The sequence below is a fragment of the Falco peregrinus genome, chromosome 5, assembly GCF_023634155.1.
Source record: "Falco peregrinus isolate bFalPer1 chromosome 5, bFalPer1.pri, whole genome shotgun sequence".
NCBI classification, from domain to species: Eukaryota; Metazoa; Chordata; class Aves; order Falconiformes; family Falconidae; genus Falco; species Falco peregrinus.
The window spans coordinates 3,994,564-4,065,974 of NC_073725.1; the positions used below are offsets into that span (position 1 = coordinate 3,994,564).

Below are 71,411 nucleotides of genomic sequence, written 5' to 3' on the forward strand. Positions count from 1 at the left end.
AAGGAACGGGGTACGCGCCCACAGCCGCCCCTCGGCTCCCCACCGCGCCCGCGGTGGCCTGAGGTTCGGGGGGGGCCGGGAGCAGCAGCAGCAGCTGGGGTCAGCGCGGGTGCGGGGGCAGGCGGGAGGGCTTGGGGGGGCCGGGCCGGGCCGGGCCGGGTGGGGGGGTGCGTGACCGGTCGCCGTGGCCGCCGCGCACGGTGCTGCCGCGGCCTCGCAGCTGCGGGCACGTTCCGCAGGCGCGTCCCCGCTGTGCCGCTGCGCTACGTGCCGCTGCGGACGCGCAGCCGCCCCGCCCGCCTCCCGCCGGCCCCGCACGGCGCTGCAGAAGCCCTGCCGGCGGCGGGGCTGGGCATGGAGCGGCTGCGGGTGGAGGCTGCGGCCTTGGAGCAGTACGCGGAGTACCGGCGGTGAGCGGAGCCCCGCGCCTCGCCCGCCGTCGCCGCGGAGGGGGGGGGGGGGGGGGGGGGCGGGGGCCTTTCCCTTCCCCGCGCCCTGGCGAGGAGGTGGGATCGCACCCCGCGCTCCCGGAGCCGCCTCTTCGGGGTCTGCTGCGGCTTCGTGGTGCCACACGCCCCCACCCCCGCCATTTGCTGGCGAAGTCGGAAGCGCGTTGCCGGCCTGCGCCCGGTGCCCGAGCGGCCCTCGGTGGGGGGGCGGCATCGCCCCGCCCGGGGCAGCCGCGGTGACCGGACCAGCCCAGCGCGCCTCGCCCGTGCGCGGCGGCTGGCAGGCGCTGCCTGCCGGGGAAGCCTGGGCTCGCCTCGCCTCGCCTGGCCCGTCGGGGCCTGCGCACCTGCCGGCCTGGCAGCGTGTCCCTGGTGTGGCGTGGGGGGGTGACGTGTCAGCTGTACCGCCCTGCCAGGGAGCACAGACTTTTGCACGTCGTAAACCAAGTTTTACAGCGTATAAACGCGTGTCCTTAGACTCCCGTGTGTCTTTGCTAATCTTGTTGTTGCTCCTCCTGAAGAGTTGAGCAAAAAAATAACCATGAACTCGGTCGTTATACTGAGATGGGGTCCTAATTTAGCTTAGGAAAACCCTGAGGAGGACGCAGGAGGTAGGCACAGTGGTATTTCTTACATATGTAGTTATGCACTGCTTCAGTGTGTCGGCTGGATTGACGTGCAAATGACAGTGACTGTTGACACGTTATACTGGTGCTGTATGGTACTGGCAACCTACAAATTCACAGGATATTTCACAAAGAAGCGCTTCTGAGGTATGTTTTAGTCCATCCAACAAATAACGACTGAAATATTTACAGACTTTAATAAACTGACCTTCAGCATAGTTAAGTGCTGCAATTAAGTCTAAATTGTATCATACAGATTTTTACTTAAGTGTCTTCAGTTGTCTCCAGAAATGCAGAATTTGGACACTGCTCCAGAGTTCTGGCTATTCAATGACCTTGAATTTAAACCTGCCTGCCTGAGGTGTGGGGCACAGCTGCGGTCAGCTTTATGTACAGAATCTGGCTTAGTCTTCTTCAAATTAGAAGACAGCTTGGCTGTATTGTTTATTACTTTGATGGCAGTGTGGTTATCTCTTTGCAGTTAAATAATCTTACGGTAGGCTAAGATTAGGTAACTTGATAGAAGTCTGCAGTACAGTTAGGTGTAGATGGGTGAAATGACTTGCCAGAGGTCATGCGAGGAGTCTGCGGCAGTGCTGGCTGGTTACACAACCCTTGATGCCCATTGCTTTTTCTGCTGTATGAAAAGGAGCTTGGTAGTTTGCTTTATTCATTTTTTCCTTCTCTTTTACAACACTTGATTTTCAGTCTGTCAGAGCAGATTTTTGAAAAGAGCAGCATTCAAAAAATTTCATTAAAGATCAGGTATAGATCTGTTAAATGTATATCACTAGAACAGTATTTTGAAGTATTAGATTACCTTTTTCTGCATTTATAACAGAAGTGTTGTTACACATTTGAAAAAATACCTTGAGAAACCTACTTTTATTGTCCTCATTTTCTTTTTTTGGGGGGTTTCTTTTATTATGTTATTACATGTTTACAGAATTGTGGGTGGTGATGATGGAGGAAAGCTCTTTACCCCTGAGGAATACGAGGAGTACAAAAGAAAAGTATTACCAGTTCGGTTACAGAACAGGTTGTATGTGAGCTGGAGATCACCAACTGGCATGGACTGTAAGCTTGTGGGGCCAGAGACGCTGTGCTTTTGTACTCACCGGTAGGCATCTTTTCTTTTTTTGCACTGTCATATTTTTTTAAATCAGGAAAATGTAGAATGTTTCCAGATACATCACAGAATGGTATAAGGAAATTAATTTAAGGTCTAAGGGCTGAGAAAATTAGGGTTTAAATCATAAGAACTGTTCTTAAATCTAAATCTTAGTACATTTTTTGAGACCAAAATGATTTTGTAGTCTTCAATAAATTCAGCTTTGAGCCACGAGTTCCTCTGAGTAGACCAGATTGATTCTGATAGTGCTGTCAAAATGAAACATAAGGATCTGTGATATTTAGTAATGAATGGATGTAAAGGCACCTGATATTATGCATTTAATTGAAAATTAACAATTACCAGTAATGAATATGATTATAAGATAACACAAAACAGAACTTGTAAGATAAATTATAAGACTTTCAGTTTTCTGATAAATACTAGCAAGGTTATAAGAGTTACTGTTTTTGCCTGTTCTAGGTACAAACAACACAGAACGGACTATGAAGTGATTCCCAAAGACCGTCCTATTTGTGTGCCTTGTAGAGTGAGCCGTTGCCTGTGCCAGTCCTATCACTATGTCCCTCTAAATGGCACGCAGCCCATCCGTTGTAGATGTAAACATTTTGCTGATCAGCACAGTGCAGCACGTGGATTTTCATGTAACTCCTGTAAGTTACTGATGTGCTCGCAGCATTCTTTGCTAGGAAACTTCACAGGACCAGCATGTTAGGGATCTGTATTCTCCCCAAAGTATTAGGTATGTGCTACACTTGTCACTAATGCGTATTTTGGTCCTTGCGGAAGGATGGGAAATGGGAAGGAAGACATTGCCTTTTGCACGGGAGGGTTTAAAACAACATCCTTAGCTTCCCCAAGTCCTGTGAAGGAGCGTAAGTTTTTGAATTATTTGGTTAGGTGCATATGGAGACAGCAGCCTGAAGTCAGGCAGTATGAGAGTACCCCATGTGCAGTTTGTCCCTTCCAGTGCTGCGTGCACGTGACTCTTCTACATGAAATTGGTAGTTTGAGAGAGAGAGGTGATGATCTTCATTCCTCTATTGCCCGGTTGAATATAACGTTAATGTATTTTTCTGTCTTTTTCTGGACTCAATAAGAATTAGCGCTCTGTTCCCAGATAGTACTATTGTTAGCAGGCTAACAAAGCAGTTGCCAAGCATACAGAGTGTGAGTCAAGAAATGCAAATGGAATGGAGTTTCAAGTAAAAGGTTTGAGAAGGCATTAAGAGGAAGCTTTTTGCTTCAGTTGTTCGAGTTTATTGTAATGGAACAGCGGTAATTATTAACCATAGAGGATAAAAAAAAAGTGCATAAAGATGTTATAGCTTGCAACCTCAAATTACATAAACAAGATTTTTTTTTTCTACAGTTTCGTACCTGGAGGTGGCTCTTCATAGAGTTTAGTGAATTTCTTTTGTGAAGTTTGTCTAATTTGTGTAGGAAAAACCATAAACAGCTTTTGCTGGATGAGAATCATATCCCACAGAATAAAACATGAAATATTTATATGACAGCTTTTCAAGGATTTGCTCAAAGTAGTGTGGAATTCTTAAATGTGCAATTGGGCAATTCAGACTGAATCCTGAGAAGAGAGTGTTTTTAATAACCGTTTACATTATGCACTTTTTCTAGAGTTCCTCAAAAATACAGACACTTCTGAGGGCTTTACAGATCACACAGAGAAGTACTGAGACTTCTATTTTGAACTTGTGTTGTTTTAGTGTACTCTTATTAGTCTAGCCCAGTGCTGTATAAATGTAATGTGATAGATAAATTATAATTGAAAAAATACTGCTGTTGCACTTTATATAGTCTATATACTTTATTCTGTATCTAAAGACAGAGTAAGAGCTTTGTTATTATGAAGTGCCCAAAATTATATGAAAAAGCCTTTAACATTTCCAAGAACACAATCCTTGAACATATTACACAAGACTTAACAAAAATCTTTCTTGGGGCTCTGCAAAATGGACTGTAACTGGGAGTTGGAAGCAGAGTAATTTGTGTAATGAAACATTTGCAAAATCAGTTCCTCAATTTCTTGTCCACATCATTGCTCCAGCAGGGCTTTGATGAGAGTCTTGGCTGTAGCTAGGGTAGATACATCACCTCTCTGTGTTTCTGAATGCCACATGCCATTTGTATAACTATTTGAATTACATCTTGTGGCTATGTAAGCTTAAAAAAACCCCTGAAAGTTGGTCTAATGGTACTCTTATGTAGAACCCATTTTGCTGTTGCTGCGGCCTCTATTTACTACCAAGATAATTTTGCTACTTGTAAAAGACATTGAAATTGTTATTTGTACCATAAATTGTGATTTGAAGTTTTCTGGCCATGCAGCGTTGACATGTGCTGCACGCCTTTGGAAGTAATACTGCCAAAATGCTGGCAGGTTGCCTTTGTTACCCAGTAATAGATACGGGGGTTTTATTTTTCTTTTTTATTAGGGGAGAGATAGAGGAGGGTGTTGCTAATGGCAATGGACACAAATTGCAACATAGGAAATCCAATTAGATACTAGGAAAGAAATGTCTGTTCTAAGAGAGGACCAACATTGGTCCAGGCTGCTCAGAGAGGTGGAATCTCCATTCTTGGAGGTACTCAAAACGTGACTTAATGAGACCCTGAGACTGGGCAACCCCTATGATCTAACCCCCACATTCATCCTTTCTCGTGTTTTATACAGCATTTTCATACAGCTGGATGCTTTTGCAGTGAAGGAACTTGAGATTTTGAGAAGATCAGTTTAGGGAAGCACTGTTTTGTCTGCAATGAGGTATAAATTTTGCTTAGGGACATAGTTTAGTGATGGACTTGACAGTCCTGGGTTAATGGTTGGACCTGATGATCTCAAAGGTCTTTTCCAACCTATATGATTCTAAATTCCATTATCATCTCACTCATTAATGTTATTTGTTTGTTAATTAGGTTCCAAGTGTTCGGGCTTTCATAGTTGCTTTACCTGTGCATGTGGTCAGCCAACATATGCTCATGAAACAGTCGTGGAAACTAAACAAGAGCACTTAGCCCAAAGGAGGCCCGTGGGGCAGGATGTTCCTTATGCTGCTGTGGGAGGACTGACTGGTTTTAGTTCACTAGCAGAAGGCTACCTGAGACTTGATGACAGTGGAATAGGTAAGTGCAGCTGACCTGAGGTGAAATTTTAATTCTCCAACTAAGTAGTTTTGAAAAGTAGTAATTCAACACAGATTTTCGAAGTTCAAAAGCGAGCTGGATCAATAGCAGTAGGTAGGACTTAAGACAGATTCCCCCTCCACCCCACCCCCCAGCAGTCCTTAGGTGCAGAGAGATCACTGTGACCATCTTGTCCAACATCCTGTAGTGAATTGATACTAAAACTCTTTGTCAACAATTCTGGTGTTCAGCCCAGTAGCTTCTGGTTGAATTGGAGCATATCTTTTAGAAAGAACTCTGTAACTTCTGGGTTTTTTTCTCTTAATACTTCCATGTTATATTTATGTTAATCCTTCAGCCTAATACTGCCCATTTTTTTTTCCCAAACTCAAAGGTTAGTAGCTGTTCAGCATAAAAAAAAAAAAAAAAGGAGGTAATTTGTAGAACTTTATTTTTGACAGGCATGTTAGTTGGCCTTGATGCCTCTGCTGCTCTGTGATTTTGTGTTGTTTAGTAATGGACACACTTTGTCCTGAAATACTGTTTTATTTATTATTGCCATGTACTCATTATTTCTTTTTTAAATTCTGGGCTGGTTTCCTGGATTTGTCTGAAGTTTAGAAACTATATCATAGCTGTAGTAATTAAAGAAACAAAGCTTTTAATTTCTTTTGAAGCCATCCTCTCTAACACTTTTATTAGCTCAAGTTTCTGGGGTCTGCACTGAGTGTTGTGGATATGAACCTGTAGCCTTGTTTTGACTTCATCATGTATATTCTTAATACATCTTGTGAAGTTATTTTTTTGTTTTCATTCAGCTTCTTTTCCCACAGGGGCTCCTTCTGCTGAACTTTTAGAATCCCCCGTTACCAGCATGGATCATCCATTTCTAAAAGCATTTGAGGGACCTTCTAGTTCTGCTCAAACCACCTCACAGATAGCAGGTGCTATATTAGTAGTATAATACTGATTTACAAAAAGTATTTAATATAAAATTAATCAGCTTTGTTTATGAGTTGAAGCATGCCTAGGGCTAAAATCAAGGTTAAAATTAGTATTGAAGCCTTGTTATGTGAAAAGTTAGTACAACATTCATGTACTTGAAGTGCTTAGAATAACTGTTTTGTTACTGCTTGTTGGTTTTGCTCATGATGTGCTTTTTAACTTTTTCTAGCGTTTGGTATCGTCTTCATTAATGGTGTCACTCATTGGATTAGTTTTTTAAATTTTCAATTCCTACTAGAAGCTCATCATATCTGAATGGATTGTACATGGTCAGCACAATCCTGTGAAACTGCTTTCTGTCAGAAAGTCTTTTCTGCATGGAATTATGGATCAGTTATGCTTATTTTATGCCCCTTATTTAGTTGTAAGAATTTAGGAATTAATGTAACTGTTGAACTCCTCCAAGACTATTTATAATAGCTGCTAGCCTGGACTGAGGAGGTTACTCTTTGATCCCAATTGCTGGGCTTTGTTACTTGCCTGTAAAGGTGGGTTCTTATTTTAGATGTGTTTTGCCAAATGTAAAACATAAGTAATGGAGTAGCAAGTATCATTAATGAAAAAAGTTTGGTGGTGTTTCCCTCCCCCCCCCCCCAGGTGATTCTGGTGCCACAAGGCAAGTTTCTCATGGAAAGCATTCAGAAGATGATGACATGGCTTACTTTGAAAAACGTTATCAAGAACGGGCAAGTTACTACATTTATCTTAATTCAAATATATTTTCACAAGAGGATGTCTAAAAAAGATACATGTATGATTTAAATGGCATATAAATGCATTGTATAATTTCTGTCTGAAAAATCACTAGCTTCTTAAAGTTTGAAATACAATTATGAGCTATCACAGGACTTCAGAGGTCAGTCATGTCTGGGATGGTATTTACCTTAACTGGGCAGATTTTTATTGAAGTAACTCACGATTACAAAAAACCAAAATATTTTACATGTAAGAAAAAGAAACAAGAAGATTCACAGAAGGTCTCCTGTGACATTTAGGAATGTTTGTTTGCTACCTTGTTTATAAAACTTTTATTATGTTCTTTTCCTTATGAGTGTCTGAGTAGTTGGGCTAAATCTGGTGTGTCTGTCTTAGATGATCTGAATCACCCCCTTACAGGTGCCTCCTCCACCCCACTGACTATCTTAAATTTGAATGCCCTGTGGTGTAGGTTACTTAGATGTTTAAATACCTATTCTTTCACTGCATTAGCTTCTTAGTTCCACCGTCCTGGCTGGAAGTATGTCGTGACTGTTTATGAATTCTTTTGTAAGGCAATGTTGCATAATTAAATTCCAAAATCTTAACTGCTGTTATATTTGCTGCTTGCAGCCAGGTGTTTGTTAATGAGAAAGCTGTTCTAGCTTTATGAAATTTTAAATTCTTTATTTTGGAAACTATCACAAAATATGGTAGGATGTTACAAATGTAGTATCAGTTTATAAGAGAAAATATGTTACTTTCAAATCCAAATTGCTGCATTTCTTTTTTCCCCCAAGATTTTGATTTCTTTGCAAAAGGTAGTAGGAATGTCAGATAAAAATGTCAAGCCTGCCCGTATGGAAAAATGTTTGAAAATGAGTTCTTGTGTAGACCAACAACAGGATTGCTTAGCAGAGAGTTCATTTGTAGACATCCAAATCAGGACTGGGACCTTGCTTCCTTCTGACACTATTTTATGGGGGGAAAAAAGCATGTTAAAAATACTATTTTATTTTCCCTTGCATTGTTGGTAGCAACATGATCTCTTACGTTAGATGAGATGCAAAAGTCTGTGCATCCTTTTTATATAATTGCTCTAAATAGAATTTCATTCACTGATGTAACAATACTTGAGAACAACTGTTGCTTCTAAAACCAACAGATATATTTGTTTGGATTAATAGTCTTACTGCAAAATGGCAGAGTTAAATGTATATGTGTTGGTAAATCATACCATGCTGTAAGAGCCTACTTTGTAGAAAAAAATTGTATGAGGGAAAGACACTGAGATGGCTGTTTAGCATCTACCTCAGCAACAAACTCCCTATCTGATTTTGTGCATGCTGGTTAGTCTGTGTCTGTTACATGTCTGTAATAAAAGTTCTTTACCTTCAATTGACATAAAGATAAACCCATGACCATTTGTGAGGCGTGTTGGCCTTGAGGGATACATAGATACCTAGATTGCCGTTATCAGAGATAAAGGCAACCCTGGTTTGAATAGGGGAGGAGCTGTAGGGTTCTGGAAGTGCTCCTATGCCCTATGATGCAAAAGTAAGCAACGCTAGGTTGGGCTGGTAATAATCTGTAGCTCTCCCCACTGCATGTATTACTCTGGAAAATTTGGGACTGGATGTAGAGATTTAATATCACATTGGTAGCTGACTTGCAAATTAATGTTTGAACCATTGTTGGTGTCTTTCTTTGTTACAGCTGAAAAAGGAGAAGGCTGCTAAACGGAAAAGTCCTGGGCCATCAAAGAAGCCATGAGATTAATAAATAAACATTTATTATATGGCACCGTGTTAATCGGTGTATTGAAAGTATTTTTCACTGTGCCTACCTACATACTTGTATTTCTGCATTTCTTTATTCTGTTGTTTTGTTCTATTGCTGAAATTATTATTTTTTATTTTTTAGTTATCTTCTAATAAAATTGATGCTTTAGTCAGTGTGTTTCTAATCTCCAGAATTGTTAACAGATACTCCTTTGAGAACGCAAAATCATATTTAGAGACTTACAGAACTCTTATTTAAGATCTGAGAGAATAACCATGTATTTAAGTATTACATTGTATAAGGGCGAAATAAAATATATCTTATTCTTAGACTTTTATTATTTGTCCTTAGAACTCATTAATGGATTTTTGCTTGGTGGGATTTGTTCTGTTAATACTGACATTTTAGTCTTTACTTTAAATCTTTTCTTTTTCTGTCTGTTGGTTTCACTGCCTTTACATAAAATTCAAACATACCCTTCTTCTTTCATGCTTCTCTAGGCTCTCTTCTTGCTATTGTATAAATGTTGTTACATGTGATATTTTGTACGCTTGTAAACCCCGTTTCCACACATAGCTCCTCACTAGCTACTTCGAAGGCATGCTGCTTGTGTACTCTATCCCAGATTTCTCTGGCGGTACCATTCTCCCGATTCCGTTTGTTGATGCTGTACATAACAATGATTCTATTACACTAAATTTCTGAAAACATTAAGTGGAAATGGATATGGTATTTATTGCATGTAAACAAATAATTATATGGTGTGTAATACAAACTTATTTATCCAAGAGATTCTCTTTCATCATGTCTAATCCAACACAGAGTCCCTCAAGAAGGGAAATGTGCTTTTGTATTCTTTGTCCATAATCACAGCTGTGGTAGCATAATGTTGTATTAAAGGTAGTGGACAGGGAAATTTAAAATTTGGTAACTTTGTGTGGTGGTTTAAGTCTGCAAAGAGCAAGAACTTGGTACAGAATAACTGGCAGAGGCTGCAGTTTAGGAGGCAAAAGCAGAGCCTGAGCTGGCTTTGTGAGTGCCCTTTGAAAACAGAGAGGTATAAGGCAGTTTGTCCTTAAAAATGCTTGAAGGCATCTCTTGGATTGAAGACTTTCCAGGCGGTATGTGTGTACTGAGTCTTTATAGCAAGAGCTGGGAGAAGCTTACAAAGCTCTTCATTCCCATCAGGGAGAATGCTTCTATGTGCCAGCTTAGCAGAAGGGGTAAGGCTGAAAGCATTTGGTGCAGGGCAATACGCTTTTTTGTTTAGGTATCAGCTGTGAGAGGGTAGGAGAGTTCTTGGGAGCGCATGCAGGTCATACAGTGGCTGATGGAGACGGCTGGAACCCCAGTGAGAAAGAGATGGGTCAGTTGCCCAAATTCAAAGATTGAAAGAGGCCGTTTACCTTAACTCTGACCTGTACTGCCATTACTACAGATGCCAGTCAGAGAGGTTGTAATCTGTTACTTTAATTTAAATGCATAATATATCAAAGTGTCTAATGAATGTTTTAAAAGTACTTTACCTTTAAATTCTATGCTCTTACATACTGCTTTAATTTAATAAATAAAAAAATTAACGTGAGCTCCCTCTTCTGGTCCAGAAGCAATCATTTCTACAGATCCTCTGCTTAGTCTCATAAATAAGTGGGGATTTCACAACAGAATTACAAGAAACAAATGTAAATAACATTGTTAAAAAATTATAGTAAAAATGTTCCTATTTCAGTTTTCTAAGCTTGTAATAATCTCTCTGTAGTGAAAGTTTATTTGTCTTTCATATTTATCCTCATGGCTATACCCGTTGGGCAATACAGTTCCAGAAATGTATGTGTGTATTTCAGAGATGTAAGTTTTTCACAGCAAAATACTCTTCTAGACAGAGGTTTTACTAGTTACAAAAACCCCTGTATTTTCTGTTTCTTTTTGTACTGATAACTTTCACTTTTAGGAAATAACATATTGTGCATTTAATGACATTTTGAGTTAAAAATACTTGCCACTTTTAAATGTTTGCTTTGCCAAATGTAGTCTTACTAACTTGTACTTTGATCATCGTGAACTGGTTTTATAAGTCAATTTTTAAAAAAATTATTCTGAGTTTAAGCTTATTTAACATTTCCACCTAGGTGATACAAAAAAAGTTAATATATTTATTTCATGGTATTTCTTTTTAGTTGGAAAACAGGTGGGATCATAAAAATACCAACTGCATTAAATATTGCTTAAGGGCTTGTGACCACTTTTCACCCATGTTGATGATGTCCAAGTAAAAAAACCTAATTTTCCTTAATAGAAGATATACTTTTGACTTCTCGGTATTCATGTAGTACTTTTTTGTAGCATTTTTATTTGTACATATACATGAAAAACCAGTTACAATATATCTCACAATGTTGCTGGCTGTGAAAACTGGACACTGATGTCACATCTTAAATTTGGACTTAACTGGAATTACTCTTATTTTTATGCTAAAAGAAATAATCATAATTTTGTAGGATCAAAATTGCAACCTCCAATTCTATTGATAAATCTCTTTGTACTTTTATGAAAAAAGAACATTTGTGTAAAGGTAAAAGCGGAGACCAAATGCTAGTATGTTTGCCATTAACAGTGGTCATTAAAGAGGTCATTTTAACCTGTACTTGTTGATGGTTTGTTTTCCTGAGAGCAGTTGTTAACTTTGAACATAGTATCATGGGACAGGTAAGTTATTGGTTCTTCTGGATGAGTTATTTGTGGGCGTTCAGCTGTCGTTCAGCTAGGTGCATTAACTGTTTCTGAGTGCAATCCAGGGAATCTGGCGCAGGGGAAATGGTTTGCTGTCATACACATGAGTGCTCTAAGCTGTTAAAGCCTGATTGCGTAGGTCTTAGGCAATGCTTAAGCACTTCTAATTTTAAAAATAGCTGGCTTTCAAATCAGTATTTTGCCATTATTATAACACTCCTAGAGTGTAGAGCAGCATTTTTTCACTAGTTTTAATCATTCTATGAAAAGGCTTAGGTGTACCTTGGCTATTTATGATAGAGATGGGTCAGTGACCCTGAGTGGAGGGCAAGGGGCTCTCCTTCCGCTTCCGTGCCTTTCTGAGGCTAAAGATGAAACGTGCCAGCCTGCCTGCCTCAGGCCTGGGAGGAAGGGGGATGTGATGTGCGAATTCGCAGCCGGTAAGGGCAGCCGTGGTGAATTACTTTGTCAAGTTGTCAGTGCCTTTACAGCTTGTTGTGCATGTTAAATGCTTTGCGGTCTTGTGTCTGTGTGTCCCTGAGGTCTCTAGTGTAGTTTTGTCGTAGCCATGTGGCCTAACAAAAAGAGACAACTCTGCGGGTAGTGATAGTCTTTTTTTCTCAGCACAAATATAATTGAAAACAACAACAAAAGTTTTCCAGTCTAAAAGACCTTGCATAGGTGTACCCGTTTGTTTTTTTTTTTTGGTAGCAGAACATACTACTTCTGTCTTGAAGCCTGTTCTTGCTTTGGAGCCCTTAGCGTTTGTCTTCTGGTAGTGTGAATCATTATTTGCTTTACGCTGGTTTTAGCTCTAATTTTACATTTGCTGTACCTGTGCTGCTGGGCCCTGCCTGGGCCCGGACCCGTGTGCTCCTTCAGGAAAGCCCAGGCTCGGCCCGTTGCCGGTGTAACGCTGGCGCCCACTCCTCACCGACAGCTTCATCAGTTTTCCTTCTATTAAGCAAAATTGTGAATACACCATATGCGAGACCAAAGCTGAGTGCTGACATCGGCCTGAGGGGAATGGGGTGAGCAGGGCTGACTGGAGCGTGGAGGCCAGCCGCCCCGGCTGCGCTGGTGGGGACGGGCCCTTCTGCCAGGAGGCAAGCGACAGGACAGGAGGGAACGGCCTCAACTTGTGCCAGGGGAGGCTTAGATTGGGTATGGGGAAAATTTTTTTCTCAGAAAGGGTGGTCAAGCACTGGAACAGGCTGCTCAGGGAGGTGGTGGAATGGCCATCCCTGGAGGTGTTTAAAAACGGTGTGGATGTGGTGCTGGGGGATGTGGTTTAGCCATGGGCTCAGCAGCCCTGGGCTGATGGTTGGACTTGACGATCTCAAAGGGCTTTTCCAACCGAAATGGCTCCATGATTTGTTCAACACCAGGCTTACCACGCTCACCAGGCCTCCAGTAGCGCCGGGGCCGCTTTGCCTGGGGGAGGCCGCCCCCGGGCTCTGCTGCCGGGGGTCCCCAGGGGCGTGGGGCCGCGTGGTGAGGTGGGGGCCCAGCTTTGCCAGCCGTGTAGGGTGGCCTCGTGTAAAAAAAAAAAAAAAAAAAAAAAAGGAGTTTTTCAGGAGCCCCCGGGCCGTGTGGGGGCCGAGCATGCTTGGCTGCAGGGGAGCCTGGAGCGTGTCAGAAGCTGTTGGCATGGCTGGAGAGGCAGAACATGGCAAAGGTAACGTGAGGTATTTTTTGAAACAAAACAAGCACATAAGCTCGAGAATTAATATTTTTTTTCTTTCCCCTCCCTGAAGTTGAAGATGCCATAACGTTTTGGGCAGAGGTGGGTTCAGGGAACTGCTTGGTTTTAACTGAGGTGTTTAATCTGCACATCCACCCACCCAAGTTTCTGTAGAAATAAATGGTATAATAGAATAAATAACAGCATTTGATAATGGGTGGTGGTGGGGAAGTTCATTTAGATTTCAGAATTGTAGGTATTGTTGTTCCCTTTTAAACTGCAATGAGTTACTCTTTTCTGAAATACAAAAAAGATTTTTTTCATCCATCGATTTGAATTGCAGCAGAGCTTTCCTGAATATTTGATAGGCAAAAAAGAAACAAATCAGATATTGAGGGTTAAAAGTATTTGCTGTTGGCTGAAGAATGCTGCAGGAGGCAGCTGGAGCCCTGCTGGGGGTGGATCCCCTACACTACTGACTGCTGAGCATTTGGGGGAGTGCCAGTGAAGCTTGACACCGAGATGGTTCAGAGATGTTTGGTCCTTTCAGGTTTTGTGTAGATGGGCAGAAGGGTGTTGGATGGGGGGAGTGAGAAAAAGTAAAATACCCCAAACGATGGGTAGTTTTCATTAAGGTGGGGGATACAGTAAGGAGAGGGGAAAATCCAGAATGGGTACCAAAGCTTGCCTTCTCTGTTTGGTCTGCTGGCTGATTGGTGTGTGCGTTTTAATCAACACCTGGGTAGTTTTGAGCCGGTTGGAGAAGGTAATGCTGCTTGTCCCTAGTAGGAATACAGGGATGGGAACAAACCTTACCCATTGTGTTTATGGAACAGTTTTTTCTAGTAAAGGGATTTTTTGATGCAGTAGTCATAGGTAGTGCTCCTTTAGGTTCTTACCCTGGCATTCTGAGACTCAGTGTTTTAATTAATATTGTAAGGTACAAAAGTTAGGAGTGTATTTCTAAAGTTAACAAAATGCTTAGTTGCACTAATGTTTTCTTTCCTGCTCAGAGCTCTGGATCCATTCCTTTGAATTACGAGTACAATGTTGTCTAATAAATGCCGTGTTACTGGAATTGACCCAGTTTTGCAGTGGTGCAGATACCAAGTTGTAACTGGAACGACTGCTTCTCTCAGCCAAACCAAAACCCAAGTCTTGCATGTAAGGAGAACGGGGAGTATGCCAGAGCTGTTGTTTCCTTGTATTAAGGAGAGAAAAAAAAAAAAAAAAGCCAAATACATACTAAAATTTGATTGACAAGTAAGAACTGCACACTGCTCGCAGAATCTGGTAATTAAATTGTTAAAAACATTCCTTGCAAACTGTTTCTCTGGGGTACGCTACCTGCCCTGATCAGTTTGATTAATTTTTGGATGAAAGTGAGAGCAGGCTTACAAATGCAACTAAAATCATGAAGTTTGAAAGCTTAAGGTGGGGTGTTACTTGTCTCAACAGCAGGGCCACTGCTTTTATTTGATTTTTGGCTGTTATAAGCCATCAAGTATCTATTAAAAGTGACAGTTAATAACTCATACTCTCTCTCCACACTTTTTAGAATGTCAGTAGATGTAATGACCTTTTGAAATTAAGCTGTGCACTGGCAGAAGCTTGTCCTTGAGCTAGTGTAGGTTTTGGCAAACCTGATATTAGTAAGGTAGGTAAGCTGTGTATGTGTGGAGTTTGTTTTTCACTTGGATGTAAAAGCCTTAATTTTGTGAAGCCATTTGCTTAGGTATTTTCTTGATCTTTGATTATTCTGTGGGCTATATTCTCTTAATACGTCTTTAAGAATTGCTGGCTTTCCTAAAGAAGGTGGTTATTTTGTGTGAGCAAATTTTAAATCTTTCTGCATTTCAGCCTTCCTGCACTTCAGTCTTCAGTGCTCAGAAAGTACTACAAGAAGGGGGGTGTGTGTGTATATATACATACGTAAGAAAATATACATGCATACCGAATGCTGAATTCTCTTTCATTGTGCAGTATACATTATGGCTTATCTTTAACAGGAGAGCAGTGCTTTTTCAGAGAAGCGATTCTTTGCTCCATGTCAAGTGTGGAATCAAAAACCTGTAACACTAAATGTGCTGGAGAAAGTACTCTTGGGAAGATAACAAGGACATATTTAACAGCAGTTCCATGACAAGCATACAAAGAGTGATGACAGTTTTGGTTTTGTTTGTGAACTAGTAGTGGCTTATTGCAACATAAGGTTTAAAGAAAACTGTTTGTCTGAACTGTTTGTGTGCGCAGGTAAATGATCTTCTACATTCCTCTTCAAAAGGAAGAAAACGCACCGACAGCAAACACGGTATGTTTGTGGTGTGAAAGGCCTGTTTCTTTGTTGGGCTTATTAAGCCATCAGTGTCAATAAAACACTGTAGCAACACATTAACAGAAAAGCCATGGGAGCCTACTGTATAAAATGTTAGTGGTTTTGTAGCTGCAAAATTTTCTTTGAGCTATTGTTTTTAGAGTAGAGGATTATGTTTTTTAAGCATTAGCATATGTTGTTATGAGAGAGAGGATATCAAATGCATTACTTTGTTTTCATACTGCTGATGGGATAATTATAGGAAAGTATGAAAATATGATTTGTAATGTATTACAAATACCATTTTGAGGTATACTTCTATTTTCAGAATGCTATTCTTGATCCTTTTTTCCTAATTTCCAGATTTATGGTGGCTGTTTTTCTGAAGTTGGATGTTGGCACAGATGCATGGTACAGCAAGTGATCGAAAATGAAAAGGCAGGAACCATTTTTAAAAAATCTTTAATTGTGTGTCAGTTCTACATGCAGGATGATAGGAATAAATGCAACTCCTCTTTCTGAAACTTGCTGTGTGAATGCATTTAAAAACAGTGAATATACACGGGACACAAATTAAAGTGACCTGTAATTTTGAAAAGTGCGGATGAAAAGACTGGCAAAACATGACATATTTGCATAGCACTGTTTGTATTGCTTGATAGAGATTTAGGAGTGGTGGTTGACATTGTTAAGCAACGTAATTGAGTATCAGAACTTCTGAGTGGTGAACATGGCAGCCTTTGTGTGACATGTTAGCACTGATGCAAATGACCTGAAAGAGTTGTTAATCAGCTTTAGGTGACTGATACAGAAGTCTAGTGGTTCCTATTTAAAATGGTAATTCCTAGACAGGCTGGTTGGCATGGAAACATTGGATTACGTATCTCTTCATTGAATAAAGTCTTCTGTAGTGCTTCTTAATTGTAGCCCTTAGCTAGGGAAAAAAAAAATGCCAGCAGAGATCTGTTTTGTTACTTAAAGTTTTGTTGCTAAGCTTTCAGACAGCAGCCAACATAAGAGATTTCTCTAACTTGGTTCCTTCCTCTGAAGGGTGTCTAGGCTTAGTATGGAAGATTCTAATCTCTGCAACATACACGTGTTAAAATGCTTATATTCTAGTAGATTTCAGTGCATATTTCTGTAGGAGATCTGTGTAACATCTGCTGATTTATATTTTATATTATTTTTCAGTGTCAGGTACTGCACATTGACTATGGAAATTCTGAGGTTCTGAACAGATCAGACATAGTTGAAATTCCATCAAACTTGCAATGTCCGAGTGTTGCCAAGAAGTACAGACTCTGGGGACTGCGGATACTAACTGATCAGAACTTAAGCAGGTTTGACCAGGTGAGTCACAGATTTTGAAGCATTTAGATGATGGGTTCTGTAGCAGATGCTGGCAAATAGTGTCACCAGGAGGAGTCTTCCAAGAGCTGCATGTTTAACTGTGAAGGCAGGGCATGCTGGGAGGGGCTGTCTGAACTGTAGCCCTTATCACACTCTAGAAACCAAAACAGTTTTATAAGAAATGGTTCAGGTTGTGCTGGCTGGTGATTTTTAGAGTATGCTTTTGCTATTTTCAGAGCCTCAGGTCTTTTTTTGACTGACCCAAGTTCTTTCTGGCACTGAGGTAACAGAGTACTACTTCTGTTTCTTTTCCTTCAGGGGGAAAAATCCCTCCCTTGATTACAGAACCTGCAATAAATTCACTTACATCTGTGAGCCGCTTGAACTTGGTGTGCCAGGGTACCGTACAAACTTTTGTACAATTTGGTCAGGAGAGAGATAGTAACAAGTAAATGTGAGTCATTGTTGCTGGCTGGCAATGAATGTGAAAGAGTCAGGAGCTGATGCTAACAGGACCGGTATTTGAGTCTTTCTGAGTGGCACTAGTGGCAGCCTCCCTTTCTAGGACATCACTTGCAGTCTTGATGGTGTGCTGCTTCAAGGCTTGTCACTGGCACTGCCCACGCTTCACCAGCTGGTGGCTTGGGACCAGCAGTTGCCGGAGGAGGAGGTGGCAGACCTGCTTGCCTTATTGTATCCCTCTACCGTTTAGGGGTCCCAAGACCCTTTGTATATGATCTCATCCCTGTGGTCCTATTGACGTTGCTTAATGTGATTCCTTAAGACAGAGAATCTCAGAATAGAAATATCTGTTCCCAGTTCCCTGGGGTGTTATTTTGTTTGTGTGTTGTTGGATTTTTTTTTTAACTGTTCTTGTTGCTTGAAATAAAGCTTTATGCTCTGTGTAGCTTTCCTGCCCCCTTCCATTCTTAATTTTCAGCAAAATCAACTTACTTCTAGAAGCAGTGGGGCAAAAGAAAAAAAATCCTTAATAAAAGATAACTTTCTCCCAGATGCCATGTGAAAGTCTTGAGTGCATTCCCCAGTCTTTCAAAGCTGTTTTTCTTTGATATTATTGATGAAACTGATAGCTGCCAATTCTGGAATTTCCTAGTTTCTAAATGAGTATTTTCAGTAAGGTAGATTTCGATAGGGCAGATACACGTGATGATTCATTTGTCACTATTTTCTGTTTCAACTTCTGGACCACTTATTGAAAGGCTGTTAAACAATGTAATACTTCAAATATTTTTTTCATATTGTTGCGTATAATGCTGTTAAATAGTTGGTTTAGCATCCTCTAAAAGACTTGGATAACCTGGTTGCCAACTTCTAGTGAGAGCTGATGCGACTTTGGACTTCTGTCACTTGTGTGACACTGAATTCCTTGAAGCTGAACAGTGAGGTAGAAGTATTGGTGTTGAAGTCCAGTCTGGCATTGACAGTGATTAGATCAGGTGCATTTGTAGCCGTACAGATAACAGCATTGTTCCAGAATAAATGTGTTAAATATAAGTTTTACCTGTGTGGCTTTTTGGGTTTTGGTCTTAAACATGTCCTCTCTTTCTTAGAAGAAAGATGGCTGATTTCAGCTAAAAGTATTCAGTGTCCAATACACAACTTCATTGTATTTTGTATTACAGGGGAAGAAGTTCTTGAGCAGCCTGGTTTTTGAAAAAGAAATAAGAATACGTCATAAAGCCAAGCACAAAGATGGTACCATTATTGCCCAAGCAAAGTATGAAAAAGTAGATATTGGAGAGGAGGTGGCCAAGGGGGGGTTACTGAAAGATGCGCATCTCCAGGGAACACTAAAAATGTGGAAGAGAGAGAAGTAAATGTTGTGAAGAATCAGCATTGGAAGATAAAAGTTTCATTTCCACTGTGCGTAAACAGATCTGATCACATGCTGCACAGCACCCTGAGACAGTGTGTGGACCCAGCAGCTGCCAGCTCAAGGAATCAGAATTTTACTGGAAACTGTATATTTGCCCCAAAGTAAGGCAGTGGAACATCACAGAAAACTTTATATGAGTGATCTGATTAGCTTAGTTACTGAGATATGGGTGTATGAGAAGATTAAGGGGGAAGTGAGTATCTAAAATACGAGGTTCAGTTTCTGTCTTTCTGTCCAGTGAAGTAATACAGGCACGCAGTGGAAGTGAGTATATGTGAGTCTGTGTGCATGCTACCGTAGTGGGAATTAGGACATTAATCTGTAGAAACCTGTTCATTAATGTTGTTGAGGAAGCACAGGCTATCTAGCCAGTGTTTGATTTCCAGAGACAGACAATTCTCATATATCTTAATGCAAGATTTTGAAAAAGAAGGAAGGTGTAGCAGCTAGTAAGCAGAGGAGAACATAGTGGAAAGCTTAGTTGAGAGCGAAGGTTGCAGGACATCGGGCCTTTAGGAGATTTTGCAGTGACAGGCAATGCAATGTTTGTTTTAGCATCTATGAATTTTTCATAGGCTTGTCCCTGAGTCTTTTTCTAGTTATCCCCTATTTATTTAACTCTTAAAAACTCCCTGGGTGCATAAGTGGAATGTAAAAGTACACTTACCTAGCAGGACAAACATATTTTGGTGATTTATTTGTGTAGGAATGTAACAATGTGTCCTTATAAGAAAGAAAGCCAGCAACCACGGTTTGAAGTAAGCTTTAGGGGATTACGGTGTCTTTGCAACTTGTAATTACATTGACAAGACATGGTGGTAAGTTGGCAGTTACAGTTGTTCTAAGAAATCTTTTTAAAGAGACTTGCCCTACAGTTGCTAGAATTGCCATGGCAACAGGCTGCTGAGAAAAATGTTTGTGGGTGGGAAAGATGGTACTTGGCATTCAGAAAGTTGAGATGGTGTAAGAAGTAATGTTCTCCAAAAAAACTTATTTAGAATTTGCTAATGTTCCATAATTTGAGCTTCTTAAACATTGTAATGAATCACCTGAGGGGCATGCCCTTCCACATACCAGCATGTTATCCAAATACATTTTGCAATTAGATCGTTTAGGCAAGTCTATGCTGTTAATAAATACTAATATGAAATGAGGTGCTCTTCAAAAAAGTCTAAAGTACCTCATCCTGAATTATTTTGATACTCTGATCTGCCCTGTTTTCTGAGTTATCGATATACTCTGAATCTGATTTTTAAAGAAGAAATAGCCTTTTGCTGTTGTGGCACGCAGCAATGAGGTATCCTGACTGGCCTGAGCAGCCAGCAGATTCTCTATTCCATTTCTGTACGTTCTGGCATCTTTTAACTTTTTGCACATTGCAGGCATTTTTGAGTGGATGCCTGCAAAGGAAATTGAGAAGAAAAGAAGTTAGGGTGTAACCAAAGCCATACAGGTGAGGATGAAGCTGATGTGGGTTCTAGTGGAGCTTTGGTACCATACAGTATTGTCAGTACTCTGGGGCAGATGGCTTCACATCACTTTTCATTATAAAAATAACTTTTAGGTTATAGATCCAAAACACTAACCTTAAAGTGCTTTGGCTTATTTGGTAGATAGAGGACTTGAATTACAATGGATCTTGACTTTTCTGGATCTGCAGTGTGGTATTGTAAGGGGTTTTTTTGATGGGAAAGACTTTTGAGTTAGTGAAAACATAGAAAGGGTTGTCTTCAAATGATGTATGTTTTTCCTTTGTGTTGTGTCTTTGTGAAGACTGGTATGGAGAGGGATGCAAATTCTGAAGTTGTAAAGCATGACACTGGGTGCTTCTATGGTCTTTTTGATGTGGTGGTCTGTGGTCATTTCTGAAATTACTATAGCATGAAAGAATGCACATTATGTGTGGTTTTTTTTTTTTTTTAATTAATTTATCTTAATTAATTTGTAAAAGGGAAAAAATGCTAGCTTCTACCTTGGTGTCAGACACCAGTTTGGCACAAGTAGGACCAGATCAGAAGCTGTATGAAGACAAAGAAGTTCTCGGAAGGGAGAATGTATATCTCTTGCAGGGGCAGAAGGAACTAGAACCAAGGATTCAACAGCTGAAGTGTGAGCTTCAGGTATGTGGAAATGCAAAGAGGGTGCTTCCCTCCCTGTTGTGTTTCTGACAATGCTTTTGTCTTACGGTTTCATTGTACTGCAGTTCAGCTGTGCACTGTTGTTTGGATTAAACTGGTTGAGTGGAGATTTGTCTTGCCCTGGTGCAGGGAGATGCTGTCAGTGTGTGTTAGCGCATGTTTTGCAGTCCAAGTTGGATTCTAGCTCCCCTTGGTGTATGTACTGGCTTGCCACCACACTTGATGAAATTGCTGGTTTGGATGTAGGTGTTCAGTTTGAACACGTAGCTTTGCACTTTGTGATTAAAAACATGCTTTGTGTATAAGGATGCAATTCTTGGGGGTTTGTTTTTTCTTTTTTTTTTTTTTTTCTTCTCACTTAGAGGGAAAAAAGCTTTCTATGTGTTGGGCTGAAAATTCCTAAGCCTCACAGAATCATAGCAGCTGTGGAATAGAACTGGGTAAGAATTAGTATTTCCTTAATTGCTGCTTAATAGAAAATATGCTTATGTTTCTTTGCAGGGGAAGTTCCTTGCACTATCTGAGAGAAACGCAGTACTTAGTAATAGTTACTGGTAGGCTTAAAAATGGTGTGAATGGTTTTAAGTGTGATAAACAGCAGTAGTAAGAAGAGATTGTGTGAAAAGCTATTTGCATGAATTCAGAAAAATGTTGTGCAAACACTTATCTCTACAGATACGAAAGGAAAATCTGCCATTGTGTAAATCCCTTTGAAACCTCCAAACCTGAATTTGCATACGACTTCCTTGCAGAATAAAACTACTCATAACTGGCTTTGCTACTCTGTTACCTCTGCCTAGAACACCTGTGTTGCTACGAATGCTAATCCGTTGTTGCACAGATTCTCCATCCACTGAAGATAGGATGTTTGTGTACTTCTATGTAAACTAAATTGACAAGCAACAGAATACATGTCTGCAGCTAAGAAAAAAATACTTGAATGTGCAAGGAATTCTTAGAAGCATTTCTTATATATAGCCTGATTTATTTACTTTTTTAAACAGATTTCTGCAAATTTTAATTACTATTTTGAGTTGAATGCAAGTAAACTGCTTTAAAAGAAAAGGTGGTGGATAGCCTTTTAAGTGAGATAATATTTGCTCCCTGCTAAAACCACTATGGTACACAATGACTTATTTTAGAAAGGTGTTGTGTGGTAGTAGCTTTGAGGGTTACTTCAAAAAAAGACACCCTGCAGTCATGAGACTGGATGCTCATCTGCAAATAAAAAAACTATTTAATTCTTTCTATATTTGTTTTTCTGTTTGGTGGTGGGTTTTTTTGGTTTTTTTTTTTTTTTTTTTTTGTTTTTTTTTTTTTTTTTTTTTAATATGTAGCAAGTCTGAAAGGCTGAGAATATTTAAAGACTGTTTCATTACCTAAAGTGGAGTCTATAAGGGCACCTCTATGGTATGAGAGCAAGAACTCTGAAATTCAGGTTGCCCCTTGAGGAATATAGCCTGATGTGGTGTGTTGGCTTTTTTTGGGTCAAGAATATTCCTTAAGAACATCCCTTGTAGGAAGGTCAGGGTGGTTGTACATACAGCAAGAGTTCTTGTTTTGCTGCACCACTTTGAGGTGTGGTAGTGATGAGACTAAGGAGTTTCTTGAGGTACTGGACTTGGATTTTCTTGAACTAATGGGTAGGAACTTTTCAGCAAGGGAAGAAAAAAATCTGTGTTGTTTGAAAACTTGCTAGCAAATGGGGAGAAATACACTTGAACACACCACTACTGAAATGAGAGGAAGGAAATGAACCGTTAACCTTTAAGTGTAAATGTTTAAAATGTTAAGTTTAAATGGACCTTTAAGGAGCTATTGAAGAAAATAAAATTGGTTTGTAAGTCTTTCTAGGCATTTTATTGGTATTTTGAAGAGGGCCATCTGTGTCTGTGTGCATATCTGTAGTTTTCAAAAGTCTAAATTGTGGTCTGCGTATTAGTAACTCTGGCTAACTGTTGTGACTGTCTTTACCTGTCTTTGTTGAAACACTGCTGCAAAAATGATAAATAATTCAGAGAAAGAAGGAAGCATTCAGGAAAACTGCTGAAGGTTTTGAGGAAACCCTACGTATGTATTTTGGAAAGAAAATGAGAAGTTTGGCTGCTAAGATGAAGGCACTGAAAGAAGTTAGGTATGTATTTTTTTTCTGAAGTAGTACTACATCTCATTGCCCTGCTTATTTCTTGAAGTAATACATGCTTCTTTGTTTCCCAGAAGTTTTGTTTTGTTAATTTTCTAAGAAAAATATGGTGTTGTATACAGAGGGGAGTATTTTCCAAAAGCAAGGCTGAAATGCGAGCTTTTTGTAAGCTCACATTAGAATTTGCATTGTCTGCTTCTTAGTCTTCATCAGATGACTTTGCTTTATTTCTGCTCCTTTACCATAGCTGTTGCAGGAAGAGCTTTCAATTCAGTCTTCAAGGAAGATGCAGCTAGTTGTTAAAAGTAACTGGGTAGTCAGAGTTCCTTGGGTATCTGTATTGCTGCGAGAGGTGTATCTCTTTGGGTAACCCAAATTACTCTTCTGGTTTTAAAAGAAGAGGCAAAACTGCAACGGGAAGAAAACTTGAAATAGAAATGATCATCAGTGCCTTTAAGAAAGAATGTATATATTGGTACATGTGTTTGTGGAAGATGAATAAAAAGAAAAAAACAAAACCAAAAAACCCCAAACAACCAAGGGAGGAAATAGGACAAAAGGGAAATTAAGAGCAGGAGGGAATTTTGTACACATACAGCCTTGTCAATACTGAGGTATAATGAATGTATTGTATGTATTCTTGGTCCTTCCTCAAAAAAAAAAAAAAAAATTAACAGCTGAATGAGACAGACTGCTGCTGCTACTTTTTGAAAGAAACTCGGTTATTAACATGGCAAGTGCTATCTCAATTCGTATGTTTCAGGAGTCCGAATAGCATTGATTTTTAAACTGCTTCAGTTCTGGGGAGAAAAAAAATCCTGGTAAAATATTGTTTCCTCCTTACAACTTCGGTACACAAATAAGAACAGTTGTTTTGGGGAGCAGCTCTCTCAAACCATAAAAGTGGTTACAGAAGGATGTCTCACTGTTCCGTGTTCCTTGGAAAAATTGCAGAAGATTTGGACAGAGTATGACTTGGCTCAGGAGAGGATTCAGTTATGCAGAAATGTGGTAGGTTGGAATTACTTTTTTTTTCTCGAGCTATAATTTAACAGCTATTGATAAGAGTATGCATGGAAACATCTGCCCTTTGCTAGATAATATTGGAGGCTTTGCTCCCTTTGCCACAACTGCTGTATTTGTGGAGCGTTATTTTTTTGTGTTAAACCTAGACTTTTTGACACCCTTGGTTTTTGTAAAGAAATAGAAGGAAATCAGAATATGGTACTTTAAAAGCTTTCTGTTCTGTGATAGTTAGAAACTGCTTCAGCTGTGCAGCTGAACTGTCTCTTCAAAACCTTTTGTTAGAGCAGCATGCCGCTACGTCCTATGTGCTTCCCTCACCTGGGAGGTGTAGGGAGAGCGGCGTGCGGAGGCGTGTGTGGGAGGATGGACCGCACGGGGGAAAGCTGCCATCTAGTGCAGCTCCTCTGCAACCACGTCGGGAGAAGCCTGCCCGCGTGTGCAGGCACGGCTGTGTCCGTAGGGGTGGCTCTCTACTGTGTCTCTCCCGGGCAGCAATGCTACCTTTGGGAATGGGAAGGTTCCCTGGTCTATGGCAGGCATTGTCGTAAGGTAGGGAAGGGATGATGCATCTGGGAGAATGACAGCAAACGTGTAGTGACTATTTTCAAGTATAACCTAACACATTTTAAGCAGGCATGCTTAAAATGTGTTGTTGTATTACACTGAATTTAACAGGTCATCAAATGGACTAGAAAAGAATGAGTGATTAAGAGACTCGTGGAATCATAGAATGGTTTGGGTTGAAAGGGACCTTAAAGATCATCTAGTTCCAGCTCCCTGCCATGGGACAGGGACACCTTCCACTAGACCAGGTTGCTCAAAGCCCCATCCAACATGCCCTTGAACACTTCCAGGGATGGGGCATCCACAACTTCTCTGGGCAACCTGTCCCCGTGCCTCACCACCCTCACAGTAAAGAATTTCTTCCCAATACCTGATCTAAATCTACCCTCTTTCAGTTTAAAGCCGTTGCCCCTCGTCCTATCAGCACATGGCCTTGTAAGAAGTCCCTCTCCGGCTCCCTTGTAGGCCCCCTTTAGGTCCTGGAAAGCTTCTGTAAGGTCTCCCTGGAGCCTCCTCTGCTCCAGGCTGAACAACCCCAGCTCTCTCAGCCTGTCTTCATAGGAGAGGTGCTCCAGCCTCTGATCATCTTCGTGGCCCTTCTCTGGATTCATTCCAAAAGGTCCATGTCCTTCTTATGTTGGGGGCCTTAGAGCTGGAATGCAGTACTCCAGGTGGGGTCTCACAGAAGTGGAGTAGAGGGGGAGAATCATCTCCCTCAACCTGCTGGTCATGCTTCTTTTGATGTTTGGCTGTGGGTCCACTCCAGACTGCGCTTGGAACCAGCTCTCTAACTCCTCCTCAGCCTCCCTGACACGATGCATCCTTCTCACTGCCTCCTGCAGCTCAGCTGCCTGCTCCAGGAGCCCCTCCGCCTGGGCACACCTTCTGTGGGCAGCTCTGCTGCCTGTCCCTGCCCCAGGAGAAAGGTCTGGGCACTGCCTGCAGCCTGAGGTCTGCACTGCAGCCTGTCTCCTCAGCAGCTCCAGCGGGGTGGGGGCACTGGCCACCACCGGGGTAGATGGGGCAGACCCATCAACCGATCCCAAGTAAGTTATGGTTTTGTTGGCTGTGCAGGAAAAACTATTAAAAAAACCTGTAGCATGGAACACATTTGATTGCTGTAGGTGAAAACAAAATAAAGTCAAATGTTTAAACTGGGCAACATTAAGATAAGTGTTAATAAGCTGATGACGTTTTAGTGTTGTATCTTGTATAGGGGAGTAATGTGTAGAACAGCTAGGCTGCAAGGTACTGCCTAGGGATTCCCTTGTACAAGCTCTTCTTGGGTGAATTCCTGATCTCATGTGAAATAGTAGCAGTTGCAGTTTTCGGGAGATTACATGGGATGGTTGAGCTCAAGTGGGTCTGTAAGCCTCATTGAACAACAGCAGACAAGTAAAGCAAAGCTGTCTTAGAACTTGTTTTTGCCCCGTCCTCCAGGTTTGCTTTGACTGAGTTGGACTGGGGGTAAAGAAAAATCTTAACATGGGCTTTAGGATTTAGGACAGGACAGGTACAGGTACAGTGGTGTGACTGGGGAGTCTCGGAATTGTTTATTAAATAGAGGAGATGGTTTATTTAGTGTCATTCAGGTGGCAGTGTGTGTGAGGTGTTTTTTGAGGTTTTTTATTTTGAGTTGCAAACATGAGCTAGCAGCATTCTTCCATGAGAAACATCATGAAAAGACGTTTCATTCTAGAAGCATGCTTGAAGTTTTTCTGATGGACTAATTTGTTGGAATATGTTATTCTGGACATTGTCCTCAGTTTTAGTTGTGAATGGCTAACAAGTCATGTTTGCATGATGCATTGTAGTGTGTTACACTGCCAAAATATTTGAAATACCGATGAAATGAGCTTACAGCACTATGCCGCTTCTAGTAGTTCCACATATGTTTGTGTAGCCTTCAGTTTTTTGTTGACAAGGTGTTGGCTTCACACCTGGCTTGAAAACCAGTTTAATTTGGAAACCGACACCCCTCTGCTTCTCCCATGCCCATTCTGACATTGTTCCTGGTTGCCTAAGCTAAGGTGTAAACGAATGGTGACATGAAATCTTATGACTTTTCAAGAGCATCCTGCTGTAAAAAAAATTCCTGCTCTCTGAAGAGGGGAAATTGTCATGGTAGTGTCACAAATATTTTAAATGGGGAAAAATAAAGACAACAGGAGTTCTTCTAGATGTCAGGTATCCCACAGAGTGCTTGAGTGCTGCAAAGGGTATGCAAGTGGGAATGTGTGTGGAAGTGTAGAGCTCCCTGAAGAATTAATTTACTTTTCAAGACGGATTGGTAGCAGCTGGAAGCAGGACATCTCAAGGCTTTTGTGGAATTTGTCTTAAGTATTTTGAAGACTTAGGTAGGTGAAATGTACAGAACAAGAGTTTTGGGGGCATCATGGAGAGCTACAGTGCCACAAAGGCTGTCCTGTCTTAATGTGCAGTGTAATGACTTAACTTTTTTTTGTTATTTCCTGAGAAGCATTTTGATTTTTGAAGATCTATTTTATGTGTTGTAACATGCCACAGGATCTTGGCTACTATATTTTCAAATACCAGAAATGTCTGAAGAGGCACACAGTAAAAGGGCATGCTTAATATTCTGCTTCTCAAACCTACTTAAATTATGCTGACTGTAGATAGGCTAACAAATGCATTGATGTTGCTGACTTTGTTTTCTGCTCAGTTGTAGTGAGATACGTGTAAATCCAATGTACAGGAAGCCCAGTGAACCCAAACAGATGGATGAAATAGTTGGCTATTAAACTGTAGCAGACTGTTTAACTCTGTTTGCTTAATTTGTCAACCCAGCTGTCAAAATTGGTTTTACTAAGTTAAATTTTGCTATTCAATTGCCTAAGCAATGTGCTCTTCCTTTAACCTCTCTGGCGTGCTGATGCCCTCTCTCACTGTCACAAGCCTTGTTTGTAAGCTCTTGGGAACGAACATCTTGTTTTGCTTTCAGGGAAACCTAATGCATCTTGAATACCACAGGCGTGGGTAAACCCCATAAAGTTTGAGTGCAAAGTAAACGGCATTATTTTAGTTTTCATTTTCTATGCTTTCTTAGTTGATTTATGCTGCTTTAACTGGGTCTTTCTTAGATACTGCCCTAAAATGAAGATGGGCAACTGGAGTGTTTGTTCTTAATAAGGCATTTATGTAATCACAGAGTGGTCAGAGTTGGAAGGAACCTCTGGAGATCATCTCGTCCAAGCCCCTGCTAAAGCAGGCTCACCCAGAGCAGGTTGCACAGAATTGCATCCAGGTGGGTTTTGAATTATCTCCAGAGAAAGGGACTCCTCAGCTGGGCAGCCTGTTCCAGTGCTCTGTAACCCTCAAAGTAAAAAAGTGTTTCTTCATACTCAGATGGAACTTCTCGTGTTGCCGTTTTTGCCCGTTGCCCCTTGTCCTGTCGCTGGGGACTGCTGAAAAGAGCCTGGTCCCATCCTCTTGACACTCACCCTTAAGTTAATTGATTACATTGATGAGATCCCCCCTCAGCCTTCTCCTCTCCAGCTACACAGCCCCAGCTCTGCCAGCCTCTCCTCACCAGGGAGGTGCTCCAGGCCCCTCACCAGCTCCGCAGCCCCCGCTGGGCCCTCCCCAGCAGCTCCCCGTCTCCCGTGACTGGGGAGCCCAGCGCTGGGCCCAGCACTCCCGATGGGCCTCACCAGCCCGAGCAGAGGGGCAGGATCAGCTCCCTGCACCCGCTGGCCACGCTGCCCCTAACGCGCCCCAGGCTCCCACCCGCCTTCTCGGCCACAGGGCCACCGCTGGCCCGCGGGCAACCGGCTGTCCCCCAGCACCGCCCGGCCCTTCCCCGCAGAGCTGCCCCCCAGCAGCCCACCCCCAGCCTGTGCCGGTGCAGGGGCTGTCCCTCCCCAGGGCAGGACCCCGCGCTGGCCCCTGTGGGACCCCATGAGGTCCCCTCCCCCCGGCTCTCCAGCCTGCCCAGGCCTCGCCGAGGGCAGCACGGCCTGCTGGTGTCCCGGCGGTTCCTCCCAGTGTGTGCCATCGGGAGACCTGCCGAGGCTGCGCTCCGTCCCCTCAGGTCACCGATGACCCAGCTGAACAGGACGGGACCCAGCGCTGACCTGGGGCACAGCGCTGGCTACGGGCCCCCGGCTGGGCTCTGCGCCGCTGGTCGCAGCCCCTGAGCTCTGCCCTCAGCCCGCGCTCAGCCCATCACTGCCCACCCGCCTGACCCACGCTCCTGAGCTTGCCCGGGGGCTCTGGTGGGGGACGGTGTCAAGAGCCTGGCTGAGGTCAAGGTAGGCACCATCCACCGCTCCCCTCATCGACCCAGCCAGTCATTCCGCCGTAGGAGGCTGTCAGGTTGCCAGGCATGGCTTCCCCTTGGTCAATCCACGTTGACTGTTCCTGGTGACCTTCTTTTTCTCCACGTGCTTGGAGCTGACCTCCAGGATGAGCTGTTCCATCACCTTTCCAGGGATGGAGGTGAGGCTGACCAGCCCATAGTTTCCTGGGTTCTCCTTCTTGCCCTTTTTGTAGACTGGAGTGACACTGGCTTTCCTCCAGTCCTCAGACACCCTCCTGTTCTCCATGCCCATCAAAGATGATGGACGGTGGCTCAGCAATAACGTCTGCCAGCTTTCTCAGTGCTCGGGGGTGATCCCATCAGGGCCCACGGGTTTGTGGGTGTCAGGTTTGCCTAAACGATCTCTAACCCGATCCTCCTCGACCAAGGGAAAGTCTTCCTGTCTCCAGACTTTCTTGCCTCCAGCTTCTGGGGTTCCTGAGGACCGGCCTCGGCAGCAAAGATTGAAGCAAAGACGGCATTCAATAACACCACCTTCTCTGTATCATGACATGATGTATGTCTTGGAAACATAAGATAATCAGTGAACTGAGATAGTACTGGTGCATGGTGTGTATGAAAATAACAAAGATGGTTCTTCTGGAGTGGAAATACTTAAAAATATATTCAAAACTAGTCCTGGAATTTGATGTAAGTTCAGTGTCCCAATAGGAAGGTGGTGGTAGCAATCACTTACCAGCTTTCCTATGAAATGTTACCAAGAGGACAGCAGCTTTGCAGATGAAAAAACGGGGATAATTAGAAGTTCCCTGCTTGCAGTGTGGGCAGATACTCTTAGTAATGGGGTGTAATAGAACTACTGACTTTTCAGATACTGTAGATAGTGTTTTATGGATGTGTCGTTTAATTTATGATTTTGGTTTAGAAACTTATTGGAGACTCTAGTGTACATATTTAGAATTTTTTTCTGTGAAGGATGATAAAAATAATCACACCGATGTTTAAAAAAAAAAAAGTGGAGGAGGGTAGGATAAATAGAGCCGTTTAATGAGGATGCTGATGCCAGAGGTAGCTTTAGCTATTCTGTATATCAAAAAGTAGTAACTTGCACTAAAGGGAGCAAAAAACTTGGGCCAAAAGTAGAAAAAGGCTCTAAAAAGGGATTAGAACTTACCTATGGAGGGGGATTATTTTTTTTCCCCTCTTGCTTATGAAGTCATTAAATCACACTAAAGCAAGAATGCATTGATGAGGTGATTGCACTATACATAGTCGTGTTTTATGGACTTTCCTAAGCATTGCTATAGTCTGAAACAAGATGGTAAGATGGTTTGGCATTTGGTCTGACAGTGTCTGATGCTTGGTTGTGTGAGGTTGTTTGTGGAGCTGTTTATTAATTAATTTATATATTTATTTATTTTGAAAGGTATAAGATGGACCAGACACAAACTAAACTAAATTTTGTAGTTTGAGAAGCCTTTAGCCTGTTCTAAAGAAGTTGAATTCTAATGTTTGCTGTTGTGATGAGCTTACATCTTTATTAAGCAGACTATTGATATACTGCCTGTGTACTTAATGCTCTGTGAGGTTATTGAACAGGCATTGTGTGAGCCATGAAAAGTCACATGTATCTAATTACATGGCAGACACAGGGAGCAGACTTGTCCTGTGGCTCCCAAGCTGTATGTTCAGTCATGTGTAGACCGTTCAATTTACTCTAGTGCTGAAACTGGTATTGGAGTTTGGTTGCCTGGTTGAATCTTCTACTATGTTACGTCTCTACGGCTTTAGTTTTTGAAGTAGTATTCTGCAGAAGTCTTGTCTTGGAAAGTGTTCTTTATGGCAGGGGGTCCTTACTCCTTTTTATGCAGTGCATTACAGTATTCTTTTACAAATGAGCTCCTGTCTTGTGGGAAGAACAGCCCAAAGTCTGTAAAAATTGTGTGTGCTTTTGGTCACCAGAGATGCCCAATAATTGCAGAAGTGCCTATTAAATATTTTTTTTGTTTGTTTCTTGTTTTTAAGTGCTGAAGTAATATGTTGTGTTCACTTTCTGTAGTAGAACTTATTCCACTGATTTTTATTATCCAGGCCACTAATGTCTGGCTGAATTACAACATCTGTGTAGCTGCTAATCTAAGTTTTAAAGCAGTGTATGTTGCAACTTGGAGTTACACTTCTGTTGTGTTTTGTCCATCTTTCAATTTCCAGCCACTGGATCTTGTTCTGCCCTTGTCTATTTCTAGTCTATCTTCCCTGGATGCTTAAACTGATTAAGTCGACTTCTAAGATTTCACTGGATAAACTACATTTAAAAACACTCTTGAACCTGTGTTTGTGTATACATATCTACATTACAGATATATTATATATTGCTTGTTAGTAGGAAATGTTCATTTGTTCTTTGGCTCCATGTGAAACTGATAGCAGTGCCCTGGTTAACTCTTCTGTTGTTTTCTATTTCTTTACTAATTGCCTTCCACACCAGACTTCCCAAGATTTTTTTGGGGGGGAAATGGGGAAGGGAACATGTGTCAGGACAATGTGTTATAGCATTTCAATCTTTTTACTTACTTTTTTTATTTTTGGAGATGGATGAAGAAGGAAATAGCAAATTTTTACAATAGGTCTGTAAAGCTGTCATTTGGTCTTCCATATTCGTGTATATTTTCATATTTCTGTGGGCGTGTTGGGTTAAATCACTGTGAAAAGAACACTGCAAACATGCTTCTGAGTATAGTTTTTTTATCTTCCTTCATCCATTTCAAAAAGTTTGGTTTTGGTAAGTCTGTTAGTTGTCTTGTCTGATACGAATGTGGGATTCCTCTCCCAATAGCAGAACTAATCCTGCCAGTCATCCAAGGGAAACTTTGATTTTGTTTCTAGAAAATTAGTTTAGTGATCTTACTGCAGATAATCAGTAGGGAGCTTACAGGTCATCGGTCTTTCCTGCTAGAAGGCAAGGAAAAAATTAATAAAAGGATTTTTTTTGACTGTAAAGCATTCTTCTCCAGAAAGAAATCTTTTGCAGTTTGACTTTATAGATGTAATTTGACATGTATGGAAATATGGATAATCCAAATTCTAATTTCTGTAATACAATCAAAAACTGTAGGACAGTTATGACATTTTAAGTTTACAGCGTCAGTTAGGGCTCCCACTGTTATCAACAGTCATGCAGAAACTGTTTCTTTAGTTGTCTGATAAGGCAATCATATTCTTACACTGTAAAGGATGCTGTATTCGTGCAAGGTCATCGTGTCATAGGAGCAAATGTTAAAACCAAAATTTGCTTTTTCACTCATTCCTAGTCAGGCAGGTATTGTGCTGTTTGTACTTTGCAAGGATTAACGCTTTTTTGTATCACTTCCCACACTGTGTATGTGGTGTTTGGTGTGAGTGGCTGACTTGCTTTTCCTTCTGCGTAGGATGAAAGAGATGAATTGATTACCAGGAGCGATGAGGTGCAGCAGAACTTGTATTCAGCAGTGGAAGAATTAATTTTGGAAGTGGATAAACTTGCCCCTCTCTGAGTGCTCAAGAATGTTACAGGTGAGGATGTCACTTTTATCAGTATTGATTCTGAAACACTGAGAACTTGTGGAGGGTGTTTCTTAAATGTTTAATGTTTTATAATTGGAGACCTCAACAGCAGCAGATGAAACTTTAGATAACATTTCTGAGTGAAGTTGTACACCTGACACCTGTAGTTCTCAGTGTTACTTGTGATCGTGGTCTCCTAGATGTTTTGTTTCTAGAGGCAAATTATTACCTAGATCCTCGATTTGAGCAACAGTTTTGGTTTGTGTTTTTTTTTTTTTAATGGTATTGCGTTTGGTGGCTAACAAGACTTCACAAAGCACAGAATATTTAGAAGACAGGTGTTAATGAGAGAACCTACAATTAAAAAGTCAATGCAGTTACCCTGTAAATTGTGGTGGTGGGTTTTGTGGTTGGCTTACATGCTTTCCTAGCCATTTCTCTTCAGGTGGCTGTGTACTTTGGACGAGTGTAGCAAAATGGAAAATGTTTAAAGCTTTTTTTTGTTTGTTTGTTAAGGTGAGAGTTAAACACTACAGAAGCACATGTTTATACCACGGCTCTCCCTCTCAGCCAGTCCAACAACAGAAAGTGGGAAAATAGACAGGGAACTAGGGTCTGTAGAGGCAGTAAGAACTTTTGAAGAGGACTTTATCACTAGAAGTATTACCAAATTGGCATTACTGGCCTTTGCTATTAGAAATAATTTCTTTTCTTCTTTTTAACTTCAGAAATATAATTTGCTTTTATTTTGACTGTGCAAGTGTGCTTGGAGAGGGTAAAAAGGTTGGCAGTAGTATCAGCTTGTCTGTACAAATTTAAGAGATGTATTTGTCCGTGCAAGTATGAGACCGTTCTTATGAAAAAGTATTAAGATTACAGACTGCACATATGTTTGTATAAGGTTGAAGCAGCATTAATAAATTGGAAGCATTCAAATTTTCATGGAATTACTCAATTTCTAATGGAATTATTTTTCAATGCCATTAAAAAAATGTTTTGGTACACTTAATTTTTGGTTCTAGTCTGACTGGAGATTGGCGCCTGATTAGAAAAGATATTGGAAGGGTAGCATTTCATGGCTTTCTATCACTAGAGGCCCTGTGTGGATCCTGCTTCTTCAGACAGAGGAAGGTTGTGGTGGTGTAGTGTGTGTTGGTTTTTCTGGTTTAAGTTTTTGTTTTGTGGTTTTTGGGGGGTTTTTTTGTTTGGTTTTTTTTTTTTTTTTTTTTTGGTGTGTGTTTAAAGGTTATACTGTGCTAATCCACTAGGTGGTAGCCATTAAGCATCTTCTAGAAAATTGTACTGCAGTGAAATTTTAAGTGTTTTGAAAATATTTGAAGGGGTACTGACATGCTGCTAGGTGTGTTGAGTCAGTTTTAGGCTTCAGCTTAACTGTCCTCTCTTATATTAAGGGCTAGAAGGTGAAAATAGTTTTCCCAAGTAGGGAAACGGAAATAAGTTTTTACCAAATATCAGTGAGAACCTTGGTTGCAATTTTATAGAGCTGAAGAGGTCACGCTGTGCTGTCCTAGACACACGAGTATTTTTCCGGTGTTTCTCAGAAGAACAGGAGCTTGGAAGCTAATGCCCTTTGGTTGGGGCTGTGTATTGCAGACTTCTTTTCTGCATCACAGAGCTCTTCTGACTTATGTTTTATAACTTCTGGTGAGAATTGTTGTTGTCCTGAACTTTAGAAAAATTCAGACAGCTTCTGTCCAGCCAGGGACCTGGGTAAACAGTTGGTGAGCTCCATGCTTTCCAAGTGATAATACTGCATTGGTTCAGAGGAAAGCAGAGTGTGGGCCTATGCATAAGCTGCTCTAAAGCAAGCTGGGGTTTGAGCTGAACAGTTGTCAGCTGCTGTGTATTAGCTGTCTATAAGAATGTTTCCTTTGCCCTGTGGATAGTGTGTAGTAGCTTGTTCTGGTGCCTTTGAGTTACCACACTTAGAGATGGCAACTGGGACTAAGCACATGTAGGCTACTGAGCCATCTTCATCTGGTAACTTGTTATCCTTTTGGATCTGGCTTCTGTATCCATGTGCTGGTGAAGTTGCTGATGTTTTATGGAAGTGTGCTCATAGCAGAAAAACAAATGGGAAGAAATAGGGCATAATCTACGGGATTTATTCCTTGAGGACAGCCTGATGGAACGCATGCAGATGCTCTTCTGGTGTGACTAGTGCTATTAGTTTTGTAAACAGGATGTAATATTGGTTATGAAACTGTTAGTGTGCACTTTTCTTGGCTCTACTCCTCACTTTTGGCTGCTGTTAAATGGGCTGATTTTTTTTCTCCCTCCAAACTGTTCTATTTGAACCTGGCTTCTACCTTGCTGTGCCACTTTCTATCCATGTGTATTCTGGTATATGAAATTCCAGTTGTTCAAAAAAGAATGTGAGAAAAATCTGTTGTGCACTTGAGTGATTTGAACAGCCTCCATAAATTTAGCACAAACCTCCTTCGTGAATTTGCTTATAGACAAGCATATTTGTACAAAGCTCATGTCACTTGGCTGTTTTAAATAATCTATTGTACTGAATGTATGCTGTTCACTGTAGTAGCTATTGTTATGAAAGTGGTTTTATAATTTTTATAAAATACTGTTTGGTGGTGTAGTGGTTTTTTGTGTGGTTTATTTTTTCTTTATTTGTTTGTTTGTTGGTTTTTTTTTTGGTGTGTTGCTGCATCTAGTTAGTTATAATGCAAGGAAATTCTTATGTTTTTGGCCCCAATCTGAACTTTGCTGTGTTGTGCCTGTAAAGCTGGGGCCTGGTTGTGGTATCATCATATGTAGTTCTACAAAATTGGTCAAGCTCACTTCCACACCTCTGCAGTACCTTCAGTCCTCAGCGAGGGAAGGCTGTTGCTACCATGTTCTGGCCCATCCGTCTGTTTTACTTGAAGTTATATTTGTTTGCTCACATGACCTCTGCATTTCAATTATCTAAAAGGCTCCTGACAAGTTCTTGTGTGTGACTTGAAGTTCTGTCACACTGCTTTTTCCATTATATTGGCTGTTGAGTCTGAAGGGATGAAACCCCCTGGCTCAAGAGGAGGACAGAGAGGTGTTTTGGTGTTTTTCTTCATCTACATGACCTAGGTCTTGTTTGGGAAAGTCTGTGATAACTTCACTCAAATGTTCTGGGATCTGAGAAAAGGAAAAAAGTGAAAGCCTGTATGTAAGTGAACTGTCATAAAAAAGGTTTTTTTTTAATCAACTTGTTTGGAATGATGTGGGTAAGTAAAATGATGGATTTTGAAGGCTGAAGGATGCTAGTTATTACAAAAGCACAGGTTTGTCCGGTCAAATCCTACTGTTCAGAGAGAATTTTCTCTTTTTGAACTATAGCAAATTGTAGGCAAACACCAATGTAGCTCTCAAGTATTTTTCATCATGGGACTTTCCACCCAGGTGCAAGGAAGGCTGTTTTCTGTCAGGATGTTGTCTCCACTGGTAATTGACTGATACGTTCTTCCCTGACCCTACATGTTCTTCAGGTCATTTAACAGACTGCACTTTGTTTAAAAGTGATTTCTGTTTGCCCTCAGCTTTAGCCTCAATGCCTTTCCCTTATGTGTAACATTTCAGTTTCTTCTCCAATACAAGTCAAAAGGAGGTGGACCCTGTGTCCTTCATATAGTTGGCTTTTAGGTGGAAATAGACATTTCCAGACAATAAAACTCATTTTAGAGGTATCAGATGTGTAGGTAATTGCTGTTCCATCTAGGAGTCAGTGTGATGACAGAGGTACATCAGAAGAGATTTGACTAGTGACTTTTGAAGGGAGGGTTCAGTCCAGAAGCATTCCTTATGTGTCTGGCTGCTCACCTTGTTTCTTAGAGGTTCACTTTGTTTTCTGAATTTGAGCAGCTCTATGAGGAGCATTATAAATTGAACCCCATTTTGCCCTTTATCCTGATGATTGGACTTTAAAGTCCAATCCATAGGAAAAAGAAACTAGAATACAAATGAATTCTTGTGACTTGTTAAGCTTTTTGTTGTCTTTTCCTTCCATGTGTTTATGGGAAAAATAAGACTGTGATCTCTCTGAGATACTTTTCTGTATTGCATTTTCTGGTAGACATATTGCCACTAGATCTGAGAGGAAAGTGGAATATAAAATATACTACTTCACTGCATATAGAAAGAGGCTTTTGTAGTAGAAATGATCTTATGCCAGTGGGTAATGCTAACTCTGTGTTAAAATGTCTTGATTTTTATAGATAGTATATGGTCACAAAATTCTTCTGATTTGCAAATCTATTTTTGTTTGATTCACTTTATGCGTAGAAACTTTCTGCTTCTCCAGAGATGGTGTATGGGTTGGGTCTGAAACAGATGACTCTGAGGAGGCATTTCAGCAGTTCTCTAAGTGGGAGAGTATTAAAATGAAGAATTAATTTGTGTCAGAAATGATACGGACACAGCTCTGCAAATTTTTGCTGACTGGTTTAGTGGCATCTTAAAGGTAAGGCAAACAGTCAGTTGTTCCTGTTGATGAAAAAAGTGAAGTATGACACTGTGTAAACTGCGCCTGTGAGGAACAGGCATTAGTAGGGGTGACTGCCTGCGGCAGGGCGGTTGTGCACATCAACAGTGGCTCTAGCTGACAGTGAGTAATGCATTGAGGAACAGTGTTAAATTTACCTTTATTCTTAGTGTAGCTTTGCAATGAGCCAGAGTTTATGCTTTCTTATGAAAGGACATCTTTTGTGTAAAGGCTCGTACTTTTATGCAAGTATAACTTTTGTATGGGTGTGCTCTGACTGTTCATTGTGTGACTGAAATGTTTTAATTAGTCCTTTTCAAGTGGCCTTTGGATAGAAAGACCAGATTTTGAAAGGTTCTAGTTCCTAAATGCTGCTGAAAGAAGTGATGAAAGATCACTGCAAAGGAGCAGCCAGTCTGGCTTGGCGTGATCTAGGTAGAGGTTGCAGCCAAATATATAACAGGATTTTTTTCCTCATTGAAATGCTGAGTGTGGAGAATTTATGCAAATAAAGCATCCACTTCTATTTGCAATGTCCTGCAGTATTTCTGGAATACCATTCTGACGGTCTGTCTCTCTCAGTCCGAGTTGTAGGGGGTTTGGAGCATTGAAGTTGAGTATGTTATCTGTCTTAAAGAAATGGATGATGGAAGTGGATTACCGTCAAGTTCCGCTTGTAAAGAAAGCGCAAAGTAGGGAGGTAACTTTGCAGCTTTCCTGTTTCCATGCTTAATATCCATGTTCTTGATCAGTTTAGGACTCCTAATCTTCCTGGAAAGACTGTAACCTGCTCTCTCTCCATTCCTGCAGGCCCAGCTTCCTTGGTCTCCTTCTTGTTGCACTTGCATGTGAATTTTCTCGGTTTGTGTCAGCATAATCTTCCTGCTCATGTGAATTGTACATAATCCATAAGGGATGTGCCTTTTCATAGTGAATAGGTTTTCTGCCCTTGCATTTCATTGTGCCCAGAGCACTGTGGCCAGACAGGGTTAAGAATAAGAGTGTTCTTTGACCTGACAATAAATGCTGTTCAGCAGCAGTGTAGACTTGTTGCATGTCATGTGCGGTACAATGTTAATGAATATAATTACTTGCAGTTATTTATAATCATGTCATTTATTAGAGGAGGTAAACAAACCTGCAGGTGGGTTTCTGTGATTGCTGGGTGCAATTCAGAGTGCTATTCTGCATGTATGAAAGTGACTAAAGTTGTTAGTGTAGTGGTGAATTTTGGTTTACCTGTTTCAAATTAGAACTTTTCTGCAAACAGTTCAGAGACACAGGAAATGTACAGACTTTTGGCATGGGTTGGTAAAATACGAGTAGGTATTATATATATATATATATAAAAATATAAAAAATATATATATATATAAAATATATACCTAGGAAGAAATTTTCAGTTATCTGTCTTAATGATTTCAGCTTTTGATATGCAATTATTCTATTGCAACTTAACTTTTACCTCCTTTTTTAAAAAAAAAAACAGAAGTGTGAGCAATTGTGTAGAGAAAATGTTTCTTTGAAGTGTTTCCCTTCCCATTATTTCAAATAGATACTCCTTTTCTTTCTGAATCCAAATTAATCTCGGGTAGGATTGTTCAGAATTTACAAAAGGAAATGGGTCAATAACATACAAGAAAGTTTTCAGAGACTGGATGGCTTCTCTCTAGCATGCAACTCCAGGCTTTGGGGAGCAACATATTGTTGGAACTTGCACTATTAAACTTCTTAGTTCCTTTAAGGTTAAGGCAATAAAATACTTAGATCCTAGGATTGCCTTTATGTCATACTATATAGGAGTGGGAAGTCCAATTGGTAGTGAAATTGCTGTATTGAGCATCTTGTGTATGACTGTGTGGGCAGCACACATTGATTTTTGACATGAAACTCATGGGATTTGGATTCTTCCAGTGTTTCATTTTTGGTAAAAATCAAAATGAGATTAGGAAAATAAAATCAACTAAAGTAAGAATCAACTTCCTTCTTGCCTGGTGCATCTTAACAGTTCTGGAAATCATTGTATCACTCAAATGTAAGGCAGTTAAAGGTGAGATCTGACGCAAATCCTGATTAGATTTCCAGTAGTGCTAAGTCTTTGTATTTCTTGCTTGGTTTTGCTGTCTGCTCCCTAACAAGTTACTTTCAATAAATAAGTAGTTATTACTTAAAATACTATCAAGTATTATAATCAAGGCTGATTTCTTTTTCTCCCCACCCCTGCTGAGTGTTTTGACCTGATGTCAGAAGCATCTTCAGATTTAGAGGAGGTGATAGGCAATGTGGATGACAGGCTCAAAAAGGTTGAGTTGGCTCTTTGTGGGGAACTGGATGCCAACTTAAATATAAGTTCTATTCATGCTTTCTGTGTTCATGACTTCTATTTATGTTGTACATCTTTGATTTCAGTTTAAAGCTTTTCTTAATGTATGGGGTGAGTTCATGCACTACAGTAAGGCAGCGTCTTTTTTTGTGGAAGTATGATAGGAAGTCACTCGGGTTGCTCCCCAGAGAAAAGAGGTGTTTTCTAGGCAACAGGCAGAGGGCGGCTTTGCATTACAGGAACTTAGCTGTATGTATGGCTGGCTTAACTAAGAAATACTGGGAAAACTGGTTCTTCCCTCTCTGTGTGCAGAGAAGCTTTCTTTCAGCTGTATTGAGTTTTGGTGCTTGTGTTGAAAATACAGGTGATAGAAAGTAAGTTTCGGTTTAAAATAATGGGATTGCTTCTCTGGATGAAGTGATATGGATAAATTTAATTTTTCCAGTCTTAAGAGAGGAATAGTTTTTCATCACTTTCGTTTTGCCTGGGACAAGTGTTCTTGCCTTACTTGTAATTTTTTTCTATGCTTATGTTAGACTTTTACCCTGTTGTTTACCTTTTCTGATAAGCATTTTCTCCATTCTCGTTTGCTAACTCTGAGGTACTTGAATTGGCAGCACAGCAGGGACTCTCATTGCAGACAGAGAATGGTCATGTCAGCAAAAGTTGAACCTGTCCATTGATGTAGCATCATACTAACAATAAACCAGTAGTTTAGTCTGCTTGTAACTGCTCTCTGTGATAGAACCAATGATTCTTACTTGGAAGAACAGTTGCATGCTTTAATGGTTCATATCTATTTAACTGTGCTATCCTTAAAAAAACTCTTTCATAACATGTGGAATATGAAATTGGACATCTGCATAGAAGTGCCAGTCAGTTTTACTCTATTGAAACTATTAGATGAACTCTTAGACTTGCTAACTTTTAGAATATTTATAAGAAGAGAGAGAGAAAAAATCTGATAAATGATTTTTTTCCCCATTAACAAGGGAATTTCTCAGTAAAGGTTTTACATCTTAAACGTTGGTGTGTATAAATGAAGAATGACTCTCAATCTTTAATCTCCCTCTGTGTAATTCAATCCAGGAGCATGATGAAGCAGAGAAGGGAATAATTAGGAGTGCTTACAATGAAATTATACATAAAGTTTGTCAGGAGCAAAGTACGATCACTGTCATACAGAACAGACACTTGGCCAGTGTTGAGGTGAGTTTATGTCTTCCTTATTTATTTCTGTTACACTGATATATACTAGTAACCCTTTCTGACATAACTTGTTTTTGAAAAATGTCTTTTTATCTTTTTATCATGAAATTCTGAGAGCATATTGGTGATGAGAGATTGGTTGCGTTAAAGTTCGAGAATTGCAGTTGTACGTTACCTCAGCCAATGCTTCATTTCAGTTACTTTGTGAAGATACTTTTTTAAAAAGTAAAGTGGTGCAATCTGGAATCTCTAGATTCATTACATATCAGTATGTAACTTTAAGTTAAGGGATTGAACTTTAAGTTAGAATGTTTGTTTTCCAGAAGGTTGTTAATGTAATTAAAATTAAATACAATAAAAACCCTCTTCTGTGGGGAAAGACCCTGAAAAGCTGAATTCAAATAGGCTTCAGGCAGGTTTTCTAATGCATTGGGCTAAAGCATATTAAAATTGAATGCTTGAACACTTTGCGATTTTTTTTCTTTCTTTCTTTCTTTCATTTTTCTTTTCCTCTTAGTTCAAAAAACAGGCTGAGGAATGGTTGAATAGAAAACCTGATATTAACAACTTATTATCAATTAAGAAAATTGAAAAGCTTAAAGGCCCAGTTAAGGTGGAAGCTGGTTGAAAAGAACAATTTTGAGAAAGTATGAAAATGTTACACTGTTGTTGTTTTTGTCTGGTTTTCAAATTGCTTTAGAAACATTAAATTGGTCTATTTCAAGTAGTGGTAACTATGTAGAACACATTGTGTTTTCTGACCTCAATTAACTGTGGAAGTGTTACAGGCCCCTGAGACCAAACTTGAATGGCTTAAAAAAAAAAAAGAAAAAAGTCAGCCACTTTTCGGTTTGAGTCCCCAGTCATGGCACTGTGCTTTTAACGAAATCCCTCTGGTGATGGTAGCTGTTCACAGCACAAGCAATTTTGTCCAGCTCTTCACTGTGCTGGTTGTGCGGTTACATTTTTACTTTGTTGACAGTGCATGTTCTTCCTCTTCGGTGGTAGAAGTCAGTGGCTGTTCTCATTTTCAGGGTTCCCCACTACCCCACAGAAGTCCAAAGAATGTAAATGTTATCCCAATTTCAGTGCTGTTTGTTTGATTACATGTTAATTATTCTGATGATGCTTAAGGAAAAAATGAACCTGCATGTGTGTGTCTGTAAGCATTGTAAAGGGTCAGTAAGCTTCCAAGAGGATTTAAAATGAGACACACTAATGAAACCCACTGGGAAAAGGATTCTTGAATAATGAGGTGACATGAGGAAAATGCCTGCTTATGGGTGGAAAAAAGTGAATGAATTATGGAGCCTGGCATTGCTGGTAGATGAATGATGTTGCTAATATGATTATTTGTCATCAGCTAATTAAAGAAAAATGCTCTTTGATTTAGGAAACAAGTAGGCAAGAATCTAGAACATTTGGTCTGCCACATGAATAAAGGGAATGCCTTTCTCGGTGATTAGGTTTAAGAGATTCTCATGGGTTTCCAGGAAGAAGACTGAGTAAAATATGCTTTTGAGAATATGTTCAACTCCAGAACTGTGATACGGAAGCTGTTTTTTAATCCTGATATAGCAGATTACTGTTGTTTAGTATAATAGCAGAATAAGAAATACACACTTTGTTATTCCTAACGTAGTCTGACGATTACAGTGAATTTGAAATAAGAATAAAAAATGAAATTGATGATCTGCAAAATAGGGTTCTTGAGGAAATATCCAAGGAAAAAGAAGAATATGTAAGTATTAAACTACTTAGGCAACTTAAACAAACCTGTATGAGGCACATGTTCATTTCAGTTGCTTTAACTTGTGCTCTGCATAAAAAAAAAAATATGTGATTTTTATACTATTGAATATTAATTAAGATGGCTCTTTTTTGGTGAAACCTATGGGAGAAGGCATGGATGCTGGTCAGTTTTATTTCTATTTTAACATAGTTTCTTCAGGCCTTCTCTTCCTTCCCCCCTCAGTTTGGGGGTGCAGCTCAGTTGCTGAAGAAAGACTGTATTTCTTGCAAGAAGGGGAACTGTTTCCTTATGACTAGGTTAAAACAGGCTTTTATCCTGAAGTGGAGATTGCCCTTTCTCCAAGTCCTCTGTATGGAGGGGAAAATTAGAAACCATTGCCTTGTGAGTGAGTTGAAGGGCACCAGAATTTGTGGCAGTGGTAGACCTTACCTCTGCAGGCGTAACGTTTGTGCTATGTATAATGTTTTGTAAAATGTGTAACAGTTACACATTGCAGCATTACAGCTACGTGGGATCTGGAGATGCATGAGATGCTGGCCTGGTCTGTGTAACTGTTTGATTTCTATCTTCCTCCACTTACATGTAGTGAAGTTGTTTTCTTTTGTTTAGGCCTACCAAAGCCTCTTGTAGCAAAGATTAAATGTTTTCTGTGATAGGGCATGAACTGCTTGGGGCCTTAACACTACCCACCCTCAGATATTTAAAAAATTCTGTCCATATTGAACTGCTGTATTCATGTTGTGTATGGTTTTGTGTGTTGGTGGTTTTTTCCTTTTTTAAAAAAAGCAAATGGCATCGTTACTTTGAATGATGTTATTAAAAGAGGTACAGTCATGGTCAATGTACGTTTGAATGTCCTGGGTATACATTGCAAATGTCAGTGTATATTTATATATGTTAAAACTAGTGATCTGGAGCTGTGAGCCTTGTTTTCTTCATTTAGGAGAAGCTTACGTGTTTGGTACGGAAATGGTTCCCTGAGTTACCACTTCTTTATCCAGAAGCAGGAATTCTAAACTATATGGTAAGCAGCGATGTGTTTGAACGCACTGTCAGTTATTGCTTCAGGCACTATCAAGGCTCTGCACCAACAACGCTCTGCACAGTCAGTCCATTTGGGGGACATATACCCTGATTATTGTTTGTTATGGTCTTCCTTCTCCCCCTCTTTGGGGAGATGTTCAAGGAATGCATTTCATTAGCTGCCTCATCATGGCCAGCCTCTTGGTAACAGATGCTGTAACTTCTTCATATACCCCAGCTGGTTCTGCGCTTTGCTAAGTTGATTGAGGAAGAGGAGAGGTAGCTGAAGCCACTGAATCTTACCAGCTGTTAAATGCCATGCACTTACCCTGAATATCTGCATGTGCATGTGCTTCAGAACTCTGGTGGACGTCTGACGTGCAGCCTGGAGCGAGACCTTTTGGATGCTAAGCCCAGGAAGGAACTGAGCATGAAGTGACCTTTAGCGTGTTCAGGAATTCTGGGCCAGAAGGTTCTTTTAAAGGTAATGTTGGCACTGGCTTTCAGCTGGTGCTGCAAACGAAGCCTTGACATATTAGTGTGCCGATTCTGAATGAACTCTGCTGTTTCTTTCATGCCCCTGTGTTTAACAGCCTTTTTCTGATAGCAGATTTTTTTCCTCAGGGCCTGTAGAACATGAAGCATTGTTTTTCTTCTTAATTGCTTCCATGTTGATATTTTTTTTTTCTACACCCTCCCCTCCCCGCTTCTTTTGAGGACTGCTGTATTGAGCAGTGCTTCCCCTCTGTCTGTTCTTTCTGGTATCTGGTGGACCTTTTATCATGTTTGTTACTCCTGTCTGTTTTTGCAGATGTGGGTTTGTCTTCCTGATGATTTCACTGAGAAATTTCAGGAACTGCAGTTTTTTCCCTTGCTCTTCTTCTCTACAAGTCTGCTAATAACTGGGGAAACCAGGGGAAGTAGTATTATGACAGGCAAAGTTGTAAATACTCTTCTTGCTTTTGACTTGGCTTATTTAGATCTCAAGTTAAGAGACATGCTTCCCGTTTTGCTGGTACAGACTTTGTAAGAGTTAATCACAAAATATGGGAACAGGCTATGACAGTTGGAATTGAGTTTTGTGTGAGGTAGAAGAGGAAGTTATTTGATGGTACCTAATGATATGCATTTATTTTGTTAAAAAAAACCAAGTTTAATGGAGTAGTGTTACAGGCATTAGGAATAATAGCTTGGGTATATAGACACAGTCTAATCTTGGAGAGGAAAAAAGCCATTACTGGGTGTGGGCTCTGGTTAAGCAAAACAGTGGAACAAAAAAGATGGAGCAGTTGCAGTAATTGTTCGTTGACTGGCATCATCAGAGGTGAGAGTAAGAACTTACGTTTGAAGAAGGGCTGGTCAAGCTCATGTGAAGTCTTTGCCTTTCTCTTTGATAGGTAATGGGGTTCTATTATGTATTTTAATCTGTTGCAGCATTTGGTAAATTACAGGGTTTTACGTGTTGTCTACATATAGCTGTATTTATATATACTTCTAATTTAGTCCTCTTCTATAATAAAAATATCATCGTTGTTCTTGGGGGGAAAAAATCTAATACTCTTTAAGAACACAAGTTATTTTCTTAGTATTCATTGTGTTTACATAGCAAAGTCTCCAGTAATGGTATCTGTTCTGTAGTCACCTTTTGAATTCTAAACTCAAGTTGTTAGAGCTAAAACATTTTTATGCTAGAGGTCTGTGTCCTGCTTATTTGATTTTTTAAAATAGTAATATATATTATAATAATGCATCATTATATTAATATAATAAACATAAATGAAAGTAAGTTTGGTTGAGAACCCTAATTTCTGCTTTGGAAACACACTGTCTGTTAATCTCAAGCATGTCAAATGTTTGGACAGCAAGGTGTGCTTCCCTTGAAATAAATGTTAATTTTTGCCATGGTAAAGAGAGATGCTTTAAAAATTTTTCACAGCTGAGTTTTCTGAAAGGTCATAATTGGTACAGATGGTGCCATTGTGAAAACTGCAAGAGCTGAGGAAGACTGTCTCTCTCTTTACTACTGCTTGCAGGTATGGGTTGTGCTGAAATGAGCAGTTCATGTGTATAGAGCGGGGAAGTTCAAAGCCTGGATCCAGCCCCTGTCTCCTCTCTGGGGGTGTCAGTACTGCTCAGTGGTTGTATTTTCCTCATGATCACAAATGCATGAGTAGAGCTGGTAACTAATGTGTTACTGAGTACTCTTGGCCGTTGGGGGACTACTCTTCTCCAGTCTGGCTATAGCTGTGTGCTGGCTGCTGTTATGGAAGGGGATAGAAAATCAGAGTATAGGTTTTATTTTGACAGTAGACAGACCTAAAATATGCTGGAAACCAGGAGGGAGAAAGCAGCTAGTTTCAGGTAAAGACAGAAAGGCAGAGAAGAAAAGCCAGGAAAGTTGGCAGAATTGAACTTCAGAACTAAAGTTCTCCAAAATAGTGCCAAATGTCTTTTGTGATTTTTTTTTTTGTTTGTTTGAGAAGTTTTGCAGTTTGTATTCTTTACCACCTTACGAGCATTAACAGTTCTATTGTGGAGTAAAATCTGCCATCCCTATTCTTCTGTTACAGTTACAGATGATGGATGCGTGACTATCTCTTCTTGCTTTACACACCACTTTCTTTGGATCAGTGAGGGAGAATTTTACATTTCAGTCTGGTTCAGCACAGAGCTTTCTGGTAAAGCTGTCTGACACATTGAAAGGGAGAGGGAAATAATCTGCTTCAGTGTGCTTGAAGTTACGGGTGCAGTTTTTTCCCCTGTAGGATCAATGTGCTACTTCAAACACTATGGTTGTCAGTACCCTAAGCTTAGTTTCTCCTGAACTGAGAATGGGACAGCCTCTGATATGTATGCTTACGGCTGCCTTCTGTTCTGGGTATGTTATGGCTTGTGGGAGAGTTTCTAGTAATATTATGGAACTGTAGGAGGCTTACAAAGAGTAGTAAATGTTATCTCCAACTTTTGCTTTGAACTCTTTTGGGAAAATAAGTGTTCATGTTTTCAACTGAGTGGAAAGTTTGGAATGAATGGGCATTACAATTATGGGCAGACGACTGCATTTTTCTTTAAAATACACAATGTAATTTGCATAGTAATATGAACAAAAATTATGCTTTTGTTCCTCATGCTGTGGGCTGTCAGTTCTTACCGCACATCCTGTTCATTCCTTGTGAGCCTTTTTTCTTCTTTTTTTGTTACCCTTGCCCCTGAGGAATTACCCATACAAAGAGAGAGGGAGGATGAAGGCAAGGATGGGGCTGTCATATGTTTTGTTACTGGCAACAACACTTAGATAGGTGTGTTGTTAGCGCACGTTATGCCACTACAGGAGGAAGCAATCAGCTTTCCTGTGTTAGGTGGAATGTTGCAAAGCATTTCTTCCATCTCCTTTTTGTGTTCTAGCACTGTATTTCTCCCTCTCCAGCTCAGGGTGTCAGTGCCATGTGTTCTGAATGGGAAAACTTCAAATCTCCCAGACCTGAAAAGCCACAAGCTACACAGCAAATACTGATCTTCCCAGGCAGGGATTTTTGTGTGAGTACTTGTTATATTGGAACTGGTTCACTGAGTACCAGTTGGAGCTCCAGGTACATGGAGATCTTCCTGGATAACACCGGCAGTTCCATCAGATGCCTTCAGTAATCCCTTCTGTGCCACAGCATTTTAAAACCGCTTCCTAATACAGACGTAAACTGCAAGCATATATGTAGCCACTGTCAGTTACCTGTGCTGAGAAGATGAAGCTGATTCATATAAAAGTCACTCTTCATTATGTTTTATTCCCAATTTAGGAAGCAGTTGCTTAAAATTAAGTAATTTTTCTACTGGAATAGATGAACTATACTGTAGCTTAATATCATAGATGTTTATAATTTATTAGCATGGTACAGTTTAGTATAGAACACTTTCAGTACCACTATTCAGATCTTCATCTGTTCTAGAAGAAAGGTTTTTACAAGTTAAAGTGAGTAAAGAAAAACACAGTGAAAAAAAGATAAAAAGACAGTTTTATAAATGTCTGGCTCTGCTTGAAGGTAATATCTGGGAGGCAGCAAGATCAGCATTCTTCTGAAACCTCATCCAAGTTTGCCAGCTGAATTCAGTTTAATCCACATGTAACTAATCTCCAGCTCAGACTTGTATTGATCATTTGATGGAAAATTCTAGCTCAAGTGTTAGTGTTATATTCAACAGTTGCCAGTTTCATGTTGGACAGCTGAAATTGTGTTCTCCCTCATTAAACAGCAGTGCCGCTTCTAAAATTGAGACAGTGGTTTTCCAAGTTCTCTGCTGATCTCTGTCACAAGAGCCCAGTGCTGACTAAACGCATGCTTCCTTTTCTTATCTATGTAATTGTTCAGAAGAGAGGCATTTTCAGCTTAACCTGCAGGCAGGGTTTTGAAAAGTGCTGTACTCAGGCAGTGTTCTAGGCAATAGTGAAGGCTGGAGAAATTTTACATCGTTTATGGGTACAAAGGTTCACATTTGTCAGTTAAGAGTGCGCTTACCCCTCAACATTTCTTAAAGAGAATTATGTAATTAAACATACAGCTTGGGCATGGACTTGGGCAAGGAGTCATATTTTAAAAAGTTGTTTCTTTTGACCTCTTAACAGCTTTTGCTAATATTACTTTTTTCCCCTTGTTTCTGTGTAAGAAGAATTTGAGCCTCTTGCATATTTTACCTACTGTGAAATCAGGAAAAAACCCTTTACCTGCCATTTTCCCATAACAATCCATTTTTACTTGAAACCTGGACTCTCTTTGACTGATGTTTGGTTTTGTTAAAGTAAAGCGAAAAAGAACCACCAGTGTTATACATTATGTATCTTTTTGTTTACAGCTTTGTGTTCAAAACCAGAAGTTTGGCATAAAAGAAGATGGAACACCTGAGGTGCATATGGTTGTCATGGTACGTTAATTGTCAGATGAGGAAGATGAGATCGCTTTTGTTTAGAGTGGCTTAATTTTTTATTTTAAAGTCAGACCTTTCTTTGTAAGTGCTGGGTGGAGAAAGTGTTCTTAATTGACTGGATAATTCTAAATAATATGCACAAAGAAAACTATGTTTGAGAAGGTAGAAAACCCCAGAGCTTTATTAATATTTCATTCCAACCTTAGGAGGAGCAGCTTCTTCACAGATAACTGTTGACTGAATGACACCAAGTTACAGACTTGGAGAATAAGTCATTGAGATTCAGCCTCAAGGGAGGTATTTGCATTAGCAGCCTATCTTTTCTGAACTCAGGGAAGCTGACGTTGTTCGTTGTCTTCCTACATAATGATTGCCCAGTGCTTGAGCATTAATAAAAAAGCCAAATGCAATTTTAATTACTTAAATGTAGTTGTAGAAGTGTATTGCGCCCTCTGTTCTTTGGTGGGGTTTTTTTTGGTGTGTGGTTTTTTTTTTTTTTAAGTGAAACATAAACTTTCCTATGCCTCTGAAATGTCCTCAGGTACATGGACACTGCATGACACAAATTTGTGTTGCTGCTTTCATTCTTTCTACTCTCGACTATCGTTATCTGTCTGCTGTGTGCCAGCAACTGTTCTCCCCTCGAACTCCTATTTTCAGTCCCTTTTTTTGAAGCTTATCCTTGCCCAGTGTCTCAGTGACTCTTTAAGAAGTAGACTGGTGTGCCTTCGAGTTTCCCAACTTAGGTCTCCAATTTTGAAATAGTTCCTTTACTGACTTACCTAGCTCTTGGTGGTTAATCATAAGCAGATAATTTTATGGTCTTCTCTCTGTGTGCCTTAGTTACCTGAGTGCTTGTCTTCCTTTGGGTCTATTTTCTTGTGTAACTCTTTCCCAAAAGCTTTCAGCCTTCTGGCCAAGATTTAAGACCTTTTTTCTTGCCTGCTTTCAACTTCTTCTATGTTTGCTACAGGCGATTACTTTTCCTCCTTATAAAAATTGGAATAACAAAAGACATGCCACCATATATAGTTTAAAGAAATTCACTGGGAGGCTTATAGACCTTTTTCAAATCATTAGCCTTCACAGACTAGTTTCTGCTTCGTACTTTTTGGGGTGCCTTCGGCCTGTTTAGTTACTGACTGTTTGCTCTTGTCCTGTGTCCCTCCCATCTCCCAAGGATTGCCCTTGTGTTTTTTCTCGTATCATGCTTGTTGTGTTGATCTTGCTTTAAGTGATGCTTTATCTAGATTTGAGAAGGCCATGGAACTTGCTAAATCAAGCCTTATACTTTTTAGAAATCTGCAAGCAGGTGACTTAAGCTTTTAAGTGAAGTCTTAGTTTATGGATAGAATTTTCTAAGGAATATAGGGAAGAGTTAGAGGTTAATCCTCGTATCTTCCAGAAAAGTAGAAAAATAAATGGAAAAGTAGAAAACAAAGCAGTGGAGTTGCTGTTGGTCAGATAAATTTGGGTGGTTTTGTCAAGGGAAAAAGGCAACCCAAATAATCCCTCTTTATTGGTTATACTTGTATATTAATGATTTTCCTGCTTTGTGGAGATAACTATTAAAGCATGGGGCTAAATTACTGAAGTTTTGTTCATTATGAGCTTGGTGTATCCTTTTTTACTGGGTTTAGGTTAAGAAGCTGTCACAATACAGTACCACACTAACACAGCTGTAGTGGTTCCAGTGTCAAGGCAGGGTAGCTTGTTACTGCATAACACAGTACTGTAAATCATTGTGTTTTATTAGATAACTGTTATCCTCTACAATAGAGTCTTTTAATAACTTCATTTCAGCAGTGTTCTCCAGTGATGAAACCATTACTGATAAAGCACAGGACTGTCTACCAAAAAATATTTCCAGTGTGACACTACCATGCAAAATAAAAGAGTAAAACATGCAGCATTTGAGCAGGGAGGTGATCTTGTAAATAGGATTTCTTATCGCTCATTATAGTTGCTTGGGTTCTTTGGGTTTAAAAATCAAATGAATCTCATGAAACACACAGGAAAGAAGATTCAGTAATTCACAATTCATCATTAGGGCTAACTAGGGTTTTTTAAATGTATTCCGCAAAACTTGTACGGAACTGTCTGCCCAGTGTGTCATTCAGGATTATACATAATAAACCTTGGATACTGAAAAAAACAACTTTCTCTTATGCATAAGGGAAACTTAATCGTTCAAAGAAGTAGAAAAGATTTATTGGGACATAAAAAATAGGAGTTGGTTTACTTCTGTTTTCCATAACAGTTCTGCTGTGAGCGTGTTTTACAAATACAGTCTGCAGTATGCAAATCAAAGTTTAAATGGCCAGTTTCAGGGTGTTACACTTTTGTGGTCTTCTGTACCAGGTATCTTCTGAAGTGCAAACAGCTGCCTTTATCACAAGGACAAATAATTAATTTAGCCATTATTGTTCTTAGCAGGAACCAATTCTTTTTACAGCTTTTAGTAAGAGCAAGTGTCTTTAACTTCTTTCCCTGATCAAAAGAAACAGCATTTGATTTTGACCTTGTCAAAATCCTAATCAATATATCATTGTGGTAGTTTTTAAGAATTCATTCTGCATGTGTGTGCATGCACGTGCACCAGCCACCAAAGTCCACTGGAAAGCAATCTGTGCTGCCTGCAGTGCTCAGGAACACACATGAGGATTTTACTAAGGAATGTAATACTAATAAATACCTTTCAGCTGTTTCTTGGGGAATCTTTTAGACCTCGGGCTATTAATCCTTGTCCCAGTTCTTGGGGAAAATCTATTTTGCTTTTAAGTGCTTTATCTATAATCAGCTTATTCAGAATTAATCTCCATACCCATCTGCAGGCTCTTGACAGACTGGTAATTTCCCTTCTACCTCAGTTTTGTGCCCAGAGGAATTGCACACTTGCAACTAGGAAAATTTGTGTTGTTTTCAGCAAATATAAAATTGTCACAGGAAAATAACATGAAGCTTTGAAACAGGGGTATGGATTTTAGGTAACTGTTGAGAAAACACAAAGTTTAGAGATAAGGTCTTGTAGCCTCTCATTTAGCCATGCCAAGCTCAGTGTTCAGTGTGTTTCAGCATCCAGTTTTGTGTATTTGAAAAAAAAAAAGTAAGAGCACACACAGTGAAATGGAATAAAAATATTGAAATGTGTCCTACAACAGTATTCCTTGTGGAAACAACATTCAGCTTCCTTAGTGCAAGAAGATGGTGAGAAGGGGATATTTGTTGTTGGCAGACATTTGATAGTATCGTGAAATGCAAATATACAAGTACAAGGCTTTTTAAATGCTCTTACTTTCTTCACTTAATTCTGCAGAGGAAGTGTGTAGTCATGATTCTCTCCTGTATTTCATTGCACATTTGAATCTTCTTAAGTGGAGATTTTCCTTTGAGCATTCAAAACATTTTATAAACACTCAACAATCCTTTATCCCTGTAAGAACAAGTTTTCAGATCCCATCTTTTCACTTAGATTTCAGATTATTTGGGGAGTTGCTGATTCTCCAGAGTCACTGATAATTAGTGGAAGAGTTGGAAATTGTCTGCTTGTTCTGTCTGGAAGTTTTTGACTACTTGCACATTCCTTTGCATCAGAGTTTCTTCTGTCTGGGTGTTTGTCTGTCTGTCAGCAGAAAGACCAGCTTCAGTATTTCTCTAATTTATGGTAGTTCAGTGATTTGGTATTTTGAAATATAATCACTTTTGCTTTTCTGTGAAATCTGCTGGCACTAGGTTGACAGACCTGGAGCTGAACACTTGCTTTTATTTTGTTGTTAACGAGCTCTATGACTGTTGAGTGTTGCTGACCATTGAGAATGCTATGGTAGAACCTTTTGTGAGGGCTTTGGGCCCATAGCACTTAAAAGATGTGTTCATCAAATACTTGGTTATTGTTTGTAGTAAAGTTTTTTTGCTTACTGATGAAATCCTTCTCTCTGTAGGATGATAAAGTTAAATCTCTTTTCCTGAATTCGTTCTGCTGTAACAGACTGACAGCTGAGCAGGTGCTGAGGGGTGATTGCTTCCTTGTAGTTGATGTGATTTCAGTTTCACCAAACCCAGGTGAAGAGTATGAGCCACATGAAGAACATGATTCTGAGAAGACAGATAAAAAAAATGCTATTACTTGAGGAGAATGGAGCAAACCCTACTCCGTAGATGAGAAACTTTTCCATCAGGTGTCTGATTGATTTCTGTTTTTGTTTTGGTTTTGAAATCATTGTCCTGATCTGAAATCTCCAATTATAAAAGGTTTGGTAGCTGCAGTCATGTTTTGTGGTTGCACAGTCTTCACTGTGTTTTATTTTAAGTACATTTTATTCTGAATAAATGTTTGGGGGTATAAATGTGGAATTACTGACTGTACTCTTCATTGGCCAGCCCTTTTCTTTGTCTGTTATGTAGGCGTTACATTTACAGAGAATAGTCTTGTTAGGTGCTAGAGATCTTTATGATGAAGCTTTAGTGACTTGTTTTTGTAGTTGGTTTTCTATCCCTCTTCTTGCTGTGATTCCAGAGAACATGTTCCTCGTAAAGATGCTCTAGGGTATTACCTTTTTGCTGGAGATTTTTTGTTATTGCATAGATAAGTTGTTCCTACAGCAACTGCCGTCAAGATTTAACTAAAAAAACCCCCAAACAAGTACTGCTTTGACAACTAGGAAAGGAAATAGAGAGCAGCATGCCTCTTTTCTGTCTTCCTGCATTTGAAAAATGCAGTTGGCTTTCTAAAGAGCAGGCATCCTTCTAGTTGCTCCTTTGCAATGCTGCTGCATTGCAACCAAATACTATACACACACATTTACAAAAACGACTTATTTCCTCTACAGAGGCACGTGTATGTATCATCTGTTCTCAAATGTTCGCAGTAGCTGTAAGGGGGTGATTTTTCATGAGAGTATTTGTTTGCCTGCAACATTTGATGTTAATGTTACTATTGAAAGAATTTTGTCAGCTTTTTAGTTTTAAAGGAAATTGTTGCTTATCTTTCTGGAGGCTTTCCTTTCTTCTCCAAAAGGAACAGGTTGAAATGTGCAGAGTTGCTGTAGCAATATATTTAGCCTCTGGGTGTTGCTCTTGGACAGTTGGCAGACAAGTGTTTTGTAGAGGAATTGGTGATGTTGCTGTTTGCCTGATGAAGAATGTAAAAATGCAGTGTGTAATGGACAAGAAGCAGCACCAGGGGAACTAGGGAGCCCTCAGGTACAATAATACAGTCCACAGTGGTCAGAAGATAAACCACCTTGGCAGATCCACCTCTGATACTAGACTTGGTTTTCCATCATTAAACCAATTAGTTTTTTATATGGAACAGCATGTAAGATGCTTCATCCTTTTTTTTTGTTAACTGATAATGATTTTTTAAATTTCTGTAATGTGTATATAACCAATGACAGCAAAACCTTTGTTAAAATGTATTTTTTATGTAAAGTTTTTTGTTAGTGTGGTAAGTGTTTTCATGAAAGAAATATGAGAAGAATAAATTTTTGTCAATAAAAATAAAAGGCTTAGTAATTTTGTGGGATACTGTCCAAATACTGATTGCAGTCTCTCATTGTTAACAAAAGGGTAACTTTTAATCTAAGTAATGTTAAACACTTAATAGAGGTTAGAAGACTAACCTGATGGTGTGTCATGTATATTAAAATAAATTTTTGCTCGGTTTTCCAGCTCCAGAGTCCGTGCACCCTAAAGTGTACTTCTTAAATCCCCAAATTGCTAACCTCCTTCATTTTCTGAAACAAGAAGTGCCTGTGTGTGCTTGATTAAAAAATTGCAGTCTCTTCAAAATCTCTTCACCAGCTGTAAGTAATACGATTTTTACATGTGGAACCTAGCATGGGATGGAGATAAATATATATATATATATTTTTTTTTTTCTTAAAACTGCAATAAAACTGCTTAAACGTTTTGGTAGCTATGAGTGTCGGGGTATGAGACAGCCTTTCCATTTGAATTGAATTTCGATTACAGTCTTGGTGTCACCGGTTCTGTTTGTTTCTACTTCGACCTTTTCTATGGTAATTTTGTAGCTCTGGCTATCTCTTCATTTCTTACTTGCCAGGCTTAAGAAAATAGGTTGGTTCAGGGTCATGTTACACAGCTATCCTGCTGAAGCTGCATACTAACCTGTTGTTGTGGACTGCCTGCTGTTTAGTTTGAGAGTTTTGACAGCTTTCCCAGCTGCATCTCTTCTGGTTAGAAGATGGGTGCTGGGAAGATAGAGAAGGGAGGTTGAAATGATCCTGTAGAAACTGTCTGTCTCCTTACTCACTTGCTGCTGTTTCTAAGAAGCCCAAATACCTTACTCTTCTTTGATATCAGTGTTCTGCAGTTTTGAGCAGTGTCCTTGCACAGACCAGGTTAGTGGGGGACCTTCAAGGGGTAGTACTTCACTGGGAGGTCAGGAGGTCAGCTGCTGCCCAAGACATTTGTATCTTCTTGTAGCCTTTAATGGTAAGCCTGCAGTTCCAGGTCTTGGTGCTGATGATTTCCTTTCATAAGGGTGGGTTACTTGTTCAGATTTGTGTTGTCTCTGCCCTGCTCACCTTGGTGTCCACTGGTCATGTGTCGGTATCAGTCTCTGCTTTTGCTCAGGACATCATACCCAAGTCAGCTACTACAATCCCCTTCTAGGCTGTAGATCTGGTAACAGTCACTTAAGAGGAGATGCTTTCTTCAGGCACCTGCAAACAATCACTTCCTCTGGCTCTACCTAACCTGGCTTGCAGACCTGGAATAGGGCTGGTTTTCTCTGGGAAGAGGAGTTCCTTCAGCAGACTGGGAGAACATCAGCATTTCTTATCTTTATGGATTGGGTGGAGCCATGGGAACTACTTTCTGAATGCTGCACCGCTGGTTACTTCTGGAGACTCCTGCTGTTCTGTTCACCGCCTTTTCATCTTTGTGCCCACCCTAACATCCATAGTAACATTACTATGTTTTTTCCATGTAGTTTGCTGCTCACTCCATTAGTATTTAACACTTCTGCCTGTGTAGTTTAGACAAAGGTGGGGGGTTTTGTACTTCAGAGTAGCTTTCTGCTAGCACAAAGTCCTTCTTGGCACTTGCTAGTTTTTTAACATTTTTTTTTTTCCTGATGGTGGCTGCAAGTTTATGTAGCCTGCAAGTTAAATTATATTCCTTCATAGGCAATTGCCTCAAGTACTTTCCCTAAATGGGCAAAAATTTATTTCATCTGCAGTCACTTCATTTTTCCAGCTTACAAGGAAATTGTTATGAATTCATCCTGATTTCAAATCAAGGGTCTAGTAGCTTGCAAGTTGATGGCTTTCTAGACTGTAGTGGATGTTGCAGATCTTCATTAATATAACTTCAAACATTGATGAAAACTTTCATCAGATTTCTGGGCGTGTACTGACGGGCACTAAGATTGTGCACCATGCACTTCACTTGCAGCTCCTGCAGCACTTGTCTTGAAACAAGTGTTTTTCACAGCAGACACACCATGGCTAGACTGAAAACAATTGTCAAATTGTCCTGTCCCTTCAGGGTTGTGGACAGATTTGCAGTTACAATGTGGAATTCTGTTCTGTTGGTGCCAGCCTGCACTGTGGTGGGAGCATATGGGCTCAGGTGCTGGAATTGGGTTTTGGCAGCTTCAGAGTCAGGGGCTGCAATACGTCAAGATCACACCGTGTAGAAGCATCTTCATAAGTTAAACCCATTTGAATTGGAATGCTGGTTTACTATATATTTTCTTAGTCCTTTTGCCTGGCATCTGTGTTACAGCTGCAAGGTATGTTACCATTAGGTGGGGAGAAACAAGACTTGCCCTGCTGTGTGAAGACATGGCATTGGTTTGTGTTTGTTACCCCCCCCGTTGCCAGTTAGCTGGCTGTGGCCTGGGGGTGGGACCCCCTGTACGGCAGAGCTGGGGAAGCTTGCCAAAACTCTGACACGCGTTTCTTCACTGTGAACTTCCAACTGTTCAACTTCCCTGCAATCTTAACGACTGGTGGCACGGTTTCAAGCAGACTGGATCTGTTCTGTCTCACCTCGACAATCCCCGTGTGGACCAGACGTTTTTGATATCCCGGTATTACATGTTCAATCTGCCAGTTTAGCAGCCCTCTGGCTTTGTTACGATCTCCTTTTTCAACTCTGTGGCCTGGTGTTTCAGGAAAGCCAAGAGCTCTACTGCCTGGTGGCAGTGTACTGGATAATGGAAGACTTGACAGCTACAGAGAAAAGAGTCCTTGCTTGAAGTGGAAGGTGATGGTGCCTGTGAGCCTTGGGCCTTTGAAATGCAAGATAAACCTCTAGATGACTCAACAGCAGGTTTTGCCCTCACAGGTGTGTCTTGGATTTTCTGTTCTCCCAGATGTATAGGATGCCTGTGCTGTTAAAGCACATGTTGTGGCCTTGCACTCGGTATATGGTTGCATGTAGTTAGTTCCAAGGGCTGAGGGAACATCTATAATGTCCTCTCCATCACTTACAGAGTCCTCCATGCATTGCTGCAGCTTCTGTTGCTAACCAGCTTCTTGAGAACTTTTCTTCTGTTCCCTGTCCTCACTCTGGTAGTAAGGTTTCTCTGTTGCTCTCAAGGACAGTCTGTTGTGATGTTACCAGAACCTGAAAATCCATAAAATTCAAGTTCTTACTAGTGTTGCCTTACGTACCCTGTGGTGGGTTAAGTTATGCCTGCTCCCTCACCTCGCCCTGCAAAGTGGGATTAGAGTAGGCACAAGGGCAATTCTTGAAGGAGAATGTAAGAGTTATGTACCCAGTAGAAGGTCTTTAGAGTGTCTTGAAGGATTTTAGGTGGTAATGAGCACTCTTCAAATTTTTAAGCCATGTTTGCATGAACTGTGGTAAATTGCAAGCTGTGCAAGTCCTACCAGCTGCAACACTGAAAAAACATGCAAGAAGCCTTACACAGTGTAAAAGAAATGTACAATGTAAGTGTGTATAGCCAGCACAACTCAAAGGATTTCTTTGTGTACGAGTATCTCCGTTTACAGAATTGATTCAGTCTCCCTCTGGAGAGAAACCAGGATAATTCCTTTGGAGTAAATAGACTGAAGATGCTTTGATCCAGATACTGTCATGAAAGCTGGATGAATACTCCAGAGTAAAAGCCCTGCTGACCTCAGTCCTGGGAGGTGCAGGTGGAGGCTGCTGGAATTGGAAGTGGCTTTATTTGAAATTATTTTTTTTTTTTCTCTCATAGGACTGTGTTTAAAGTTGAATTCTGCTGTTGGGAAATATAGATCTGTTCCATAGCAACCTGTCTTTGTTCTCCTAATTTAAGATAACTATCAAAATGATGATTCCACAAAAGCAATGCCAACTGCTTTTTGAAGTCTGGTTGTTGCCAGTGCTCATGTTTCAGGTGTGTAGTTGTCATAAGCTCATCAATCTGCCTGCAACTTTCATCCTCTGTCCTTGTCAGCAAGAGGTGGAGCTGTCGTTCATTTGTTCTTTTGTAAAGATTTTTTTTCTTTCTTTAAACCTAGTTAGAACCTTTTGTTTGTTTGTTGTTAACTTCTCTGTTGGCCTAAGGATTGGCTGCTGTGGCTATCTGTTTTCTCTGTACTTTTGTGTAGATTTTTTGGTGGAACGATCCATTTTTGTACTTGCATATTGGATTTCGTAGTGTCTAGATAAGTTTCAAGTTAACATAGAATGGTTTGGCTTGGAATGGACCTTTAAAAGTCATCTAGTCCAACCCCCCTGCAATGAGCAGGGACATCTTCAACGAGGTCAGGTTGCTCAGAGCCCTGTCTGATCTGACCTTAAATGTTTACAGGGATGGGGCACCTGCAGCCTCTCTGGGCAACATCTTCCAGTGTTTCACCACCCTCACTGTAAAATAGTTCTTCCTTATATCAAGTCTGAATCTAGCCTCCTTTAGTTTAAAACCATCATCCCTTCTATCATTACAAGCCCTATGAAAAGCCTGTCCCTGTCTTTCTTATAAGCCTCCTTTAGTTATTGAAAGGCCACAGTAAGGTTTCCCCACAGTCTTCTCTGCTCCAGGCTGAACAACCCCAACTCTCTCAGCCTTTTCTCATAGGAGAGGTGCTCCAGCCCTCTGATAATTTTTGTGGCCCTCCTCTGGGCCCACTTTAAGAGGTCCATGTCTTTCCTTTGCTAAGGACTCCAGAGCTGGATGCAGTGCTCCAGGTGAGGTCTGACCAGAGTGGAGCAGAGGGGCAGAACTGATGTGCTGGCCACGCTTCTTTTCATGCAGCCTGGGCTATGGTTGGCTTTCTGGGTTGCAAGCGAACATTGCCAGCTCATGTCCAGATTTTCATCCACTAGTACCCCTGAGTCCTTCTCCACAGGGTTGCTCAACTCTCCCAACTGTTACCCGTGCATGATACTTCTTGATAGTAATAACTTCTGTCGAGGTAATGGGGAAGAGACAAGCCTGTGGCAGTTCTTGTATGCCATCTGTTTTCCAATGGTTTCACACAGAACAGAGAGCAAGTTTTTTTGACTAGGATGGTCTGTGAACCTCTTTGGAAAGCACATGGATAGTCGTCACCTTTCCAGAGGCGGCTCCTCCTCCTTTTACTACTGGGGAGCATTGAAGAATTGAGGCTTGCTTGGGCAGGCTCTGCCATGTGCGCCTGGTCACGTAGGATGCTCAAAGGAGCGGGGGAAATGTGTGTAGCTTGCAGATGCAGCTAGGACTGCAGTTTCTGACACTTCACGTGAAAGAAAGAAATGTCTCAAAGTTGTTGTTTGATGACAGTATGTTTACATTAATGGTCTTTTCCTAATATTCTTTTGAAATATTTTATTAACTAAAGCTTTACTTAGTTGTGTTACACTGGTGTATCTGTAAAGCTGTTAAATTATTGGGTCTTTTGCTATCAGGACCTCATAGTTCAGTCACTATAACTCAACAGCTTTTGTATTTTAGTATTTAATTCCTTACAATGGTGTTGATAGAGACAGCGTAGAGGCCGAGAGTGGTTTGGTGCTGATGTTCTCTTGGAGACGCTGTTGTTTGCTTCAGGGTGCCATTTGCAGGTAACATGACTGCTAATGTGCATGAACTGTGAGCCTGATCATTTGGGTACGCTGTAGTGACTTGTCACAGAGCAGCCTTTTTTCCTCCAACTTCATAACAGGCTTCCAGCCTCGTCTGGATGTGTGCTGCGTCTTGTTCCACTGTTTTATTAGAGAAGCAGCTAATCTTTAAAGACAGGATCAAAACCCTCACTCTTAATTATAATCACCTGCTTCCACTGCTGGAGACAGAAATGGTGTGGGGAGCTCAGGGAGTTGCTGGATACCAGTGACTTGGGTTTTGAACATTTTTTCCTTCCTGTGTATTTCTGTTTTGGTGAAAGTCCCTCTAAAAAAAAGGACAGGTTTTGATAGGAAGCTTAAGAAATGTGCACTGAAACTTGTAAGCAGTACACCTGAAGAGTACTTGATAGTGGCTATACGTACCACCTGTATGCTATTTCAAAGCATAGCTGGCAGTTTTATTTCCTGCTGGTTCTAACTCTATAGGAAGTTCTTGCTCTAGTCCTTTGCAAGAACACAGTGGCAGGAAAGAACCTCTAAGGACTGTTAGATGGGCCAGAATGCTGAACTTGGTTTATTGAAAATGTAAAACATTTTCTAGTCAGAGCAGACTGAGAGATCAGCATGTTGTGTTAATGCTATGCCTCGTGGCATTTATAAAGTTAATCTTTTGACATTTTTATTTGCTTTATGGCTCAACATCACGATTCATTTTTTATCTTTTAGAAGTTCCATTTATGACTGTCATTTAATTGATGGTAACTACAAATTATACTAGTTGCAAGGGAATAAATAAAAGAAATGCAAGTAGTATAATTTGGAACATGGTAATCTTAGTAGCCTGAGTCATGAATTTCATCATCCACTGCAGTTAGTATGATTTTATGATTCATAAGTCTATTCGTTTCTTTTTTTAGTGTGTCACCAGATAAATAGCTCAACAGTAAGGTCGCAGAATTGTCTTGTCTCACCCCAGGCGTAGGAGACAATGCAGGTTTGATTGTTCCTACGTATACGTAGTAAATCTGTCCCTCTGACCTCTTAAATCTGTGAAACAACTTCCCGTGCTTCAGTGAAGTACTAGCTGATTGAGTCATTCATATTATCAAATGACCGCTCCCTCAACCTAAAATTTATATTTTGTTCAAATTGTTTTGAAATGCATTTGTTCATTTACTGAAGGTGACCTCCCACCATAGATCACTGCACAGACGCTTACAGAGTGATCTTGGGCTGAGTTAAGCAGGAAGCAATCAGCATTTTCTTAATTTTAAGTCAGTGCTACTACAGAAGTACTCTCAAGCCCTTGAATGGTTGATGCTTCTAATTTAATTAGAGAAAATGTAATCTTTTCGTTACTCTCTGTGGGTTCACTTTCAGTTTAAAATTTTTGAGTGGTGTGATCTGTTTTGGAATATCCCTTCTTTTTATGTGCCGTGCCAGCGACGGTACCTGCCACCTACTAACTTCATTTAGAAGTTTGAAAAGCTCTAGAGAAAGGATTGGTCTTTAGAGAGGTAGTTAGAGATACATTACTAAATCAGAACTTGCATTATTCAGGAGAATGAACTTGCTTCAGTAATGTTTATTGCTTTTTCAGGAACCAGTGTGGTGAGGAAGAAAAAGCTACAGGCCTGTAAATATATGCCCAGCATCTTTGTACCCATGGTCATTCATTAAAAAATCGGTATCCTCAGTTCTTGTTAAGCTTCCAAGCTTATGCTAAGGTAGGTGTCATATAAGCTTAAAGTGCTGGAGTATTTGCTCTAGGGACAGACTTGACAGAGTAATGATATAATCATTGTGTGCCACTAAGAGGTGGCACTTTTCACTGGAACAAAGCTTGTTTTTATAAAATGCTTGCAGGCTCCCCTTCTGTACACATCTGTCCAGCGTTCAGGACAGGTGAAACTACAAACCTGTACATACCTGCCTACCTGTATGCACCCTAGTGTTTGTCTTTAGATTTCTCTAGGACTGCTGTTTCCCAGCTTTCATTTAATTCACTCATGTCTCTTTTTTGAGGGGCTCTGTGAATAAGTGGTTTAACTGTGCCATTAGAAGAGCTATGTTAATTCTGGAACAATCCATGAATTTTTAGCCACTGTTTAATATTTCTGCTTTTTCCATTGTTTTCATAAGTCTTAGCATAGTCTCGCTTTCATTTGCATAAGTTGCTGTGCAGGGTTGGGTCACTTCTAAAGAATATGCAGAATCATGTCTTTTGACCATACACTGATTATCCTAGTAGCCTCAAAACCAGGTTAAGATAGCTTTAGTGAGTTAAATGCCAAGCAACTCAGAGTAAATCAATTGGAGGAGACAGGATTTTTGGAGACTTAAAACATCTCCAGTGACCTCAATGCTACTATTGGTCTTTTCAGTAAAATAATGGGGATACCCTTTATCTCAGCTGAGGTACTTTATCCAGACGTGGACATCATGCATCAATGAAGAATGAAAACTCATCACAGACATATGAGAAAGTCAAAGGTCTACAACCCAGGATCTACAAGCTAGAAAAAACACTTAGGTAAAGAGAGGACAGGTTTTAAGTCTTTGAAGAGGTAAAAGCCTAGAGCAGGGTTGAATAAAATGGAGTTATTGCTGCTTCTGCCCTTTGGGGATTAATGGGTTGATTTTTACAACAAAGGAAGTTAAGGTTGGATATTAGGGAAAGGGACTTTCCAATTCAGCATAGTTAAGCACTGGAACGTATAGCTTATGGGAAGCTTCAAGCCTCCCTATGGTAGTGAGGTAAGGCAGCTGTCTGGCAGGAATGATGTAGGTATGTGTAACTACTACAGGGTGGAAGATGGGCTGGATAACTCTTTTTCTGTTCTGCTTGGCTCTGTCTTTTGTGATTATTTTTTTTAAAATGTATCACTTTGCCTTAAGCCATCGCTATTAAATAGGTTGGTTTCATCAAGAAAAAAATGCATGAATCTGGAGAACCTTAAATTGGGAAAATTAAAAGGTAGAAACCTGGGTCAGAATCTCTCTTTTGCAGATGGTAGAGAAAGGAGACCTGGGTTAACTGCATGCAGTCAAGATGTGTCTGCGGGTCCAGCCCTAGGAAGCTTAGAAATTGGCTGGCCTTGTCACTTTATTGGAAGCTGCGCACAATTTGCTCTGTGCCAAAAGCAGCTTGATGTTTGCAGAGACCTGCAGCACTCAAAGTAATAGGCTCTGCCTACAGGGATTACTTCAGCAAAGACTGTCAATTGTAAAGTCTTGTTCGGTGCATCTCTAAATCAGTTTTAAAGCATTTTAATTTATTTTATACAAAGGCCTGTTGTCCTTAGCTAGTTGACTAATGCGTTGCTGCAACCAGGAACTGTCTTTTGTGGCCAGAATGTTATGGATATATGATTAGTAAGATACTGAGCTTTGTTTGGATACAAGGCTGAAAACACCCACGGATGTCTCATCCAGTTGGGAAACATTCTATTTAGAGTATACTGCCTATATGTCTAATTTGCCATGGGGGAGGAATTGCCAGATAACACACTGCCTGCTGGTAAATTGTCACTGAGCTGGGCAGGGGGCTGCATTTGCATCGGTATTCATATGGGACCCCCCTGCATCACAAGTATCTGCTTCGAAGTAGGACTGACTTTGTCCCTTAAGAGAGGTTACCAAAATCCTATCTGCTGTTTTTATACCTCTTACTTTTTTTACAAATGGCGCCTGATGATGAAAACAGGATCTCTTTCAATGCAGGTCATCATCTGCTGTTGCTCCCCTGTCTGCTGTGCTTGTTTGGCGTATCTGCTGTAGGAGTAGTTACGATGATTTAGTCACAGTTGCCTTCAGGCAGAGAAACAGGCAGCAGAAGGAGGTGAACTTCTGAGAAATACACGTCCTGCTTTTGTTCAGCTGTTCCTGGTAGGAGTAGTATCCAAAAAACAATAATACACAGAGTGTGGTGCAAGCAGACTTGTTTTTTAAAAGGAACAATGTGCCAAGTATTCCAGAAGAGATTCAGTTTGTAGAATGTTTCAGACCATTAGCTCATACTGGATTTTTGCTATTAGCCTCTTTCTTGGGAAGCCTGAAAATCGAAGGTCGAGGGGGAATCCTGACCCAGGAGAAGGTAACCCCCACCTCACTCTTTGCACTGATTCAGTTGAGTAAATAGAATCTGAAGTGTCCCTTCACTCACAGTTCTTTTGTTGAGACAGTATTGGCAACATGCGTTCTGTTCGCTGCACCTGTGCAATCAGGGTAGTGTTTATCCTGGAAGAGTTTTCAGTCATGTGATGTGACCCTAGAAATCATTCTGAGTTTAGTTAGAGTACGATCTTAAGTCCCCCAGAGGCAGTGAGCTCAAGGTGTAGACGAATCCTTCCCATGTCTCCCAGCTCTCTGTTTCTCAATGTGCAGTGTTTTCCCACCTCATCAGTAGGATTTTACATCAAGAAAGTGCTTAAGTCTGTGTCTAATGCTTTGTTGGGTGGAGATGGATTAAAACAGCTGTCTTAAGTGGTTTGATAAACTTGGACCAGTGTCACCATTTCCCCTCCTGTGTACTCAAAGTTTTGCAACTCTTCTGTGATGAGAAGGTGGTGTAATGCCTAACTAGCTTCTGTTCAACTGCCGTTTAAATCGTGTTGACATGCAGTGTGTGTTTGGTAGAGGATATGGGTGTTGGGGGTGTTTTGATTTCTGCACAGGAATGGTATGCATCTTGTGTTGCTGACCCCGAGTGGAACAGTATGGATAAAAGCACGTGTGTTTTCTTTTAAGCTACAGATTTAACATATGCCTCCTGTAGTAATTCCCAAATTACATATGCACAAGAAAGACTTTGTTATTTCCTGGAAAATACAAAAATCAGTTTCTCCTGAATTGTAGAAAAGATGTAGGTCTAGCATGTGAACTTGGTGGCTTATTGTTAGTCACCCAGTGTTTCTTGGTGGGGACTAAAGCTGAAATGGTATTCTTGTAAAGTTTCTTGTAGTCTTTTAAAACAAGTTTTACTGAAATCGTGATGGAAATTTATATGCTATTAATGGAAAACAGGAGGAGGAGTGTATGTTTGGAGTGAGAGGCAGGGCGCATCTTGTTGAGGACCGAAAGACGACTCCTCTGAATTCGCTACTGATCTAACTGTTACCGCGTGATACGCGTTGAAATAGGACCGCCTTCATCAGGCACGGAGAGGTCTGCGTTATTACATGACGTGGAAAAAGATCATTTAAGATAAGCCAAGCATTTGAAAGCATGAATCTAAAGCTGAAGAGAAAAAGGAAATACGATGCTGCTGTTAAATTTGAGGCAGATTTCTGAGAGTTTGCTGTTGATGGAAATGGAGCTTGATGGACCAGTGACAAAGGTGAAAGGAAACGGGAGCGCATCCTTGCAAGCGTGTGCTATCGAGGTTTCTGTTTGGGAGCAACAGTGGGCACTCCACTCCCAAGGAGAGCTGTAGTAAGCCTCTACGGTAGGCTCAATTTTGGTTTCTTCAGAGTTCCATGTAGGTATGACGGATTTGGATCAGAAGTAAAATTTTTCTTCAGTGTCTGGAGAAATTCTTGAGAGTTGGTGTTCCTGCAGTCACCCTGACAAACAGCAGTTGCCAAGATCTAACTTCTTGCTTTTCATTGGGCTGCCTTTCCGCAGGACTGAGGGCCAGCCGTGTGGCAGTGGAGCTCTAAACTGTGACAATCACTAAATGTGAAGAAGTGCTAACTCGAGATGGCAAAGTGCAATGCAAATGGTTACTGGAAACCAAACTCTTTCCCTCAATGCAGCTGAGCTTATTGCTTGTGGAGAACTGCCCCAAACCATGATAAATGACTCCCGAGCTTGCCAGGAAAGTGGAAGGATTTCCCTGTCAGAGTTTTTTAGCTGTGCCAAGGATTCTGTTGGACAGATGGAGCGGGTAGAAGGGGAAGCACTCGGGGGGGCCTCCTGTTGCCTCCTTCAGTTGTGTTCTTTCCCTGTCCCCATCTGTGCTGATGGCCGTTAGCAAGATAACCAGTTAGCTGTTATTTCCCCAGCAGTATCATGCTACATTTTATCTTCTGGAAGCTTTCACCTGTTCTGCCATGCCTATGGATTTTTCCCTTTTGCCTTCCATTAAAGTTGTTGGAGAGAAGGGTATTTTTTACTAAGCTAACATTAACTTAGGACTATCTGTGACAAATCTGAGTTGTGCTAGAGGCAGGGCATAGATCTGAGAAATGGCTTCAAAAGATGTTTATTATCAGTCATATTAAAAGAACCCTATTGCCAAAAACATGGCCACGAAATATTTTGGTGTATTGAACTGTGTATGTTTTTGATAATTTATTTATTGTTCTGGGAATGTGTCTATTTAATGCCAATTTGAGTGTTGAAAGCAATTCTGTACATTTTAATTTAGAGTTGTGAAAACTTTAAAAGGATAGACCTATTTAAATGTAGACTTTTTGTAAAAAAAACAAAGTAATTTTTCTAAAGTTTACTGTTCATCTGATTAGTTGAAACTACCTTCAAACATTTAATATTCATCACTTGATAGGACTAAGGAAAGATCAGAAGAAAACATCTGGGAATGCTGACTTCCGAAATTATTATTAAAAGATATGGTGAAAAGCTATCAGCTTTTCAAATATGCTGCTTAGTTCTCTTGCAACTAAAAATATGTAAAAAATGAAGTCTTCTGTTAAATGATTTTTGTGTAGTCCATATATTCCTTATGGTGTTCTCCAGCACTGGAGTGAAATCTCACCTCACAGTTTACACCTCATATGCTGCATAATCCTGAGAAAAAAAAAAACAAACAGTTAAAAAAAATTTAATCTCACCTTAAGTCATTTAAAATGATCTTTTTACGATGAAAGTTGCTAATGTTTTGACAGTCAGTTTGTTTTGGTTTTGTTTTTTTTTTTATGTTTGGGTTGTTTTGTGTGTTTTTGTTGTTGTGTTTTGTTGCGTGTGTTGTGTGTTCCTGTTGTTTTGTTTTTGAACACTTCCCATGTTCTTTTCCTAAGCTGGTTTAAATGTAGAAGTGAGGAGAAAATTATTCTGAAATCCAGAGTGAGATGCCAAGTCTCATACTGCAGTACCATGCCAACATAGCCAAATGCTTTGGGAATTTGTTTGTTTGTTTGTAATGAGTTTCCATTGTAATACTGACACCTTTTTAATTTTGAGGTTGATCTTTTTCCATTAAAATTGCTCTGTATTGGCACAGAAAATGAACATCTAGAAGAGATCAGCATCAGTGTTTTCTGCAGATTAGGTTTAGTTCATTAACACCACTTAGATTTGATGTGTCCCATGACCATATATGGGTGCAACAGGAGGTGATGTTGGCATGGACATGTTTTGGATAAGTTTCAGTGTCCTCTTCAAATGAAGTTAATGGCTCAGTTCACATCAGTCATGCAGTTTCTTCCATTCTAAGGAACGTTATGCCCTGTGCGCGAGCAGGGTGGAAGAGGAGTTGTGCCACTTTCATTAATGTAATGATTCATCTAATCTCATTTTCAGTGTGCAATTTGCTTATCTTGCCTTGCAGCATCTAGTCCTCCTCTGCACTGAATCCCTTGCCCCCACTGCACGTCTTTGGGTGTTTTTCCTTTGAGTGCAACTTTACAGGTCTGCATCACTCCATATGCTAACTAGTGGTACAGAAGGCTTCTCTGTTCATGTTCGGGTGTCTACTCAAATCTTACTTTCTTTAACATGTCGCTTGAAGGATGCAGAACATTCTCATTACAACATTGGGCCTTTAGCTTGCCACCCCAATCCATGGTTCATCTGCACCATTCAACAGAGATCAAGCCACAATTAGTGATTCAATTTCTCCAGATGCTGATGCCTTTAAAGTTTTTTCTGTCACAAGTGTGTAAAATGCCTGTTGGAAACTGTATTTGTTTGTGGTTGTTGATTTTCATGAAGGAGGAGAGGTTTGTGTTCTCATACTTTCTCAAGGTGTTGCTGTATGAAGGAAGTGTGACCTCCTGGGGGTGGCAATTAAAAACCACACATGTGTTTGTGTGTATGTCCTTGCATCCACTTCTTTTTTGTGCTGGGACTCAACTCCTTCTCCAGGAGTCAGTAAATGTTAGGGCAAAGTGTATTTGCATCCAAAATCTTTGTCTCCTAACTCTGCTGCTGACAAAGATATGGAAAGGCACTCAAATGTATCTAATCTGAAAGCTGACATTTTCATTTAATATTCTCCAAGATGATGTGAACAACTTGGGGCATGCCAAAGCAGACCTCACAACTGTCACAGGTGTGTGGGTAGGCAGATATATGATGTACACATGCTATGAAAAGAAAAAAAAAAAAGTAAAACCCCCCGAAAGTTTGTGATAAATTTATTTAGCCTGCATATCTGTTTATGTGTTTACTCTCCCTGACTTAGGTGCTGCTTGCTTGTTTGAATATTAGGCTGACGGAACTTGGAGTCAGCATAGCACAGAATCACGAAGTGGATGAGGTTAGAAGAGCCAGCTGGAGATTGTCTGGTCCTACCTCCTGCCCGAAGCAGGATCAACTGTATTTGCTCAGGCCATGCCCAACTGGGTGTTGAGTATCTCCAAGCATGGAGACTGCAAAATTCTCCAGGTAGTCTGTTCCAGTTTTTGACCACCTTTAGAATAAAAAAGCTTTTTCTTATTTTAAATGGTATTTCCTATATTTCAGTTTGTGCCCTTTGTTTCCTGTCGTTTCATTGGGCACCACTGAGAAGAGTCTGGTTCAATCTTCTTCACACCCTCTTGTCAGATATTTATACGCTTTGATAAGATACCCCCTAGGCCTTCTGGTCTTCAGGCCGAGCTTTCAGCCTGTCCTTGTGTGGCAAATGCTCCTGTCCCTGTAGCCATCTCCATGAATCTTTGCTGCACTCGCTCCAGTATGTCCATGTCCCTTTTGTACTGGGGAGCCCAGAGCTGGACCTTATGCTCCAGAGGACTCACCGGTGCTGAGTAAAGGAAGGATCACCTCCCTTAACCTGCTGGCGGTGGTCTTTCAGCTGCCACAGGCGGGTCCTCCTCCTCCTGCACCATTAAAGGGAAGATCCCTCATGAGGTGCCGAGGACGAGGTGTTTGGACGTACAGCAGTGCACCCGCGGAGCTGTGTGGGTGTGTCAGTACTTTGCATGGGAGTGCAGTGTGGTCTTGGTAGCTGATGACAGAAAGTACAAGTCTGAAAATACTTGAAAGAAAAATCTTTTGTCACTTGAATGACAAAGGATCGCCGAGGCGATCAGTTGTGGTGCAGGCACGTTCTACAGCGGAGCAGGGGATCAGGGCGTACCGGGGATTCCTGGGCTGGTGAGACCCCAGGGGAGCGCAGAGACCCGCTGGCAGCTCATCTGAGAGTGGCTGATGAGGCTTGGGCAGGGTCAGGAGTAACGGCGTGGCCCTTCCACGGGAGGGACGCTCTGCTGGCTAATGGAGAGAATTGATGTCCACCTAACCCAGCAACGGGCACCGCGCTGTGCCCATCTGCGCAGGTCGTGGGCACTCATCCTACATGTGCCTCAGGGCAGGATGGTGGCAACTCAAAACTCATCTGAGAGCAAAGGCTGCAGCTTGGGCTGGGGTCTGCCCCATCTACCCCGGTGGTGGCCAGTGCCCCCACCCCGCTGGAGCTGCTGAGGAGACAGGCTGCAGTGCAGACCTCAGGCTGCAGGCAGTGCCCAGACCTTTCTCCTGGGGCAGGGACAGGCAGCAGAGCTGCCCACAGAAGGTGTGCCCAGGCGGAGGGGCTCCTGGAGCAGGCAGCTGAGCTGCAGGAGGCAGTGAGAAGGATGCATCGTGTCAGGGAGGCTGAGGAGGAGTTAGAGAGCTGGTTCCAAGCGCAGTCTGGAGTGGACCCACAGCCAAACAGCCAAAACCTCCCCCACTGGCACACACCGGGGGGGTGGTGGGGTGGGGGTGGTGTCGGTAATGCAGAAGCATGGGGTCTTGCAGTGTCTCAGGCTTTGCGGCTGGTGTGTGAGATGATGAACCAAATCCTTGAGGTTCTCGTTCTCTCCCACATGCCATCAAGAGTTATTCGTGGTGATCTTTTCCTGGACTTCTCAGTACTGGTCGGAGGACCAACTTTAGAAGTGCTTTAGATGTTGGTACTCAGGCTGCCATGCTGAGATTGCTTTGAAAGCAGGAAAGAATTGAGAAGAGACTCCCATTAACACAGCTGTCCTTGAAAAGAAACCATCTGAATTGTCGTGTACATCTCTTGGCTAGGAGTGTGCTTGGTGTACCTGATGCCTATTAATCTTCCTACTGTGGAGAAGTAGATAGGTGTTTTGAGTCCAACATCTTACTATTATATATATATATATATATATTTATTTTTTTAAATAGGGTTTTTGGTAATATGTGGGTCAATCAAACTCACTGACAGACCAATCATCTCATGACACTCTAATTGTTGCTGTTTCATTATGGAAATAAAGAACTCTGTGCAAAGCCTCCTTCTATGAGGAAGGGCACATACATGTAATTATAGGATGCTTTTGGTGTTTAAAAAAAAAAAAAGAAATTAAATGACTAATACATTTTGCTGGTGGAACTGACAGCTGTAACAAACCTGCTTCTCTCATCAGCTGTAAGCTTTTATCCCTGCCTTGTACTAATGAATAAATCATCTTATTACATAAAATTGCATTCTAATTGCTCCTGTGTCAGTCTATTTCAGGTTGGGCCGAGGCAGTAAGGTTCCATTGATGCCTGGGTTTTCCCTTTTTGCTTGACTGCTGAGCAGTCACATTTACAACTGCCTGGGCATGGGCTTGGAGAGGGAAAAACAGGAGTGAACTGCGAGAAAGCAGGAGACAAAGAGAGAAGGGCAAGAAAGGGTTTGAAGGGGACAAGAAATGACTGTAGGAGACATCAGAAAAACCTGAAGGAACTGTTGAATGGAAGAACCAAACGCAAAACACTTCAGCAAGCCAGTGGGATGTGAGTGGGAAGAAAGAGAAGATGAGTCAATACCACGGCAAACCTTTTCGTGTTCGGCCATGTGTGGAGCAGCCTGTGGGAGCTCATCGTGTTGGCTAAGCAGCTGCGGCCACCCTGTGTGACAGGAGGTTTTCCTCAAACTCTGACGAGTTGTTACTAAGTTCTCCTTTTCCTCACTTAAAAAGGTACCTAGAAAACATTAGTCATTTAATACTGTAGATTGAAGGGACGTATCCTCCCCCGCCCCCCATCACCCAATCAAATGATCGATTCTCTGCTAAGCTAAGAGAAAATGGCAATTTGGGTAATCTTTGTGTAGTAAAGTTTTTCCGAATTAACTCTAACTAAATGACTTGGAATTCATCCTTCAGCTACCAACAGGCTGTATCAACTCCCATGTATTGATTTTGCTTAGGTTGATTAGAAAGAGGATTGAGAGCCCTTGAACAAAACCAAGCGCATCTGTGTAGAAATAGTGCAACTTCAATTAATTTGGTTTAATAACTAATTTACTTGGAACTTCTTGTGGTAGAGAAGGCATTTTCAATGATGGTGCAGCCGCTAAGTGATTGATATAATCATTTGCAAAAGGGAAAGAGTCGGATTTTTGTTACTCTTCTAAGATGTATTAGAAATGACGTCTAGATTTTTTGCTTGTTTGCTTTCATATTAGAAAATTATCTTTCTTACTCCATTTTTTATGAAAGACTAGAGATCCTACTGTTATAGATAGGATCATACTTGATAAGCAAATGAATCCAGTTAACTGAGGCAGCATGATTCTTTGTTTTAAGACCATTTACAGTTCTGTTACGTAGGTTGTCTATAAAATAGGTTTATCCTAAAATCCTGGCAAATAGAAGAAAAGCTGTTGATGCTAAACATTCAGAACCCTATTTCCTACCTGGTACTTCTGGGCTGTTTCAGAGAAAAGATGGAATGTTTCCAACGTCCCTAAATTTTGTTGACAGAAGCGCTAAACAAAAGGAAGCCTTACAGTTAAAAAACCAAACCCTTTGGGCTGCCTTTCCAGGATATAAAATAGAAAAAGAGATCATAATTCTTGCGTTTTTGTTTGCTAAGTCTCCACCTAACAAGGTCCATATTGCTGTAACTTGTTCTGAGAAAGAGTCACTTTGTAGCGGCTGCACAAGGATTGTGTGGGATCCTTGTTTTTATTTCAGGTTTGAGTGTGGAAACAAACTGGCAATCATTTGGTTTCGTTGGGAAAATTGAATAGGGAGTTTAGTGTCTGTTCCAGCATTGCGAGG

At 40.7% G+C, this 71,411-nt stretch overlaps 2 protein-coding genes across 2 annotated transcripts; both read left to right on the forward strand.

Moving 5' to 3' along the window:
- Positions 1-259: 259 nt before the first annotated feature.
- FAM221A (family with sequence similarity 221 member A) lies at positions 260-11,437 on the forward strand. Its single transcript, XM_055806825.1, has 7 exons — positions 260-410; positions 2,022-2,195; positions 2,670-2,860; positions 5,142-5,348; positions 6,182-6,292; positions 6,951-7,039; positions 8,766-11,437. The coding sequence occupies exons 1-7, from the start codon at positions 355-357 to the stop codon at positions 8,820-8,822; spliced, it is 885 nt and encodes a 294-aa protein (XP_055662800.1). The 5' UTR covers positions 260-354; the 3' UTR covers positions 8,823-11,437.
- Positions 11,438-13,166: 1,729 nt separating this feature from the next.
- On the forward strand, positions 13,167-52,374 carry STK31 (serine/threonine kinase 31). The gene is given in 27 exon segments (XM_027786441.1): positions 13,167-13,239; positions 13,319-13,347; positions 14,804-14,902; positions 15,923-15,997; positions 16,751-16,909; positions 18,553-18,688; positions 18,691-18,907; positions 20,758-20,926; positions 22,963-23,084; positions 23,945-24,098; positions 32,385-32,474; positions 32,476-32,508; positions 36,793-36,823; positions 36,826-36,894; positions 36,897-36,970; positions 39,220-39,360; positions 40,404-40,523; positions 41,041-41,108; positions 41,110-41,170; positions 42,166-42,264; positions 43,220-43,300; positions 43,658-43,783; positions 46,065-46,140; positions 46,143-46,177; positions 48,145-48,213; positions 52,158-52,342; positions 52,344-52,374. Coding segments are annotated over 27 exon segments (2,622 nt in total).
- The last annotated feature ends 19,037 nt before the right edge of the window (positions 52,375-71,411 follow it).

Coding starts and splice junctions, on each gene's coding strand:
- FAM221A (XM_055806825.1), top strand. CDS start 355: ATGGAGCGGCTGCGGGTGGAGGCTGCGGCCTTGGAGCAGTACGCGGAG. Junction 2,196..2,669: donor CTGTGCTTTTGTACTCACCG/GTAGGCATCTTT, acceptor TGCCTGTTCTAG/GTACAAACAACACAGAACGG. Junction 6,293..6,950: donor AACCACCTCACAGATAGCAG/GTGCTATATTAG, acceptor CCCCCCCCCCAG/GTGATTCTGGTGCCACAAGG.